Raw genomic sequence first — 72,089 nt, forward strand, 5'->3', positions numbered from 1 at the left:
ATATGGGTTGTTTATTTTCTACTATTAGAACTACACTGTACATACATTACTGTATTAATAACTTAACCCTAATATACACAAAACACAAAGATGAAAATGAATTATAATAAGAAAACGTATTTGTATGACAATAACACAGCATATCATGTCATAAAACATAAAAAAGCCTTAAAGAATTATTTTATACCGCATGATAAATTAAAAATTTTACATCGTTTCTAAGTCTTAAATTTCGTTTATGACTTTATCGGCTATATTTACGTATTGAATTTTGAAAAAGTTCAATATGACTTTTGGTCATAAATCCTACTTACCACATCATTTTGAAAGAGAAAATTAAACATAAATTCAGACATAATTTTTGCTTGTGATCTAAAAAAAGTAATTGATAAAACGGAAAGATAGAAATGAAAATCTTCAGAAAGTGAAAAAAATAAAACATAACCCGTATATAATAAAAACAATGGAGTACTTGCCTCTTCAGCGCAGATGGGGCGTTCATAAAATACCGTTCCTTCTGGAATTTAACATTAATGGTCATTAAACGACCAGATGCCTGGATTAAACACTGAAGTATTTGTTTTACACCAGGCCGTTTATTGACAATCAAATCGATGGCCCCCACTTTTCTTTCAACATGTAAAACACCCTGAGTGCATTTACTGGGGTTTTAAATACAGCTCCTTGAATATTAATGATTATTTTTGTGGTGGATCCAACGGTTTTGTCCTTCAAACTGTTCAAATGCACGCAATAGGAAGATTGTGTTTTGTAAATAATTTATATTGTTGAAAATTTGGTGCCTTTTGAATCAGGAAACTACGAAGTCAAAATTGCAGGATTTATCAAAAGAAAAGTCGTTTCTAATCATACAGGGTTTGTCAAAAGAAGAGGTAGCACCAATTAAACAATATTGAATATTTATATTGATTGACAGACAAGGTTTGTTGACCTTTCTAAGGTTTAAATAGGGAGCAGAATCTAATTCAAACAAACGTTTGCTTGTATGTACAGTTTATGACTGTTGACATTTAGCTGCTAAGCCTCCCAGTCAACAATATTTGATTATTGGAAATGACATTCGTGGCGAGACATCTATCTTCTTGGACAAAAGGTGCAAATATGGGTTGCACAATGTTAATTACATGAAATCAGATGTATAGTTTGTCTGAGAGAGAGAGAGAGAGAGAGAGAGAGAGAGAGAGAGAGAGAGAGAGAGAGAGAGAGAGAGAGAGAGAGAGAGAGAGAGAGAGAGAGAGAGAGAGAGAGAGACTAAATCTGTGTGTAAACTGTTTATAAGATGGTTAAGCGACATAAAGTTTAAAATGTTCTCAAAATTTTCATAAATATCCTGTAATAGGACGACAAATTTATAAATTTAATAAGGAACGACAAAAGTGCGAGTTTTAATCGTCTTATAAAATTCACAATTTCCTAATATTTTAGTATTACAGTATTTGTTTTATTTAAAATCAAAATGAGTCTAAAATATACATCAATTTTTGTTAGTATCAAGCGTCTTTTAATGTGTTTAATATTTTATATTTTGATGGAATTCCTTTGAAACTGATTTCCAAAATAGATTTTAACTATTGTTAATTATCAATATATATACTATATGGGGAAACCCATCAACTCTTGCAGTTGGATGAGGATATTTCAGTATTTGGCTTCATTTAGTGAACATTTGATTTTTTAAAATAAAAAATATATAAACTATAGATAAAAATTTGTGAAATAATAAAACAAAATTCTAAAGATCAACTCAGATTAAACATATTATAATTTTTATAAGGGGGAAATACAATAAAATATGCAGAACGAAAATGTTTGACTTAATTTTTTAATAAAAAAAGAAATTAATAAAAATATTGAGGGAGGGAGATCAATTCTCAAACTTTTCGTAATGTATCAAAGGTACATGTACGGTAGAAGAGTTATCTGTCTTAGACTGTAATATAAATTAGAAACTGCATTTCAGGCAAAATACACAGTGTATATGTTACATTAAAAGTTTAGACTTTATCAAGTTAAACTTATCTATAACAGTCAAAGGCCAAGGTCAAATGGTTAAAAATATTTATATCCTTCGAAAGGTTTTGTCATAAAATATAAATATGTGAAGTTTAAAAGCCCTGGCACCAGCAATTTAAAACTTATAACTTTAAACTTTAAAACTTAAGATTAAAGTTTGAAAATATTATGCAAAAGTGGGTCAAACTCCAAGGTCAAGGTAAAAACATTGATTCTGCAAGGAAGGCCTTGTCATATGGAATACACATGTGAAATATGAAATTCATAGCTTCAGTCAATCAAAAGTTATGGACAGGGTTAATGTTTTGCTAAAAAAAAAAAAAACAAACAAAAAAAAAAAAAACAGACAGACAAAGCCAAAACTATACACCCCCCGGAATCTTCGATTACGGGGACATAACAATTATTTCGTTCGATTCACTTCTCCTATGAATTATTATCCAACAGACAGCATTATTAAATATTACCATAGTTATGCAATGCTTCCTTTACACCCAAAACAGGGACCAGTAGCATTATATATTTTATAATATCGTTGCTGACTTTTGAACATCTCTTTCATTAATCTTTGTCAAATTGCCATTGTGCACCTCCTATTTTACTTTTTGATCCGACATATATTTTGGGTTTCCCATAGCAAAAACATAGACACTGCCATTATATTCATATGAGAGGTGGGGTATCATTTAGTGAGCTCATTGCTCACAGTATCTTTTTTTTTTTTTTAAAGATGCAACATCAAAATATTGAATCAATATACATTTATTGAAGTACATGTACATGTACATATATGTAAATGAAGAAGAAAATGTCTTCTAATTTCAAAGTCCATTCACTGAGGTTTTTAACTTTTTATTGAATCTGAAAAAGAAGCACATGAATCTTCTCATCCTCACAAAGTCAGAGCTCATAAATCAACACGTTTTCAAACGGCAACTTGATGACTCCAGACCCCGGACGCTTTGAGAGTGGATTTTTTAATTAGACACAATAGTTGATGCTAGCAACATCTAAGACTTTAAAGTTGCCAAATCGTGCTGCTGGAACTTCCTTTGCTGTGAAAAAATATTAGAATGCTATCAATGATTTAATGTGTCACAGAAAAAAGGGATAGTTTGACTGGGATTCGAATCTGACACTCTAGAGCTCCGTATAGGTGCTCTACCAAGTTAGCTAATATATACATGTATACAATGTACTCGCCTATAAGTCGGTCTTTTGGGAGTTTCATTTTAGCCCCAATGTCTGTAGGTCCGACTAAGAGGCGATTTTTCTTGAACAGAAATTGTAGTTATATTGTTATATTCTTCAATAAAAATGGAACTCGTAAATTTACTTACCTCGACATTGGTCATCTGCAAAATTATTTTGTTAAAACAGATTCTGATTGCACACATAAGTACTCTGAAGATGACACCAAGAAGATGCTTGAGTTTCTGATTGACAATATCTATGTGGTTTTTGGAGACCAGGTATTCCAACAATCTATTGGAATTCCCATGGGTACAAATCCGTTATTGGCAGACTTATTCTTATATTCACATGAAGCAGAATTTATGCAAAATCTTATGCGTGAAAAGAAGAAAACACTTGCTGTGGCCTTCAACTCGACATTTAGATATATCGACGACGTATTGTCAATTAATAATGATAATTTCCATTCCTACGTCGATACGATATATCCTGGTGAGCTTGAGATAAAAGATAGTACAGAGTCTGACACAATTGCTTCATACTTGGATATTTTACTTGAAAAAGACACTAATGGTAATCTAACAACCAAGCTATATGATAAACGTGATGACTTTAACTTTTCTATCGTCAACTTCCCTTACTTATGCTGCAATATACCTTCATCACCTGCATACGGAGTATATATATATCTCAGTTGGTTCGATACGCAAGAGCATGCTCTACGTATGAACAATTTCTTAAACGAGGTAAATTATTGACAAGCAAGTTGATGAAACAAGAATATCAACAGTTTCGTTTAAAGTCATCATTTCGTAAGTTCTACGGTCGATACAATGACCTTGTCAGCAAATACAATTTATCATTGAATCAAATGCTGACTGACGTTTTTCATACCAATTGTTAGTCCATTATTTATACACTGAATTGACAACGGATTTTTTCCGTTATTTCCTGATCATGACAACGAGCACACGGCGGGTGTGACCGGTCGGCAGGGGATGCTCACTCCGTTATGGCACCTGATCCCACCTCTGATGTTTCGAAGGTCCGTGTTTGCTCTGCTCTTATTTTGTATATTGTTTAATGGACTTTGAGATTAAATACTGTTCGTTATCTCCATATCCTTTTTTTTTCTTATTGTATCAAATTCAACGGTATTTGTTTAGAAATGATCGGAACTTAATCTGATGCAGAAAATGAAGATCAAGTGTTGCCACATTCATTTAAGACAAGTGCTTAGAGGTTAAACTGAATGATCTTGTATTTGTTTTAAAATTGTTAATAAAAGATCAAATATCAATGTCATACACCAAGATATGCTTTAAATTGTTAACAAAAGCAAAACACCGGGATCATGAAACAGACTTAGACTTTTAAGTCAAAATTTCAATTATCTATAAAATCTTTAATACTTGTTAAAGGAAACTCATAATTTGCATACAATAGCAGACTGATGATACAAAAATCGGAAGGCATTTTCATTTTGGGCTGCTAGACCTCTAAAAATATTCAGCATCTAAGGCATTTTTTGACTTAAGCTTATGATGCTTCATGATCCCGAGGCCAGGTCAATGGCTAACTAACCTAACTCCTCAAAATAAGTCTATAATATAACCGACTTATATGTCGATCGACTTAAATTATAGGCGAGTATATCCGGTATGTAAAAGGTGAAGATGGTAAAAAAGTAATCAATCTAAAAAATTCCATCAACACTTACCAATGTGTGCAGAGGGCATAAAACACCGACCTCTGGAAAGTTCAGATGAAATCATGTGCCTAGGAGGAGTAAGCATCCCCTCGACTGGTCACACCCGCTGTGAGCCCTCCGTCAAGTATAAAAAGAAAGGCTAACAATACGCAATAATAATAAATACAAGTTGCTGTCCTTTAAAAAAAGGACTACAATACGTGGACCATATGCATGTGTTTCTAACCGAAATTCAGTCAATTCAAGACAATTTCTAGGTTTAGTGTATATTCATGTAGGTTTGTTCATATTTTCTATTATGGTCTCATTATTACATTATTCAAAATGTACCAAATTAATGACGTCATATTTCAAGAAAGGCTCTTCTTCATGGCATATTCTTTAATGATTTATCATATTCATCTACTGAACTATTGTTAATGCCAATTTCAAAACTTTTTAATGTAACACGCCGTATTTTGGATGTTTCACTCTTTATTTCATTACAGAAATTTAAATGCTGATGGCCTACAATATAATATGAAAAGTAATAAAATCTAACAACAATCATTATTGTGAAAATTACATTAACAATTTGTGTAATGCAATTGCACAAATACATAAATTTCATTATACTCAGGCATTTGTATAAATTGTTATAATGTCAATATTATATATGCCAATATTATATTTAACAATATGCATGATCTTATTCATGGATAAAAACATACCCTAAGTAAGGGAGTAATCAAAAATCCATGGATCTGGATCCGTCACATATCTGTTATTAACCTAATATGATAATATAACAGACCTTCAATGCATATTCTATATTACTGATCATTATATTCCAAACTAAGTGTAACAATTACATAATTTAAAAAAATGAAAACTAGTTTATGGTTTATCAACACTACACTATTGTTAAATACTATTCTATAATATTTGATATAATGATTATTTAACAGAAATAATAAATTTGATCAATGATTTCTTTTATAAAGAACAGTTTCATATGTAAACAATCAGCTCGATCATTGAATATACAGAGTAAACTCTTAATATACTATAAATCAAACATGATTTTACAAGATACTGAATAGACGAATAATTACATACCTTGATATAACTTCTATGGAGATAAACTTTGATTAATTTGAATTTCAAATGCTTCTTGGTATTAACAGTGCTTTTGATCGCAATGGCGTGTCTTATAATGAACAAAGGACGATTCAAACAAAGGAATAAAAATTATTACTTTAAAGAAACATTATTATTTCATTATTTTCCTATATTGAGATGGACATTTAAAATAAGAAACTTACATCAATCCAAAAATAATTTTTACATAAAATATTTATTGAAGTAAGTTTAAACTAATATCATGTCTATTTAAATGATTAACGATTGAATGGTCATATGACTCTGTGGTCCAGCTGATAGGCAGCTCGCCCCACAATCCAAAGGACCACGGTTCAAACACAAGCATGACCACACTTTTTTTAAACAAAAATTATTTTGTCAGATGCACATTATATAAATATAAAATACATTAAAACTATTTCACCATATCACATTAAGAACATTAAATTGTTAGGGCACAATAAAGCTAAAACCGTACCGTCTTCTTAGCAAAATTGTTAATGCTATGTTCCCACTATCACGATTGGCGCCACGATTGAAATCGGGGACTTGAACGTGGACAAATCGTAGTGCTCGTATCAGACCGAAACAAAACCTTTGTTCACTCGTGGCTATCGTGTTGATCGTGAAATTTTTTTTGACTATCAAAAATTTTTCTACGATTAACACGATTAGATTTTAATCGGTATCATCGCATCGAATCGCATTACATCGTAACTAACCTCAGCTGCATCGTAAGTAAACGCATCTTATCTAGCTTTCATTTCGTGATCATCGGGATCGATCTCGGACAGGAGAAACATCCCGTTGATTAGCGATTCGTTACGATATCTCACGTTCTGTCACTATCTGTGACGATTTGCGTGGTCCTACTGCTCACGAGCTGATAGGGTATTTTTCCGCTCAGATACGATTTGATACGGACATATAAGAGTAAACGCCATTAGATACGAGTGTTAACGTTTTGTTGCGGACGCTCACGCTATATTACGAGTATTTAAGCTTGCAAAAATAACGGGAAAACTGAACGCGTTTCTTTCCCCGATTGTAAAAAGACGTCTGAGTTTTGGAAAAAAATATTTTAAAGATGCAACCTAAATCAGGTACGAAAAAGGAAAGAGAAGGGAGATCCCATTTCCTTCTGAGTCCGAACCCATTCGATCAGACGCAACATCGGTGGAAAAAATAAAAACATAAGATAACATTTATAGTGCTGCTTTTGCTCTACTTTGACAGCAATACCATATGAACATAGTAACACTTCAAACACCACGTTCGTGAGGTTGTCATCAACCCCAACTTCTGCCATTATTATTGATTGAATGTTTGTGCCTTGTTTACTTTTAATAGATAAAATATAATGAACTCAGTACAGCCAGATTTTTTTTTATATCTGTCGGGGTACAATCGTAGCTCAAAGCGTGTTCTATCTTGATCCTATCATGAAAGCGTATCGAAACGTATGAAAACGCACCTATGCGCATCTCTTCGTATCTTGGCATAAAATTCAATAAAAACTCTGCGATCAACTACGATTGATCAATCGTGACGTGCGTAACTGTCCGCACGACAGTGGGAACGTAGCATAAATGTTATCTCCGATTGACTAATATAGTTTTGTCGTTTAAAAAAAATGGGCTATATTTATACACTCATTCACTTACTGCAAACCTCTCTGCGCCGTCAGGTGCTTGAAGCAGCTACAAAGTATTTCCACCTGGCTCGGTCTTCAGCTGCTCGTGGTGCTGTCTCCATGGATAGACCTCTGGGGGTCGTAACATAAAGGCTACTTAAGTCTTAGACCGTGCTTAAGTAGGACTTTAGTACAGTCTAAAACTTAAGACCGTAACTAGAAGCGTACTTAGATTTGGCAATCTTAGCAAAACTTAGGCGGCCGGTAGAGGTGACTTAAGTATATTTTAACTTTCTTGTACATATATTTAGAATTATTTAATGTTGACTTTCGATGTTTAAAGTTTCCTCTATTCATATTATGCATTAAAGAAAATGATTATCTTTATTTGACGCTGATTTAAGAATTTTATTTTTTCGTTGGGCGGGGTTGGGGTAGGGTGATCACTGATCCCAATTTCACTCACAGCACAGCACAACGCTAGCATAACAGGGGCGGATACAGGATTTGTGGTTAGGGGGGGCGTGGATAACTTTGTGGAGGCAAGGGGTCTGGGGGCCGCCTTAAGGCCCCCAGTGGGTCCAGGGCGAAGCCCTGGTGGGGGCCCCGGGGGCGTAGCCCCCGGAAGCTCCTGGGTTTTCGTGTATTTTAGAGTAAAACCAGGCACAATAATAGTGCATATTTTTCAATTATTTTTGTTAAAAAAAGCATATAGGTTCGGATGTTTGAATAATAATTGTATTGAATGTTTCTCAATTCTCATTTTATTGTAACACATGCCACCATAATAAACGATTTACTTACTTATTACTTACTGATAGTGGTACTTGTTAGTGATGTACCAGAAAACGCCGTGTTTAATACTAGTTATATCATACTTTGAATGGGGGGGGGGGGCAGGGGGCGCAGCCCCCTGAAGCTCCTGGATTTTTGTGTATTTTAAGAGTAAAACCAGGCAGAATAACAGTGGTTTGGTTGGTTTTGTAACAAAATGTGGCATTATAAATATTAGTCACATCATACTTTGAAAATTAGGGGGGGGGGGGGGGGCGTGCGCCCCCCACGCCCCCCTTAAATCCGCCAGTGCATACATGTAAATATGTCTGAAATTAGTAGGACTTCGGTTCTGGAAATATCCCGATTTTTGTTTTGCATCCTTGATTATAAGTATATCATTAAACTTCTGCATTTTTGCTTCTGACATACATGGCATTATACATAGCGGGGATTCAAAATGTATCGAACTTTTTAGAGTTTCAATTTCAAGTGAATAGGCGATCGATTATCTTTTCTTGTCTGCGATAATAACAGGGTAAGTGAACATTTATCAAAACAAAAGAGTTACAAGAGGTAAACTGAAAACACCTCAGGTGATAAAACAATTGTCGTGAACATTTACAATGAACCACAATTCGCCACTTTCTGACCTTGCAGTATTTGTTTTCAATCATTCCTATTAGTTATGTTCCCCAAACGAAGTTGGGGAACATATTGTTTTTACTCTGTTTCTTATTAAGGTCTTCCGTTTCAGACGGAAGACCTTATAGTGATTCTACTGTTTTTTCTTTTTTATTATTATTTTTTTTCCCTTTTCTTTTTTTGACGATTTCTCAGAGATGACTGGACAGATTCTCATGAAATTTTCAGGGATGATAGAGAGTAAAAATATCTTTCAAATAAAGTTTTCAGTTTTTCAAAATTTACTTCCGGTCGTCAGATATGTCCGATTTCCGCTTTTTTCAAAAAAGTTTTGTCCCAGTCATATCTGAGAAACGGTAAGAGATGAAGACACCAAACTTATATGAGTAATAGATCTTGATAAGTAGGCAAATCCATTTGGGTTAACACAGTCCGCCGTCACTTCCGGTCGTCACAGGAAGTGATCAAAGAAATCAAAAATTTCAACTTTTCTTTTTTGAAACTTTTTTTGCATCACATTATAGTATCTCATTTGTAGTTTCGAAATATATCAGTCCCACCGGAAACAAAAACGATAACTTCCGGTAATGAGAGAAAAACTGCATATTTTCAGTATTTTTTCTTTCCCATAAATATTTTTTATAGATAAAGTATTTGTAATGATTTTTGGACATATTATTCAGACTGCAAATGACTACAGTATCGTCAAATAACATTGTTAAATTTACTTCCGGTCGCGTGATTTCCTGTCCTCAAAATAAGAAGTTATCATAGCTAGATCTCGTAAACGATAAGAGATTAAGACACCAAACTTATATAAGTGGTAGATCTTGATAAGTAGACAAATTTAGTTGGGATAAGATTGTCAGCCGTCACTTCCGGTCGACACAGGAAGTGATCCAAAAATCAAAATTTTTAACTTTTCTTGCATGAAACATTTTTTGCATCACATTATAACATCTTATTTGTATTTTTGAAATATATCAGTCCCACCGGAAACTTAAACGACAACTTCCGGTTATAAGAGAAAAACTACATAATTTGTGTATTTTTCTTTTGCATACATTTTTTTTATACATAAAGTATTTGTAGTGATTTTCAGATATGTTATATAGACTGCTTATGTCTACAGTAACCTCAAATATCTTTATAAAATTCACTTCCGGTCGCGTGATTTTCTGTCCTCAATATGAGAAGCTATCACAAAGAGATCTCGGAAACGGTAAGCGATGGAGACGCCAAACATGAATCAGTAATAGGTCTTGATAAGTAAGGAAACTCATAAGGGTTAAGATCGTTCGCCGTCATTTCCGGTCGTCACAGGAAGTGATAAAAGAAATCAGAAATTTCAGCTTTTCTTTTTGGAATACTTCTCGGCATCACATTATTGCATCTTATTGGATGTTCTGATATATGTCCGTCCCACCAGAAACAAAAACGGCAACTTCCGGTTATGAGAGAAGAACTGCATAAATTGAGTATGATACTATCCCATAAATATCTTTTAAAGAAAAAGTATTTGAAATGATTTTAGAATATGTAATTCAGACTGCAAATGTCTAGAGTAACTACAAATATCTGTTAAAAATTGATTTCCGGTCTCATGATTTCCTATCCTCAAACTGAGTAGTTAACATAGCCGGATCTTGGTTATGGTAACACATCAAGACACTTAACTTATATGAATAATAAACCTTGAAGAGTGAACAACAGATATAGGGATAAATGTCTCCGCTGTCACTTCCGGTCGTCACAGGATGTGATATGAAAAATCGAAAATTCCAACTTTTTTCTTTCCAATTTTTTTTTTCATTACTTTATTGCATCTGATTAGTAGTTTTGAAATATGTCAGCTCCACCAAAAATAAATAAAAAAAAAAATAAAAACAACGAAAACTTACAATTATAAGATATAAAACAACACCAAAGGTCAAAAAGTCAAGGTCATTGGAAAGTATTTAAATTGCTTATATATGCCGCATAACCTTGACCTTTGAGTTTGATGTTTGAACTTGACCTTTGACCTTGACCCTTACCCAAGAGTTACTGTTTTATATTTAGCTTGATACAGCTTCAAGTGTTAAAGTCGAGTTCAAAAGGTTTTTGAATGACCTTGACCTTTGACCTCGATATATGACCTTGACCTTTGACCCCATTGACCCAAATGTCACAATCAAGCTTGAGTCCTTGGGGATGTTTACATCTCTCACTTTAACAAATGCTTATATACACCCCCCCCTTTTTTTTCTTTTTTTTTAAATCAATAGGAAGCTAGAAAAATTTTCTACAGTTCAAACGAAGCCACAGATCGACATGAAATTTAAGGATTGCAGTAGAAGACACATCAAAGAAAGTGTCCTGAGTGTTAAGCAGTGAGTTTCTGAAGTATATAATGCAATTCTAATGAGTATCGGCAACAACTACATTTTTTTCTGTCTGAAATTTAGGTGCTGATGAGCATGAAAATTAATTAAAGCTTGTATTGGGTATTTCTTCACTTTTTGTCAATAACATTCGATTCTCCTGCTCAAATACGAAATTTTAATACCAAGTATTCTTGATCTCCTTTGTATGTAGCGTTTATTTCAATTTTATTTACATTGAATATTAATTGAATGAATCTATTAAATAACGATTTTTCCCTACCAAATCAATTTCTACGCAATTTAGATAGCTTAGAAAAACTGCAGTTACCTCGCTTTGAACGGCGTGGTGTAGAGAAAATGTCCATAACTCACAACTGCATGAGATGTTTTGATCTTGAAGAGTAGGTCAAGGTCATTGGAAGATTGATATTTGACCTTGACCTTTGACCCCTTACTCAAAAAGTAATAAAGAAATATCCATTACCTTTATCTAGATTCAGCTTCAAGTGTTAATCTCAAGTTTATCTCTCTCTCTCTCTTTTGGATGACCTTGACCTTGATAAATGACCCCCTATTGATCCAAAGGTCACAATCAAGTTTAATGTCGTTGAGGTATTTGCAACTCTTACTCTAACAAATGCTTATATCCCCCCCCCCCTTTCTTAAAAAAAAAAAAATCAACAGCAGTATAGAGAAAATGTCTACAAGTCAACGACACAATATATTGACATAAGATTCGAAGTAAAAGCAAGAAAAGACCTTCAAGAAAGTGTCCTGAGAGTTTTAAGGTGAGTCTCTAAAATAAAATGAAATTCTAGGAAAAATCGGCAAAATCTTCTTCCCAGTGTTTCCCATCTAGAATTACATGTTTGGAATTATTTTATTTATGCTTCTTACATTGAATTTCATGCCTATTTCGGTCAGGAATGTTAAAACCCGAACCCGATTCTCTCTTTTTCTTTTCCATAATTACAAACTGCTTTGCATCTCTCGCTCATGTTTCTCACATGCTCTTAAATAATTTATCGCCATCCATTCCAAACATAAAACAACTCAAATCGGATATTTTCAAACATCTCTTTAATACATGTATAATGCACATATGATGCAGGGACACATGGGACATTTCACAACGTTTTCACTTACGCTTCCGTCTTGATGCGCAGATCAAATGCATGTTATTCATATTATTAGGTATATCGTAATTTTAATCAGACCCTACCCCTTACATCTTAACTCGAAAACAATCTCATTCAAGCTCATATATACACCTAGGAGCGTATTACAATGTTTTGAACGTGCTCTCTTTGCGTGATCAATGAATTCGTGGTTATCCCCGAGTCGACTCGTATTATCCAGGAAGTCTGTTTAGATTATATTTATACCAACTGCGAGCCCGATCTAAAATCCTAGTAGAGAAATGAGAATTTTGCTGTTTTATTTATTTTCTTGCTTTTATTCTACTTTTTTTCAGCCCAAATGATATTGAAATGCTTAAAAAGGTGGAAAGGCCGATAATTGTTCACTGAACAATTAGTCTACTAGTTTATGATATGTCTGTCTTTTTTAGAATAGAAAAAAACATCCTGTATACAGATTAATAGAGGAGAACGGAAGACCTTCTTTGTTGCTGTAGCAACAAGAGTTTCTAGTCTTATTATTATTAGGGTCTTCCGTCTCCAACGGAAGACCTTATTGTTTTCGTTCGGTTTCTTTTTCCCTATTATTATTATTTTTTTTCTTACCGATTTTGTGCACGCGATTTCTCAGAAACGGCTGGACCGATTCTCACAAAATTTTCAGATCTGATAGATATTTATCTGAACCTTGTCGGAAATTTTTCCTAAGTACGTCGTCACTTCCGGTCGTGAGATATGGACGATTTACTGATTTTTAGAGGGTCAGCTTGTCCTGAGATCTTCTCCTAAACGACTTAAGATATCGACTTGAGATTTTCAGTAAAGGTAGAGGAAGGATAGTAGATGTGACATTTTGCATATAGAGCTTTCCAGGTAAGAAGGCATCGACGCTCGCCTGGGCTCGAAAAATAGCCTCATACTCATCTCGCAAAAATTGACACGTTTTCTTTTATATCTTTTTACCTGTTAATATTTTGTTAAGACATATATAATAAAAAATGTGCAATATAGTAAGACCTTTCATTTGATATCAAGTAAACGGGGTTAGTCCTTCAAATTAGGGGCATAGAGGGGCCAAAAGTCTCTCGTCTTTAACTTTTTTGTTTTTCAATATTTTCAAATGATATTAGTAAAGTTGATAGAAACATTTCTTATTAGGTTGAATATATAATTCGTTTGTAAATTTATAAATTCAAACTCGAGATATTAACATTCAAAAATCTGAAGCGGGAACTAAATGGCGGCGGTCTCTGTCAATTCCGACATTTCGCAATAGCGGTTAACAGAGGCAGCCGAGCGTTTGCTTGAACGAAAGTAACATAAGAAGCAATGAAATGTGTAGGGATACTTGGATTGTCACGTCGTAGGTTCGTTGCAATTCTGTGTCAAACTACATTCATAATCCAAGGTCTCCTTACAAGTTTTCTTTAATTGGTTTTGGTTGTTTCTCAAATTAGAAAAAAGAAAAGAATTAATGTGCAAATTAAGTACGCATTGATGATATTATCTAAATCAAAAGGATTTAATCAAAATAGAAAAGGCATGATTCCATGATGTTTTATCAAAGATCATAGTCAAAGTCATATCTCATCTTATCGAAAATTCGGACGGAAGACCTACTCGTTGCTCGCAACGAGATCGTTTCTAGTTATTATTATTTTTCTTCTTCCTGGGAAAATTTTGTCCACGAGTGATCTTGTAAACTACACAGCCGACTTAGGTGAAACATTTTTAGGGTCAGTAGGCATCTTATGTAGAGTTGCCGAACGAAGGTCATTTTGCGCGCACGTGCTTGCAAGAGCGCGCACGTGCAACACCTGAAATGACCAATTTAAGGAATATTGCCGTAACTTTTCTATTTTTTGATGAAATTTTTTGAAACTCATAATGTAAGGATACATTAGTAGTATAGACAAGATAGCATGGTCAAAATAGCAAGATCTCACGCGCATGCACGTGCGCTTCGCTCTGATTGGCTGAAACTAAAGTCTCAATATCTTTCTTGTTTCTTGTCATAATCTTTTGAAATTTTGAACATAGTCTTACATTATGAAGGTCTACCGCACGATATATAAGAATTTTCATGAAAGCATGCGCATGTGCGTGTGCTGCAATCTGATTGGCTGAAACTTTAAATGGCTATATCTCCTTTGTTTTTTGACGAAATTCTTTGAAATTTAAAATATAGTCAGGCATTAGAATATCTTACAGTATGATATAGAAAAATTCATGAAATCACGCGCATGCACGTGTGCTGCAATCTGATTGGTTGAAACTTGAAATGGCTATAACTCCCTTGTTTTTCAACCAAACAGGATGGGATTTAGAACTTAGATAGATGTAATGGACTCCTACAAGAAGGTATGGTCATCATGCTCGTGCACCTCGTACAGGCACGTGCGTGCATTTGGAACGAGTATAATTAAATATACACTTGAATGGGTAATTTTTATTACTTTTGGACTGAATGCTTTAATATTTAGATAGTGTAGACAAGATGATATGGTCATAACGCACATGCATTCACATGCGCTTGAGTGCAATGCTAAAATTTGAATATAATTGGTATCCTTCTGGGAAAACGTGGTTAAAGTCAAAAATGCACAGAGTTTGTCTTATTTAATGAAGCTTACAGGGAATATGGCACCAAAAGGGAGTTGGGGAGCGTTTGGGGAACATCTGTAACGGTTCCCGTTACAATTAGCACTAGTTTATAATATAATTATAATTTTGATACGAAATCTAATCTAACATGACTTAAACCGATAGGCAAGGACGTCAACTTTAATATGTAATCAATTAAAACCCTAACTGAATCACATTTAGCAATATATCTATATAAAACAAAAACTATAGGTTGACTCATGTGAAATATTTTTAACACAAGTCTGACTTAGATAGGACCTAGCTTAGTTCGCTTTATGTTACGGTTTAAGACATACTTAAGCAGTACTTAGACAGGTCCTAAGATTGTGCCTAAACCGCACTTACGACCCTACTTAAGTCAAAAACTTAGCAAGCTTTATGTTACGAGCCCCTGGTCTTACACATGTAACCCACATTGACTGGGATTTTACATCTGTTCTGGATTTATACGGAAGAAATCTATAATTGGAAAAATATATCTATATGATTATACACGTCGTGTAGCACAGCTATGTAATAGGCAGATTTTTTTCAGACCCCCCCCCTCCTTCCTCCACATGGAAAACCGTTACTACAGGCCGGTATCAAGCTGTATTTGGAATGCTATATATAAAATCACTTTTGTGAGGTTTAATGCACCGTGGCAAAACATGAAGTTCTTAATTCAAGTAGTTATTCTATATTCTGCAAGTCCTTCCTATTTTTGGGAGTTGAACTATGTTCAATCTCCCATGTTCATCACGTATTTAACATGCGCAGTAATTTGTGTTGATTATATAGAGCCGAAAGGGAGGCTACTGTGTCGCCCGATTTACTCCGATGATATGTAGCCTGGTTCCCTGTCCCTGTTTTGCTTCGTATACTCCGCGTCACTAGGCAAGGCAAGGCAAGGGTGAGCCAGGGGACCAGGCTACGATGATATTCAACAGAAAACATACATAAACATAAACATCCGCCACAAATAGTTCATGTCATTTTCTCCTGAATTGATCTAATTTTCATAATTTGAAATGTAAGTATATGTAATGATAAAGTAATCTTATTTTGAATATTAGATTTCGTTAAAAGTAAAACTAAATTATAAAGAACCTCAAAAGTATTTCGTAATGGAACTCATTTTCAGTGTAGCGTCATACACTGAAAGAGATACGAACGACAACTCTACATACTGACGTCAAGCGGTGAATCTAATCTTCTCGACGCCCGGCAGTCCCGGATTTTTAGCAGTATCTTTTTTACCGGTGCAGAGAATTCAAATTTTTCATGACCATTTCCTTGGTTTAAATTACTTCATTAATGCATTAAAACTTTAGGAAATATGCGTATTTATTAGTAAATCAACAGTATCACCTTCCAAAAGCGTTACATCTAGTACTCTGTTATAAATGTTACTAGTAAAACCTAAAACGGACACCTATGTTTTCGTAAAATCAGGGCATTTTGAATTATTCTACGGGTAAACAGTCTTAGTGTGGCGAACTCTCCCAATCGCTAATTCTCGGGCCATTCCGACTGGCGGAAGTTGTTTTTCCGACCTCTGACGGAAAGACCCGAGATGAAACATTACGAACTCTCCAGCATTCTCGCGCATGCGTAGCCTGACGTATGCCCATGGCATCCGGTTTAACCTCGCTTATATATTTACTGCGTGGACCTCAGGGTCCACGCAATAAAGTCAGCCGAAATACAACCCAATGTTGGGTTATATTTATACAACCAAATGTGTTGTTATATTTACTAACAAGGCCATAACGACCAAAACATTTGCAAAATGCCGGCTTTAAACGAGGTTTTTGAAATCTCTGTAACATCAACTTATCACCGAGTACTGTAGCAGATATCGTATTACAGATTGATCATTCTCAGAGCAAGCTCCTTAGTAGCGAATAAGTTAACATAATAAGGTAAAAGTGGAATATATCTACATAAATAAGGTAAGTTGACGATGGAAAAGATGAAGTCATCATGACATAAGTTGTTTATTGGCCTTTAGTTAAATTACATTTCAGCTATACGCAGGGGCGTAGCAACAGGGGGGGCCAGGGGGGCCTGGCCCCCTACTTTTTTTCCCAACCTTACCTATACTATAGCAAATGTTAATTGAAAACCTGGTTGGCCCCCCCAGTGTAAGTGATGTACCGGAATTGAAGTATTAAAATTGATACTGAAAGTAGTTGACAATGAAAAAAGATAGCCTCTACACCCCCCGGGTACTGATAAGGTGTTCCTTTACCAGGGGCGTAGCAACAGGGGGGCCAGGGGGGGGGGCAGGCCCCCCTACTTTTTTTCCCAACCTTACCTATACTATAGCAAATGTTAATTGAAAACCTGGTTGGCCCCCCCCCAGTGTAAGTGATGTATCGGAATTGAAGTATTAAAATTGATACTGAAAGTAGTTGACACTGAAAAAAGGTAGCCTCTACAGCCCCCCCCCCCCCGGGCACTGATAAGGTGTTCCTTTACCAGGGGCGTAGCAACAGGGGGGCCAGGGGGGCCTGGCCCCCCACTTTTTTTCCCAACCTTACCTATACTATAGCAAATGTTAATTGTAAATTAAGTGTAAGTGATGTACCGGAATTGAAGTATTAAAATTGATACTGAAAGTAGTACTGAAAAAAGGTAGCCTCTACCCCCCCCCCCCCTCCCGAAATAGGATTTTCGCAACTTTTCTTTTTTTAATTTTTTTTTTATTTATTTTTTTTTTTTTTTTGCTTGTCAACTTTTTCAGGTAAGTAAAAAAAAATTTTCTCTGGCTGGCCCCCCCACTTTCAAAAACGATGCTACGCCACTGATACGCCCATCGTCTCGAGCCACGGACCGAAGTCCGCATATAGCTCTCTCCTACCCTTGGCTGCTTGATCACTAAAAGTGTCGTAATCATGAATATTTACGCCTCCCTATTGTGACGTCATATTCAGTCAGTGGCAAGTTTTGTTTCCATCGCAAATGAAATCAACAAATGATGTCAACAGTATACAAGAAATATTTCCTTTACTGCGATTGGATATTGAAAGGTCGCAATAAAGTTCATCTTCCGACTATGCTTAATGAGCTACGAAGAATTCTCTCCTCGTCCAACCACGGCCAGAATGGGAGAGGAACGTACATTTTGGCCGTGGTTTGCGACGATGACTTACGCCGAGGGCAGAAGATGCATCAACTGACAAAATTAGATGTTTTTTGGCTATTTAGTACTCGAAATATTTTATTATAGCAATGTGAATTGAAAATAAGGTCACGATGACCTTTTTTTCAGTAAGTTGCTGTACTCCAACGACAAAAGATGCATCAAATGACAAATTTTGATGATTCTTAGCCAATTAGTATTTGAAATATTTAATAAAAGCCATTCTGAAGTAGGTCACAGTGGCATACTTTTCAGTTGTTGTTGTTGTCATCCGAAGACCAAAGATGACATAATTTGATAATTCTAAGCCAATTAATACCGGAAATATTTAATTAAACCCATATAAATTTTCAAAAGTAGGTCAAGGTGACCTTTTTTTTTAAATTGTTACACTCCGAGGACACAAGTTACATTAACTTACAAAATTTGATAATTCTAAGCCATTTACTACGTGAAATACATAATTTAGGCTATACAAATTGGAAAATAGGTCACGATGACCTACTTTTCAGTTGACGTTGTTTAAGGTCCAAAGATGCATCAGCTTACATTTTTTTATTATCATAGGCCTTAAAATGTCAAGATTACATGTATGGCTCAAAAACGTTTGAAATCAAATGCCTGCAAGGTTCAAAAAGTAGATCAAGGTGACGTCATTTTTCATTGACGTAGTCCGAAGACCCAAGATGCATCAACTAAAAATGTTTGAAAATCATAGGCCTAAATTGTTTAAAATATGCCTCCAAATAATTTTTCAAAGAATGGCCGCAAAATTTAAAAAAGTCTGTCACCGTGACCTACTTTTGAGTCAACATGATAAGAGGTCTTCCGATTAACTTACAAAATTTGATGATCCTAGTGCTTTTAGAAAGCACTATATCAACAACTTTTTAAGAAAATATTATTTTTGTTCAACTTTTAAGTGACCTTCGTCTTTCGCCCCAAAAGTGATGCCTTGAACAATTTTTAATCTACATCCTTGTTTGTAAATTTGGTGAAATCTGCCCAGTCGTTTCTTGAGATTTTTTAGCATCCAGTACTTTTGTTTCTATTTTTCTAGTTATCTACCCTTGTTTAAGGGTCACAACCCTAGTTTTAGTATAAACAAGAGCTCTTGGACCAAGGATACGCTGAAACAAATTTGACAATTATTAGCCAAGGAGTTCTTGAGTTATGGTCCATATTCTAAAAGTTTATGTACATCATACAAGTGGCCATGGCTCTGAATTTCGAGTTTTCCTTTTTAAGGAGCGATTTTTAAGCGTAAAAATCTTCTCAAGATCAACAAAGCCTTGATTGATGATAATAATATGGGAATATCCTCCTGCAGAGTTAATTCCAGTTTGTTCATATAATGACCCCTGTGGGTAGAGTGGAGTCATAATAGGCAATCAAAGCTTTACATAGAATAGAAATATATAGAAAAAAATCTCTTAAAACAGCCAGGCCTCCGCATTATTGGTGATATCTATATAATGGAAGCATCCTCAGGTAGTGTAGTTCAAGATTGTTCAAATCAGAATTCTTGGGGTTAGGATGGGAATGTGGGATCAATTTTTACATACATATAAGGAATATATGCTAAAATATCTTTAAAATTTTTTTCTGGAGAAAACCAAATCCATGATGATTAGTAATTCTTAAACCGAGTATATAAACTTATGGAATATCCTCAGGTGGGTTCGATTCGATTAAGTTTTACAATGGAATACCGGGGTATATAGGAAAATTTTTCTAAGAACAGCAAGGCCTTGATTAGTCATTTTTATTGAAGCATCCTCAGGTGGTTGAGTGGGGCAACAATGGGGGGGGGGGGGATCAAAGTTCAACATAGGAATATATAGGAACAATCCTCCCAAGAACAGCAAAGCTATTATTGGTCATTTTTGCATTGAAGCATGCTCGGTAGATTCAAGGTTTTTTTTCTTTTCATGATCCCTGGGGGTAGGATAGGGCGATAATGAAAATTCAAACTGGAACAAAAAAAGTTACAGTTAACAAAAAAAACTAGAGGTATTGTGAGCGATGAGCTCACTAAATGATACCCCCGCCTCCATATACATGTATTGGTCACTTGGGAACTTACATTTTGGAATGTGTTTACCATGTTTACGCCATCTAAAGTGCAATAAACAAGCATGTAACAGTCTGTTATAAAATGCAGTGTCACTTTTGTTCCATAAATAGTAGAGGGTTGATATTTGGAGACATATATAAGGTGTCTCCATTCTTTATGTCCTACAAAGGCCAAGGTCATATCAAGAGGTCAAAGGTCAAATATTGTCACGTCATCTACTGAATCTTTTAGTTTTTTTTTGCCATTGAATTTTTTTTAAATTGCCAAAATATCTAAAACCACGGGTTCAATTGTCTTTTTTTTTTGTGGATTTTTGTAAAAATTGAATTATACATTTTCTCATAAGAAAACTTAAACAGTCGAAAATTTATCTGTGAATTTTTAATTCCAACGCTACACATGTTCTATTTTTACTTAATATTTTACTCAAATTTTCCAGTATCAATATGATTTACTGATTTAAAGTAACACAAAAGTTATCTTTATTAAAAGTATTACACAAATTTGCAATAGATCAATTGATAATTCTAAAATAAGGCTCATTCTCAAGGAGTGTCTGATTTCACAATTTTCTCACGGGGGTCTGATAGGCCATATTTCAGACTATGTGGGCAAAAAATGTGTGGTTGAATTTCTTTCATATCATATATAAAAAGAGATTTTGTATCCTAGAACAAAACATCAAAGTTTCAGAAAAATTGGATTTGGGGAAAATTTTGGCCTATCTATTGTGTCCTACCTTAAATAGTGTAGTCTACTTGTATGCCAAGTTACATTGAAATCTGACAAAATTGTATAATGAGTAACATTTTCAGAATATTTCAAAGGGATTTCTATTTTTAGTACCCATTGCAACACCGCTCAACGAAACAAAAAGATGATAAGCAGAATTATGTACTTTGGTGAAGTCTACTTTTGTGCCAAATTATAAAAATCAGACCATAACTGTAGTAGGAGTGGCATTTTAAATACCTGTCAAGGAAATCTTTAGAAACCATGGCAACACCTTTTTGAAATCAAAAATGGTCATCTAGATTTGAGTGTAGTCTACTTGTGTGCGAGTTACATGTATATTAAAATCTAACAAAAACTGCAGGAGAAGTAACATTTTGAAAAATTGTTTACAGACAGACAGACGGACACGTTACTATCACATATAAGCTATTTTGGTCTTCAACCAGCAGAACTTAAATGTATAAAATATTTACTGTACACCAACTTTTATTCACAACAGCTTTATTTCGCATTTTACCGAGGATAGTTCGCAACAATTAATTTTCACGATCAAGCCTATTTTGGATCTGTTCTTAATAGGCAAATAGTCTCTATTATGTTCTAATTCGAACAATCTCAACCGAACATAGAATATTTATACCCTCATTCAACCAGAAGTCTCTGTCGAGACTGTAGCTCTACTGGTTTGTACTTATCAAAAACCATTGCACTATTTTATGTATCTTTGTGTAGTCTACTTGTGTGCCAACTTATTTGAAATCAAACTTAAACTGTAGAAGGAGTAGCGCTTTAAAGGAATTTCACAGAAAATTCTATTTTTAGTAACCATGGTAACACCGTTCATCGAAATCAAAAACCGATGCACTATTCTATGTATCTAAGTGTAGTCTACTTGTGTGCCAAGTTAAATTGAAATCAGACCAACACTGAAGAAGTAGTAGCGTTATTAAGGAATTTCACAGAAAATTCTATTTTTAGTAACCATGGCAACACCGTTCATAGAAATTAAAAACCGATGCACTATTCTATGTATCTAAGTGTAGTCTACTTGTGTGCCAAGTAATATTGAAATCAGACTAAAATTGTAGGAGGAGTAGCGTTTTGAAAAATTGTTTACAGACAGACGGACAGACAGCTAGATGGACGGAAGCCGGACGCATTACTATCGCATAAGCTCTTCTGGTCTCTGACCAGTAGAGCTAAAAATCAAAACATAACACCTGTATTATGGGTAGCAGCTCCAAGACCTGTGCATTTAATTGACGACATTGCTCAACATTTAATAAAGTGCTTCAATAACATTCACAAACATTAATATTACATCAACACAAGAAATAGCTTACGGGAGGGAGGGGGGGGGGGGCGAATTGTGACTGAAAAGCACGCAGTCTTGAGCTCGAATGACAAAACACAAAGAACACACCTTTATTAACATTACCAGCTAACCGGTCATACAAGTATTCCTACTCACTCAGGTAAAAATATATAGAATAGCGTGTTTGAAAAGGAATCGTACGATTCTAACTTTAGATTTATTTCAACCTGTTATAAATATATAAGACCGGTTCGCGGTGAAAATTTTGCGATGACGGAGCTTTCGCGAAAATATCCTGCACGCAAATAACAGTTGGTTTACAGTACTAGTAGTAAGCTCTGATGAACACCATTGTCTACTCTAGTGACATGCATTCATTTCGTTTAGAAATTAACTCAAGACATTTACATTTCATATTTTGTTTATGTATATCTCATATTTCATTAGAAATCTCAGATGTATATTGGAATAAATTTTTTCTCAAGATATATTCAATATAAATATCCTTAAGCTTAAGTATCTCGTTCTGTTTCTTGATTTCTTATGTGTCTCTTTAAACATGCTTTTCATTGAACATTAAGCACATTCCATGTACAGTAAAACACGGTTATAGTGAAGTCCTGCGGACCTGTTAATTTAATTCGCTATATCCGTAATTCGTTATATCCGTATAACAAATTCGTATAACCATATATTGCGAATTCGCAATATGCATGTTTTCCTTCAAGTGTTACTATCAAATATGTTCGGGAAGCAAATATTACAAAACATACCTTCGATAACTAAGGTTTTATTATGAATTAAATTTTATATACAAATGCTGAGAAAAAATAAAGTCAGTTCAATTATTCAAATTTTGAAATCTTTGAAAGTTCGTTATAAAAGATGTAAAATTCATTATATTTAACCTCCATGGGACTCAAAATCAGTTCGCTATATCAGTAAATTCGTTAAATCAAAGTTCGTTATAACCGTAAAATTTTACAAAGATTTGTTAAGAATTTTGCCGGGGACCCAGAAACACTTCGTTATATCTGTGAATTTGCTATATCCGTGTTTGTAGTAAACATGTTTTACTGTATTTGAAATTATAGGTTTTTTTCATTGTGTATCCTCATGCATCTCCGCTATAAATAAACTAATTAATGACTGGCTGTATTACTTCCCATTGACACTACATCTTAGACTATCACCTGTTTGAATGTGTTCTCCTGTGTCTTTTAAAGCAACTTGGATCAGAGAATGCCTTCCCACATACATCACATTTACAAGGCTTTTCACCTGTATGTGTCCTCATGTGTTTCTGTAAGGACTGTGATTGGTTGAATGCCTTCCCACATACATTACATTTATAAGGCTTATCACCTGTATGTGTCCTCATGTGTCTTTGTAGGTCAATTAGCTGTTTAAATGCCTTCCCACATTCATCACATTTAAAAGGCTTATCACCTGTATGTGTCCTCATGTGACTCTGTAAGTGGTGTGACTGATTGAATGCCTTCCCACACATATCACATTTATAAGGCTTATCACCTGTATGTGTTCTCATGTGTCTTTGTAAGTTCTGTGACTGGTTGAATGCCTTCCCACATACATTACATTTATAAGGCTTATCACCTGTATGTGTCCTAATGTGTATTTTTAAGTTCTGTGAGTGGTTGAAAGCCTTCCCACACACATCACAAGAATTATCACCTGTATGTGTTAACATGCACCTGTATAAATTTTCACTCTGATTAAACACCTTATCACAAACAGTGCATTTATAAGGATTTGTTACAGAAATCAATTTTGTGCTCTTGTCATTCACAGTTGTATTCTCTACATGATGTATGTTGTTTGATATTTCTTTTGAGGAAGAAAATATTTTTTCAGAATATTTGCATTTATCTCTAGGTGGTTCTTCAGAAATTTTATCTTCCCATTCAATATGCCTAGAATATGCAGGTTTTGATATATTGTCACCAATGATGATGTTCTTAGTCACTTCCGTATCAGTAAGGATGTCAGTAAATCTCCTTTTCATTTGTCTTTGAACCTGTATGAAAAAGTTTAAAATCATTACTAATTGCAGTAACAAAGTTAATTTCTATTATAATTAACAAATTCTGTACTCATGTGACATTATTGGTCTGTTGTTCTTCAATCTAATTAAAATCATGTTAGATCTGCTCGCATACTCGCTACACTAACATATAACAACATCCCAATACAGGGTCACGTTAGGGGTCAAATTCTATCAACCAATCAAATCACCGCCTGCAAAATCATCGTTAATTTGTTGACGTAATCGAAAAGATTAAGTCTAGAGTTGTTCCGAATTTGAACTCTGACATTACCTACTATGGGATGTTGTTAGATGTTAGTGTAGCGAGTATGCGAGTGGATCTAACATCTAATTCAAATTAGATTGGTTGTTCTTGAGATAGTTTCTCATCCTGCATTCCATTTAGGCCATCCATAAAAAAATGTTTCGATTACGGGGCATAAAAATCTGACACAAATTGGAAAGTCAATCAATATCTTATGTTTATTGTAAAAATAACTGGAAACTCACCTGGCACTCTGCAGATCTAACTGAATGTGAACAGACACTATTTTCTTTTCCTATCTTTTGGCAATGCAAAACATGTCTTTTAAGGAAGTCAGAGGTACTAAAGCAGAGTTTACAATGCTGGCAAGGAAATATATCTGCATTAAAAGACATTAATATATAAATATGTACATGTATATATATGTTTATAGATTTTACATATATTAATTTTTTTTTTAAAGTTCAGTTTAAGGCCACACCCAGGGGCTGACAAATGGATTTTTAAGGCACTTGTCCAAGGGCAAGTACATGGTAAAAATTGAATTGCCCTACCTGAATTTTTGCTTGCCCTACCATAAACTAATTTTGTATTTTTTAGATATTTCAAAAAAAGAGGAAGACGAATGCTGAGTAAATCATGCAAGCCCCCATGTCCAGATTTAAATTTATGGCCTACGAATAAATTCTATTTTTGATAAATCACTTGCCCACGGGCAAGTGGTTGATAAAATTTCACTTGCCCACCCCTAAAATTCACTAGCCCCAGGCGTTGGGCAATGGGATTTGTCATCCCCTGACACCAATTTAATTTCTTGTTAGTTGTACATTTGATGAAAAAAAGTAAGAGTGGTCAAGTGGTTACATAATAATATTATTACTTTTTTTAGACAATTTTTTTAGGTGGAGCGTGAAGAAATTTGAGCGGACAATTATATTTTTTCTGATTTACAGAGTAAGCAGATGAAAAATACGATAAATAGAGCGGAAATAGAACAGAAAATAGCACAAAATTCCCACAGTGCGGGAAATCTAAATTAATATTATTTGTCTAGTTTCGTTTAATACGAGCGTGCGGGTCCAACAAACAAAAAAAAATTATTGGTGTGGCCTAATTTTGTTTTAAAATTTATATTCCATTTCCAAAAAAAAAAAAAAATATCTTGCATCCAACCAAGTTTATATGAAGGAATTACTAGCATATAAGAAAATAAAACTAATACCCTCAGTCCTTATACATGGCTTGAAATTCTTCAACAAACTGTATCCATGTTTGTATTTACAGTGTTTTCCCATAAACTCTTTGCTGCTGAATCCCATTTGACACCAAGGACAGCAGAACACTTCTGAAAATAAAGAATAAATAAACTTATTAAATGCACAAACTTTAAAACATAGTATTTTTATTTTACATAGTGCAATTTTTATTATATATATTACTGAAGTTAAACCATTCGTAGTTTTAAAATTAGAAAAATTGTCTAGTTTTAAAATTAGAAAAATTGTCTATTTAACAATACCAAAACACCCCCAACTTCCATTTAATGGTAGATATTTCAACTTATCAGCAGGCATGCTTACGAAGCTATCTTAGGACTAAGACATATCTTAAGACGGTCTTACGACATATCTTAGTCTTAAGTGAGGCTATCGAAGCTATCCTATCTTAAGAGACCTCCTTATCTTAGTCCTAACTTTAAGACGACTGCTGACATGTCTTAAGTCATATCTTAGGTGATTTTAAGAAGCGTTGGTGTCAGTAAAACAGCTAAGAATGATTTTTTGTGTAAATAAATCAAATATTTATTGTAAATTGATGATTTCTTTAATGAACTCAATCAATTTATAAGCATTGTACCGTGTGAATGTATGCATTAGCCTGTGCACACGAAAAAGGAGAAAACAGTAAATAAAAATGCACATGCACTCATTACAGTGACGTAGCAACCGGGGGGGGGGGGGGGGGGGGGCAGGGGGCCTCACAAAATGACTTTTTTGGCATCATTACTTTTTATATTTGAAATGTTCATTGAAAGGCTGCCCCCCCCCCCCCCCCCCACTATAAACTATATGTAATTGATATCAGGGAAATGTAATATTGAATTCTAAGAAATTGGCACTGAAAGAAGTTGACATTGAAAAATGTTGGCATCTAAGCCCCCACCCCACCCCACCCCCACCCCCGAAATAGGATTTTCGATGTTGGGTAATTTTCCTTTTTTGGGGGGTTGTCAACTTTTTTTAGGTTAGTCAAAAAAAATTTTCTCTAGGCTTCCCCCCTCTACTTTCAAAAACGATGCTACGTGCCTGCATTAATTAACATGTATGCATTTAAAGATTAAATCATTGAAAAAGATTTTTTCAAGCCCTTTCAAAAAAGATAAAAATATACAACCAATTGTTTTTATTGGGGCAAAACGGAGGGTTAAAAGATCTAAGTACATACATGGTCAGAATTTAATGTCTGTGTATTGCATCAATCTGTTGCATTTCTTGGAATTAGCCGGTGTAAATAATAACAACAACATATTTTGAAGGAAAAAAAATAAAGTTAATACATGTAAGCGTGACTGCCTCTTCCTTTTCCAGAGAGAAAGAGAGAGAGAGAGAGAGAGATAGAGAGAGAACTTGCTTACCCCAAACACCCCCCCCCCCCCCTTACATCTACATATGATGGTAACTTGAAATACATGTAGGAACTTTTTGTAGTTCTTCATTTACAAAAAAGAAAAAGAAGAAAATGCCTAAGATGGAATTTACGACATCTCAACTTAGGATAATCCTAAGATGCTTTCGTTTTACAACCCAAGACGTATCTTAAGATGTGCCTAAGATATGTCCTAAGAAATATCCTAAGACACGTCTTAAGACATTTCTTAGGAAATTTTCATAAGCATGCCTGCAGAATTATAATTGTACGTTCCACTTACATTATAAAAAGCTTACCCTCTCCATTCACAATTTTGGGAGTAACATCTATTTCTTCTCGGACTATCCCTAGTTCTTTCCCATAGTCATTACCATACCATACCAAGAGCTCTGTCCCTGCAGGAATGTCTTTAAAAGATCTGTAATAGATCTGTCCTTTGTACTGAAACGCCACAACATTCTGTTCTGATTCTGATCTAGCACAGTTGACATATCTCATCCAGTTACTGACGGGTTCTTTAAAGGCATTCACAAAATGACTTGGTTGGCCCTTTTTATATATCTAGCAAATAACACAGCAAGATTGAGCAGGTGTAAACAAGAAATAAATTAGGCCTTAAAATTTTAGGGTTGCATAGTTAATATACACACAAGGAAAGTTAAAGATTAATATAAAAATGTGCACAGAGGATACAGGCCTACAAAATATAATTGCCATTATTTTACAGTAAAACATATTTCATCCATATTTTCAAATACTTTTGTAACTCTTTTGCAATTTATAGGCTTAGTAATACATATCTGTTTCAATAAAAGGGTCTATAAAGGGTCAAATAACTATTAATTGTCACCCTAAATGGTAGTGTATGAGGACTATATTTATCACCCTAAATGGCAGTATATAGAGTAGATATTTTTGAGGGTCTTAATTGTCAGAGGGTTACATTAATTATTTAACTAATAACAGGATTTGTAGTACTATATTTTGTGATGCCTGTTTAAATATTCAGAGAAATACATTGAGAAACAACAAATTTTTTGTGCCAATAAATATACATCTTTTATTACAGTTGCTATGTTGCCATCCATCTCAACTTTTTCTAGATCAGAAAGCTAAAGATTTGCAGCTAGAGTAGACTTTACCTGGATATTGGTGTTTGGACAACATACCTGCCAAGCATATCCTGTTTCTTGGGCTTCATCCCGGTTTTCAGTTATTTCTCCCTCATATGGACCAAATCTTGTTCTTTTACGGAAAAATTTATCAGCAAATACTCCTTGCCCAGCATAGAAAATATTTGACTGTCTTACTGATAAGCCATTGGGAAGGGTTTTCTTGGCTCTGTCAGGATTACCTAGGGGTTGCTAAAAATCAATCAAATTTAATAAGATTTCCCTGGCCATGCAGTTAATTTGCAAACATTGTTATAGAAGTAGATGGTTCAAATGGAATACAAAAGATTGATTTTGAAGTTGAATAAATTTATAAGAATAAAACTTAATTGGACAGTCTCGTTCTTATATCTTACCTCTGAATCAGTGACCTCTAAATGTGGACCATGTATTGGACAGTCACCTTCATGTTTCTATATCTTACCTCTGTATCAGTGACCACTAACAGTGGACCATGTATTGGACAGTCCCCTTCATGTTTCTATATCTTACCTCTGTATTAGTGACCACTAAATGTGGACCATGTACTGGACAGTCTGAGTCCCCTTCATATTTCTATATCTTACCTCTGTATCAGTGACCACTAACAGTGGACCATGTATTGGACAGTCACCTTCATATTTCTATATCTTACCTCTGTATCAGTGACTACTAACAGTGGACCATGTATGGGACAGTCACCTTCATATTTCTATATATCTTACCTCTGAATCAGTGAACACTAAATGTGGACCATGTATTGGACAGTCCCCTTCATGTTTTATATCTTACCTCTGTATCAGTGACCACTAACAGTGGACCATGTATTGGACAGTCCCCTTCATGTTTCTATATCTTACCTCTGTATAAGTGACCACTAACAGTGGACCATGTATTGGACAGTCACCTTCATATTTCTATATCTTACCTCTGTATCAGTGACCACTAACAGTGGACCATGTACTGGACAGTAGTGTTGTTACGATAGTCGCCGACTATCGAAAAATCGTCGTTTAAAGGCCCAGATCGGCGACAATCGATTGTAAATATTATCATCGATAGATCGCTATATTTTTGAAGCCGTATTTTTCAAGCCAGGCAGGTTTAACTTTTATATTCACCAAAGGGACGACACTCTAATCGGCGGTAAACAAAATGGTGAACGTGCATGGTGAAGAGGTTGAAGCCGAACTATATCCATATCCTGGTGCATTGTCTATTTAAAATACTTCTCATGATGAATAAATTTAACCTTTTTAATAGTTCAAATTATCGATTATTTAATCAATTAATTGTGTTCTTCCGATTCAATTTGATAATCGATAGTAAAATTTGTCCGATTTTACAACACTACTGGACAGTCCCCTTCATGTTTCTATATCTTACCTCTGTATCAGTGACCACTAAATGTGGACCATGATCTGGACAGTCTCCTTCATGTTTTATATCTTACCTCTGTAACAGTGACCACTAACAGTGGACCATGTATTGGACAGTCACCTTCATGTTTCTATATCTTACCTCTGTATCAGTGAACACTAAATGTGGACCATGTATTGGACAGTCCCCTTCATGTTTTTATATCTTACCTCTGTATCGGTGACCACTAAATGTGGCCCATGTATTGGACAGTCACCTTCATGTTTTATATCTTACCTCTGTATCAGTGACCACTTACAGTGGACCATATATTATACTTGACAGTCACATTCATGTTTTATATCTTACCTCTTTATCAGTGACCACTAAATGTGGACCATGTACTGGACAGTCCCCTTCATGTTTCTATATCTTACCTTTGTATCGGTGACCACTAAATGTGGACCATGTATTGGACAGTCACAGAGCTGCCAACATTCTGAAATGACAAATAGTAAGGCAAGGTCCGGAGACCGCCTTAGCCCCAAGCCGCTAAAGATTATTTTTTTATTTCTAAATGGACATGTAATGGGTGCAATTTGAGGCATGTTTCTATTTTGTTTACTTTGAAACATTGACATAAAAACAATTGGCCTTCTAAAACTGAAGCAACAACACATTAGCAAGCATTGAAAGGATTATGAATATTTAATTATAATAGTAGAAACTGTAGTTTGCCAGCTATGAAAATTCCGGTATTATAAACTTTGTTCGAGAAAAAATGAAATCAGAAGAATATGGACAGAAATCGTAAGGCGTATTTTAGATGGTAATTTCGTAAGACTTATGCCAAAATCGTAAGGGTTATGGCAGCTCTGCAGTCACCTTCATGTTTCTATATATCTACCTCTATATCAGTGACGACTAACTGTGGACCATGTATTGGTCAGTCACCTTCATGTTTTATATCTTACCTCTGTATCAGTGACCACTAAATGTGGACCATGTATTGGACAGTCACCTTCATGTTTTTATATCTTACCTCTGTATCGGTGACCACTAACAGTGGACCATGTACTGGACAGTCCCCTTCATGTTCCTGATTACATTCCTCACAGTCTACATGAAATAGAAACACTTAAAGTAATATATGCCGTATGGATGCCGATTTGTATGTGAAACAAAATGATTAAATGATTTGAAACACATAAAGTGTAGTGAAAAATAATATTTCCACAAAATTTAACTATAAAATTCGTTGTAATAACAGAATAATAAAGCAATATCTGCAATCAAGAATTCAGTCTTTTCATGAATATTGATAAAGGAAGTGCGTAAACAGTAGGTCTAAATATAGACACATATGTCCACGGGAAATTAAAGACGACGATGCACGTTGCGTTTTGACAACGATTATTAATAAAAGGTTAATATGCGTCGTAACAGAGTATAGATGGTTGATACTGATTACATTTAAAGATAAGTTATATTTATAGTAACACGCCATCCATGTCAAAAGTGAGTTGTATCTCAAAGGGCTTACCTCGTTTTCTTGACGCCGTGTTTGTTTATCAGTCTAAAAGTAGCGACGGTGTCACGTGGTGGATTTACTTAAAAATAGACATTATTCTCCTTGCAGGATAATAAATAATTATAATTTGATAACCATGATAACTTTATAACGAATTTTATTTAATTGGTGTAATTTACATCATTTTCGTAACTTTTATTGGTAAACAAAATATATAAATTTCCAGCCGTATTTTAAAATGGCGCACGTTATAGCGTATATTACTTTAATATAGCACAACCATAATATTTTGAACCCATTCCTCTGTACCAATGAAATAAAATTGGCATTATTTTAACTGTAGGGTTTGGGTAATATGAAAAAAAATGTATTAAAGGGGGTCAATGTATGTGGCTAAGCAATATTTAATTTAATTTTTTTTTTTGAACTTTCACATTTATATCAAAGAAGTGTAAACAAAGGTATATTCACATACATATATCTTCATTCAAGAACCTATTCTGAGTAGCACATACGGGTATTAAACTTGCATCAAGATACACACATTAACATAATTTACACATCTAGACAAAGCAAAATTTTATTTGTTCATGGCATGGCAATTTCCTTGGTTATACTCATTATCATTGTAGATTTTATGAATATGCTTAATTTCTGTTCATGGGTATATAAATTGGTAGTTAAGGTGAGTCAATTGAAATCCCAAACATTGGTCCCCCAAGAACCACGATGACTCCAAATTATCCATCATTCTGATTCAGTTATAATAATTTCAATCCCACCTCTGAACTACTGGATTTTTGCAACCAAAACATCTCAAACTCTTCACAGTACTCTCACACAAAAAATGAACACAGTTTACGGCTCTATATGTCAACATTTAGCAAAGCCAGAGCTGCCAACATTCTGAAATGACAAATAGTAAGGCGGGGTCTAGGGACCACTTAGGCCCCCTTCCGCTGAAGATGTTTTGTAAATGGTCATGCAATCTGAGGCATATGTTTACATTAAAACATTGTCATGAATATGTTTGCCTTCTAAAACTGAAAGGATGATACAAGCAAGCATTGTAAGAATTATGAATATATTATAATAGTAGTAACTATAGACTGCCAGACTGCCAGCAATGAGGCCAGGCTTAAACAAGATGTGTTTGTGAAACACTATGCGCCCGGCGTCAACAAAGTTGAAAAAAGCTATTTTTAGTATATAGGTCACAGTCAAGGTCACAAGGTCATTGACCTTGGTTTTGTTTGAAAGAACTTACCGGTAATTAGTGGAGTATGCATACTAAATATGAAGTCCCCATCTCCTATGGTTCAAAAGTTATGGCAAAAAGTGGAAAAAGCTATTTTTAGCATATAGGTCACAGTCAAGGTCACAAGGTCATTGACCTTGATGTCATTTGAAAGAACTTTATTAGTGGAGTATACATACCAAATATGAAGTCTCTATCTCTTATGGTTCAAAAGTTTTGGCGAAGGTTAAAGTTGACAACAGACAGACAGACAAACACACAGGACAAAAACAATATACGCCCAGGATCTATCGATCCGGGCGCATAAAAATTCTTTGTTTGCAGTTGCCAACCTATAATTTTTAGACTGGGTAGGTAGGTAGGCATTCTTTTTTTGGGGGGGGAAAAATTGTTTCCAGATTTTTGTTAGATAACATAAAATAAAGTTTTTCATAGGCCTACTATACATGAATAATCTCCACTCTTGGTATAAACTACTGATTGATTATGACAAGAATTGACAATGAAACACTTTCAATATCCTGAAAATTAAAAAAAAAAAAATTACGAAGTGGCTAAAAAAAAAATTAGGTTGGGTGCATTTTCAGTGGGTCGGTAGGCAACTGCAAACAAATAATATTTCATTTTAGGCCTGAAAATAGCGGTATTATTAACTTTGAACGAGAAAAACTGAAATTGGAAGAATATAGAGAGAAATCATAAGGCGTATTTTAGACGCTGATTTCGTACCCTTTACGTCAAAATCGTAAGGGTTGGCAGCTCTGCAAAGCGATACATGTGTATTTTAAACTTATTCATATCATAGATAGAAGTCTAATGGGATTCAATACTTCACAGCCATTAATAGCTACTCTGAGGCCTACCCCATCCCATCCAAAAAATAAAATGTATATGTCACAGCCGCAATATATCTTTAACTCCATTAATAGACAACAATAACCAGAGGTCTCTGATGAGTCTGTAGCTCTAATGGTCTGTACTTGTAACAAAGGAAAAGTAGCACTTGGATTTGAAACTTTGCAACACGCAGCAATTAATAGAATTATATATCTTGGTGTAGTCTACTCTCCCAAATTATCATTGAAAGCAGACCAAAATTGTAGGAGGAGTGGGGTTTTAAAGGAATTTCTCTGAAATTTCTATTTTCAGTAACCATGCCAACAACAGTGTTCATTGAAATTAGTGTTGACAAATCGGACGATTTTTAGTAACCTGTTACTCGCTTCATCTTCCGATTGAGTACCCGGTTACTCGGATGATTTATGCTAAAAATGTGTATATCTATTATTTATCTTATTGTATACTTATTGGTAGTAGTACATGTAATGCACAAATATACTGCATATGGACATTATATTCACAATATATACAGTACACACATATGATTTACGATTTTTAAATAATGAATATAAAGAATTCGACACACGAAGAAGACAAATAAATACGTCATTGTCAATCACCATTTCACAATTGCTTTCGTTATCTTTCCTTTTCATCCCCTCTAAATTTGTCGCAATCAAGGAGTATAATTATTTACATACTCCATTATCAATAGTTAATATGTGGAGTGTCCAGTAAATCGCTGATTTCCTAATAATATTTCAAGCAGATTCAATAGATTTTGAATCAGCTTTTCTTTTTTTACAACTCCAAGGTTAATATACATGTCTGCGGCAGCATCTCGTTAAATTATCAAATGAAGTAATTATAACTCAGGCCTTCAAAAGATGTATACCCCAAGCAATCAAAGCTATATCAATTATATAAACTGTGAAAACTAATCAAAGCAATTTGATCCCCTACAACCATGAATTAGATCAAGTCTAACGGTACCTAAAATTAGGGAAATGTGTAAGTTAGTAATACATTTATAAATTATAAAACATTCATTTTCTATGCCTTTACTATGTAGAATTTATTTTATTCGAGTAAGTGAATAGCAGTTTTACTAACCGATACTTGCATCGTTCGACAGTTAACCGGTTAACCGGGTACTTGTTGCCAACACTAATTGAAATAAAAAAAAACTGATGCATTGAGTTATGTACCTTAGTGTTACTAGTGTAGTCTACTTGTGTGCCAAGTTACCGGGTATATTGAAATCAGATTAAAACTAAAGGAGGAGTAGTGTTTTGGAAAATTGTTTACAGACAGATGGATGGATGATGGAAACCTTACTATCGCATATTAAGATCTTCTGGTCTCTGACCAGTAGAGCTAAAAACTACAGCATTAAGTTTACAGCATAGAATAATATTCCTTTAACTTACTACAAAAGAAACAATTAACTAAAGACACTTACATATAAAATCATCATCATCTGGCACTTCAACATCCATGTAATTAAGTCTTTCTTTTATTCGAAGTGGATATTTACGTGGCTCTGTTTTGTTGGTCGATTTTATACTTTTTTCAGTCTAAATAATTAAGGAAAGGAATCAAATCAATCAATTATTAAAAATGTATTTAAAAAATACTATTTAGTATCCATCATGTACGTGTTCTATGTTTGCTCCGCTAAATTGATTTATAACTTCAATTATAAATTTTTTGTAATAATTATTCTCTTGCATTTATTTTATTTTTAGAGTGTACTCCTTGCAATATGAACATGATAGAGCACCAAAATGAACATTGGTAATTTAAAATATAAATTTTCAAAGAGGGAGACTAGCTATTACAATTCAGATCAAATTAGGATTTTGATAAAAAGAATTCCAGTATTCAAAATCAAATATGTGAAAAAGTTGAACAAGTGACCTGTTTTGTGACTGATTTTACAACTAGTATTAAGAAGCTGGATGTTTAAAAGTGCTTATTCTTTGTATATATGGATATCAATTACATGTAAGGACCCTGCTAAATTTTTTGAATTATAGATAAAATATTTTAAAATCATGGATATTAAATAGTCAAAACAAAAACCATTTATTTTTCATTTCATTTTCATAAATGGTTTTGGAATGGTTAATTTCCATGTTATAGGGCCCAATAAAAGGAGTTTGAATGGATATATTGATTGCATGAGGTTCAATGGCAATAAATTAAAAGAGTCAGAGAAGTGATCCATGGCCATTCTAAGACTTGAAAAGATCAACTCATTTGAGCAACTTTGGCCTTTGACCTTGATATTTGATTTACAGTGTACTTTTTATAAACTTCAACCATGGTCATACATGTATCTTTTGAATTAGAAGAGATAACTCTTTGGTATTACACATTTAAATTACATGTGACAAAACATTTATGAATTACACTATGATTTTTGATCTTGTGACCTTGAAGTTTGACCTAGTTTTCAAAAATGTTAATTTTTCCTTATAACATTTGATTTAGAAGAGAGGGCTTTCAAATTTGACATACATGTGCATTACCTGTGACAAGATATTTTCAAGTATGCTATGATTTCTGACCCCTTGACTTAGACCTTCATGATTGACCTAATTTTTTTAAAAATCAACTTCGAGGATAACTTCTAAAATCGCATGATAGGGCATTCATATTTGACACAATACTTGGATGTCATAATAAAATGACTTCTCACCCACAAAGATACCAAAAACATGCGACCACAATTCTACGATAACTTAGGCCATCCTTAAAAAAATCTTTTTTTGCGGTAACGCGCCTCCTCATTTTAGGTGTGAGTAGGTAGGTAGGCTTTTTTTTTTTTTTTGGAGACAAAATGTCAGAAATAAATTTCGATTATATAGTTCTAGGTATTAACTATGTCTTAGATTTCACCTTACTAATCAAACAAGAAAATCAAAGCATTCAAATGAATTCAATCTTTTATTGCCCAAATATAAGAACACATCAGTTCTTTTTTAAAAACGGCGTAGGTGCAATGGAGATGTAAAAAAAAAATCGGATAAAAACAGAAAATGGATATGTAAAAAAAAAAAAAAAAAGATTTTTGAACCGATAAAAAAAATCCAGTAGGGTAGATTTTGGTGATTCGGTTGCGTTACCGCAAAAAAACATTTTTTTAAGGATGGCCTTATTTTGGAATATGATTCTAATTTAAGAGCCTTGATATTTTGAATGTAATAGAAAAATCTACATTGATTATGCAGTAAACATTAACAATATAAATGTACATATAATATACATTGTACAATAAATACTTACTTACACAACAATGTACAATATACATTGTACAATAAATACTTACTTACACAACAATCTTTTAGTACCTTTATTTTCCTGGGTTTCTTTTCCTTTGCCTCCTTTACTGGGACAGAAAACCTAACTGTCTGTTTCTTTTCTATTAAAAAAAAAAAAACCTTTATGTTTTAATATGAATATGGAATGTTTATCATAAACAGTATCTATGATCTATATAATGTACAAAATTGTAAGACTCGACGTGGTAACAGGTCTATGCTATATGTTTACATGTACATGTGGATTAGTCCTAAAACACTGTGTTATTAATACACTTAAATGTGAACAGACTAAAAGAGAGCAAATTATGGAGGGGAATGAACCAGAGAAAATCTAACAAGAAAAAAGTGAGCATTACAGTGTAGATATTGATTGAATGCAAAATACATGTAGTAGAATATTTTAGGTACTGTACCCCTCGTTGATTTGTAAGGCGTCCATTCCTCATCGCTGTCTGATTCCACTTTCTTTGGTTTTCTTTTTGCTCTAGATCTGGGTCCCTTCATGAACTCAGGCATCACGGCAGGTAATCCTGAAAATATTAAATTCTATATAGATATTATAAACTCTAAGAGTCAATTAAGAAATTGCTTAATAGCGCATTTGTATGCAACCAAAAACCATAATGAACAGTGCCTGGAGCTGTGCCCCTTTTGTTGCATCTTCAGAATGATTATGTCAAATGATCTTTGAAAGAAATATATATATGTATATAATTATATGTATTTTTCATAATTTAATGATGGTATACTTACCAACAGCCAACATTATCTCGTAGTTCTTCCTCATGTTTTTGTATCTAAGCATTTCAATATTAGACAGTTTGGCCAGCTCAGCCTTGGAGAAATATTCCTCTACACTGTATTCTCTGTTCTCAAGTTCTTTGATGACTTCGTCACTTGGGAAATCCATTTTGAGCTAAACAAGTTAAACAACCTTTTAAAAATCAATCAAAAGTAACTTCAATAGGGTTATATTCAAATACTTACTGTAACATATAAGTACTCAAAAAAAGAAGAAGAGAAAAACAATCGAGAAATATTAATAAAGTTAGAAAGTCAAACTATAAGCACTCATCTTTGACCAGTCTAAGGAACACAATTTAAAAAAATCATTTTAAGGGGGGCCTCTTCAGAAGTCAAATGAGCTCTGTTTATTTCAGGGGGGACCTATGTCGTTCTACGTCAAAACAGCGTTATCTTATGTGACGTCACAATAGCGACGTTTGTTTTTACCTGTTGACTTTTGCAACTGTGATATAGGCTTAACATTGTTTTAAATAATCAATAACATACACAGTTGCCAAAAAGAAAGTTATACATCATTAATAGCAGTTTTATTTGATTAATTAATTTGTTAATTTTACAAATCTCTTCCTTTGGTTGATAATTCATTGATTGAAAATAAGTCGATATTATGCTGGTATAAGTCCAAAAAGATAAGACAAGATTCAGCAAAGAAAGCGGCTTAAATCAGGAAAATATGTTTAAATAATAATTTTATGTTTACCAATAATTGTATTTTCTCGAAAAAACTAAGAAAAAACTAAAAAATGTACTTGTACCTATATTTGCTTATTGATTAGTGCATTTAGATTTAATTGTATAAAGTCATTCCTAAGTTAATTCTTATAGGTGTTGGTAATGCCGGGGAAGGGGGGGGGGGCAGAATAATTGGAATCAAAAAGAAAAGATTAAATCAGTGTAAATTGTTACTAATCAAAACAAAATACTTGTCTTCTGCAAAATAGTTTTATATTCAGATGTTTCAGTTTGCCAGTGCTAACTTGCCTTTGTCTAAGTGCAGAAAGGTCATGACACAAGTGAAGAGTATGGAAATAAAAGAAAACTTCATTATATTTCTCGTTATTTTAATCATAAAGGTACACTTTTTTCGTTAGTAGAATAAAGATATACCGGTAATTCATTTCTTTCTAAAAATATGAATTACAACATTTTCACACAAAGACTTTTTAAAGATATTTCCTTTTATGCATGTCGGAATTGAAAAATTCGACAAGAAAAATAGGTTAATACTTACATTGTGGGCTTTTATAATTTTTCATGCGAGATGAATTACGATGATTTTGCCTTCATTTTAAAATACAAGTCAAATAATTAAAGTACCTGTTGATTTTGAATGTAATTTGACATTTTTATTCATTTTAGCGCATATTTCATAATTTGGTGTAGAATAATAATGTCTGAAAATAATATATTTTTAGCATTTCACACTGTTTTTGCACCTGCTCCTGTGTAAAAATAAGCATATAAAGGTATTGTTTTTAATACCTTAAAATTAAGAGCAAGTGGCCTTGAAAGAAGTGTCAAAGTTTTACAAATTTCATACAAAGATTTTCCGGACATTGGTCCCCCTTAAAACAATGTTTCTAGTCAAGACGTTACGTAAAAGGGGGGGGGGGATGAAAATAAAGAAGCCATCCTCATCAGCCTCATGAAAAAAAATGTTCAGAAACATGGTGATCATCTGTACAAAACTTTCTCAAGTTTTCTATTGTGAAAGAGAAAACAAAGATTGCTTAAATCTACACGGCCCGACATTTAAACTAAAGGGCGGTTTCGTTTAAAGTAAAAATGTTGTTACCTCGACTCAAAAATAGTAAAATAAAAGATGCACCACAATATAAATGTGTTAATCTTTTTGATTTCTTATGTCAATTTACCTGCTTATCCGACTATCGAGCCAAATATTGGAAATGTTTTCAGTTCGGTGATCCGGTGACCTTCTTCGTTCTATGTGTAAAAGCAGACGACAGGAATAATTTTTTGACGGTCGAACCCGATTAAAATAAAATTTAGCGCGTGAATTTTCCATCGAACTCGTATAAAAATGAATGTAATTAGGCAGGATGAAAGTCTTCCATATCTAAAAATTGATTGATTATTCTCTTAAATGAAAGGAGTCATTTTTTAAATCTTAATTTTTGGATGATTCGTAAAGAAATACGCATGCTAGCTCTCGTTTCCCGCCTACATTTTGCAACCATTTCATTTAAACAATAAAATGCTTTCTTTGTTTGTTGTTACTTGAATGAACGGAAGCAGCTGTTGCAGAAAAAATACATAACCCGCGTAATCGGGTTATGTTAATTTTTTCTGCAATAGATGCGACCGTTCATTCCAGTAACAACAAACAAAGAAAGCATTTTATTGTTTATATTTATATCTGTTTAAATAATCATTTAAAATTTGAATAAAAAGGTTAATTAAATTGTATTAATGATGCAAACATCTTTATACGTTTCATTGATGGAACAGCCACTGATCAAGAAATCTGTACTGGCGACATGCCAAATGTAGTTCATGCAGTGATGAACGCAATGGGTTTTCGTAAGAAATAAAGGGGAAATTATTCAGTGGATGTAAATATTCAACCTTAAATAGCAATTTGTCAATATATATATTCTTTGTTTAATACAAAGAACAGTTCAATGAAATTGGTGATTTGTCTTAGTAAATTATCCATTCCTCTAGCTCTCGAAAAAAAGGGGGTGGGGGGGGGGGGTAGATGAAATTTTCCATTGGAATCGGACTTTCAGGAATCATCATATTTTGAAATAGTCTTGGATATGATTAAATGTTCCTTATATCTTTTCTAATGATTTAGGCAAATTAATAGAACATAAATATACTAGGATAATGTTTCAGTTGTAAATCACTTTTCCGTTGATTTCTAAAGTACTTCACCTAGCTCATCCCCAGGAAATAGGATTTTTGTGAGTTGACAAAGGAATTATATATATTTTCCTTTATTTTTTTCTCTTTCTCTCTTTGCTTGTCATTATTTGTAGGTCTGAAAAAAAAATTCTCTTACACTTACCCCCCCCCCCCTTTCAATTAGCTTCCGACGCCAATGTCTTGTTTTTACGAATCGGACTTTCAGGAATCATCATATTTTGAAATAGTCTTGGATATGATTAAATGTTCCTTATATCTTTTCTAATGATTTAGGCAAATTAATAGAACATAAATATACTAGGATAATGTTTCAGTTGTAAATCACTTTTCCGTTGATTTCTAAAGTACTTCACCTAGCTCATCCCCAGGAAATAGGATTTTTGTGAGTTGACAAAGGAATTATATATATTTTCCTTTATTTTTTTCTCTTCTCTCTCTTTGCTTGTCATTATTTGTAGGTCTGAAAAAAAAATTCTCTTACACTTACCCCCCCCCCCCTTTCAATTAGCTTCCGACGCCAATGTCTTGTTTTTACGATTATTTTACTCGATCATCATCATTGTTTAGTTATGTGTTTATTATTAATTGTTAATAATAATAATGCACATCATGTTTACACAACAACACATAGTGCATTATATCTACAATTGAAACTTTAAAATGCAATATATACTCAGTAACTTAATGGAAGAATTGCTCTTCATCATATGTTGTATTCTGTCTATAACTTTATCATGTTTATCTGTATAATTATTATATATGTTACAGTGTTTTTGTTTATGCCCAATAGGCCATGATATCGATTTAGTAATAAATCATATTTTATACCAGTGGCGGATCCAGGAATCTTGTAAAGGGGGGGGGTGAGGTCGGAGGAGGGGCGCACAACCACACCAAAAATTAGTTTATTAAATCATTTGTATATTTTGGAAACAAAATAAGGGAGAGGGTTTGGCCCCCTTCTAAATCCGCCATTAAGTTGAGTTGAAACATTCCAGCATTGCCCTATATTTTCTGGTGCTATTGAATGACCATTACTCTTTCAACGGTATATAATGCCAATGGCTATTTTTACCTATTTGGTCAAATTCAGACATGTGATACATGTCATGTGGTTTAAAGAACCAATGCGCTTAAATACTGCAGAATTTTCCCCGCTAATGGTGAATTGCCTTTGTTCATCGAAAAGACAGATTTCTTTGAGGAAACGTCAAATTAGTGTCTATGTTAAGTTCACTGTCTCTATATTATGAAGTCTGCCATATCAGGGACCTATATGTTAGTATATATAGGACCCTGGCCATATTAGAAACATCCTGACAAACCTGAAACCTGACAGATTATTGGTATGTATGTATATGTATATATATAGTATACCAGACATATTCATGCAATTTTATTGAGTTTGCCCCGCTCCATAAACATGATAAACACAGTGACGGAGGAAAAATCTTGACAGTGTGGGGGAAGGGGGCAGTTTGGGGTAGGGGCCCACAGCCACAGATTTATAAACTCATGCATATTTTGGATACGGAGAGGGGGGGGGGGGCTGGTCCCCCTCTAAATCCGCCAGTGAAACAGGTTATTATGGGATAATCTTTTGAAGTATAAGGTTCTTATCATAAGTTAATGTAATGTGAAACAGTTGCATTGAAATGTATTATTCTAGTATTACGTAATATTATATATAATATGAATTATATTAATTTTCAATATATATACATGTACTTTAATGCAATCAAGGGAAATAACTTGTAAATTAATTCAAAATGAAAGGAGATAGCAAGAGCTATGTCCTTGTAATATGCATATTACCTTGTAAGTTTATTGTTAATTTGTATGCCGCTGTAATCAAGATCTAGTGGTGTATAATTTTTGTTCTGTCCGTCCATCTGTCTGTTTATTTGTTTGTCATTGTCAACAAAAACTAACTTTGCCCATAATTCTTTTATTGGATTTGCTATATAGCTTTCTTATTTCACAGGTGTATTCCTTGTGACATCTTTCTTAGGGTCTTGACCTTGACCATAGATTTTGACCCACTTTAACAACAACCAACCCCCCAACTTTAACCTTGGCCATATCTTATGAACAATTGGTGCTTGGGCTTTCATACTTCACATATATGTATTCAAAGTGATTAGACCTTTCAACACAGGTTTTTAAAAAAATTGACCTTTTGACCTTGACCTTAAAATTTGGCCCACTTTGTAAAAAACTTGGCCATAACATTTAAACTTTAAGTGCTACAGCTTTCATACATGTATTTCACAGGACTTCGTGTTTTCGCATATAATGAACAAATTTGGGAAGAAACAGACAGGTCCAGTCAAGGTCAGTAAAACCTTAAAATAAATTGAAAAAAGTATACAGTTGTGACTTAATCTAGATATAGTCAGATCTTTATTTATGTAAGGGGAAATGTGCTTTTTAAATTAGTTACATTTTTTGTGCCTTCGTAATCAAATATCTGGGGTTAAAGTATATAGTTTTTGTCCTTGTCCATCTGCCTGTTTTATGCAAAAAATAATAAATAACATTGCCCATAACTTTGACTGGGTGCATATGGGTCTGTGGCATTTCCCTTGTATTAAGTTTTACTGATAAAAAAGCGATACTTTGAAAGCTAAGTTCCCCATTCACATATAAATAAATCCTTAAATTCCTATAATTCAAGTTTTTTGTATGACATAAACTGATAAAAAGCACAGAAAAATTCAATTTACTATAAATTGGGTGTTAATTTTTACCGAAATTTTTGGGAAAAGAGTTTTAAAATGTACAATTGGGGCAGTGTTCTTTTACATGACCTGGGTGTAAGGAATATCAAGCCCCATGTTGGGGCTATGTTAACAAGTGAATAAATATTTGACAAAACCTTCAATGGGTATATATATTTTTGACTTTGACCTAAGAGTTTTACCATGAGTTTTGAAAACTTGAACTTTGGTCATAACTTTTGAACAGTTAGCACTGCAGGGCTTTCATATTTCACAGGCTTGTTCTAAGTGACAAGACCTTCTGTTGAATATCAACAAATTTAATCTTTTGACCTTGACCTTTGGAGATTGACTTGCATCTGAAAAACACCAACCCTCGATCACCATTATCTACCATGTGGGAGCATCAGTTGTTTCACAAACACATCTCGTTTATGCTTATTAATATTGTTTCTTCTTATCATAGGGCTATTGTGACCACTACATCTGAATCCATCCATATTATTACTTCAATATTAAATGAAATTTTAGATTAGATTATGCAGATGACCTGGCTTTATTATCTCATCTGGAAACACAAATGCAAAGAAAAACATCTAATTTACAAATAAATGCCAGCAAAATCGGATTGAATATCAACATAAAGAAAACAGAAGTAATGTCCCTTAATACAATAGCCTAAGTACAATAGTGATCAACACTGTGAGCTGTGATTTTATATTATGACTTCTGTGTGCATTGATTCTGTAGTGATTCAATTGGAATTATTCCACCAGCGATTGGTAAGTATGTCTACCATACAGCACTTGTTTACCTAACCAGTATATAGTTAAGAATTTTATACCCCCTGCTTGAAAAGTGGGAGGGTATATATAGCTATAATGATTCGATGTCTGTTTGTATGTTTGTCTGTCTGTCTGTTTTGTATTATTATCTACTCTATATAGACATACATGTAAATTGAAAACAAAGCATATTTTGTGCCCTGTCCTTATTGTATTGGTTATTGATATATACTGTAGTTTTAAAATTCAGATTCTTATGCTAACACTTTTGCACTGCACTGCAATTGATACAGATGTATATTATTTGACAACTGCTGACTAGACTGAACAGATATTGACAGAGCTTAACTGGTAGCTGTGGGAAAATGTGCATAATAGGTACAGGTAAATCCCCCTCCCCCTTCTTAGTCACATATACATTCACATGTGTATGATAAGTATTAATATAATTTATATGTTTGTACATGTATATATGTCTGTATGTTGATCATTAAGTGAAATATAGTAGGTGTTTGACAACAGTAAGATAATTTGTAGATTACATGTCTGTCTGTCTGTCTGCCTGTCTGTCTGTCGTAGTTTATATTTACAGTGAATTCAATATCAAAGTATACATGCATGTATACTGAAAGTTTTAGTACTGTGTAGAGGATATTTCCCTTATACCTGCTCACTATATAGAGAGTATAGATTTGAATAAGTCTTTATCTATTGAGTATACAAAAAATAGGCCAAATTGAAGAGTAATTGCCCTTTATTCAGAGTAATCAAATATTAAGGAGGAATATGCCACACCAACTTTTTTATTTATATTGATCTATGAGTCATCCTTTTTAAAAATTTTTTTTTTCAAATTTGAAAGACCAAAATTAGCTTTTAATTATTTACATGATTTTTTTTTGTATTTTTTCATAGAAAAAATATCCAAATTAGATGCTTTCAATTTTAAAGTTTGCTGTAAATGAATGCATCATATGAATACTAAATAATCCCTATTAATTGCCCCTGCCCCTATAATCGCCCCTTTAATCTTTTTCAATTATCAGGAAATAAGCCCCCCCCCCCCCCCCCCCCCGTAACAGTCACTGTGATTAAAATTATCTAGAATCGTATCAAAAGTCTACCAAAATTTTCACATAGAAATATATAGAAAATTCTTTTAAAAAATCTTCTCAAGAAAGCTAGCAAAGGCATGATTGATCAAATTTATTTGGAATTATCGTCAGGTAGTGTAGATTCAAGTTTGTTCAAATCATAAACCCTGGGGCTATGGTGGGGCCACAATGGCCGATCACAGTTTTACATACTAGACTGAAATACATATAGGAAATTCTTTAAAAAGGATTTTCTCAAAAATAGTAAAGGCATGATTTATTATATTTATATTGAATTCTCAGGTAGTGTTGATTCAAGTTTGTTCAAATGATGATCCCCTGGGCTTAAGGGTGGGGCCACAATGGTGGATCACAGTTTTACATAGAAATCTATAGGAAATTCTTTAAAAATCCTCACCTCAAAAATAGCGAAGACATTATTGATCATAGCAATTTGGAAGCATCCTCAGGTAGAGTAGATTCAAAATTTGTTCAAATTATAACCCCCCATGCTAGAGTGGGGCCACAATGGCTGATCAAAGTTTTACATGAAATATATAGAAAAATTCTTTAAAAAAAACCTTCTTCTCAAGAATAGCAAAGACATGATTGATTTAATTTATATGTAGGCACAGGGATTTTCTACTACCCCGTATAGGGCCGAATATGGGCCCCATTCCCAATTGCAAAACCCCTCCCTTTTTCCAAAAAATGAACTGCCTATATTCAATTTTTGAAAGAAGAACTCAAGAAGGTAACCTGAACATAATTCACAAAATACAAACATGTTTAAGTTTGGAAATTTGATTGAAATGAACAAAATTTTGAAGAATCTTGGCTAAAACTTTATTATAATGATCAATTCTCTGATTCATAGTACTGAATAACTAAGTAAAAGATCAATTTTTAGCTCACCTCAACGAAGTTGGGGGGAGCTTATGTGATACCCTCGGCGTCGGCGTCGGCGTCGGTGTCGGCGTCGGCGTCGGCGTCCCGGGTTAAGGTTAAGTTTTTTGGAGCAGTTTTCTTTTTAAGTACTTCTATGTCCTATATTGATTAGACATGCATGGAAGATGTTTCTAGTGTGTTTCATTGTACCAGTCAAAGTTTCAGATGCTGCAATTTCAGCAAAGGAATGACCAGGTTAATGTTTTTGGTGCAGGTTAACATTTTTGGTGCAGTTTTTGGTGTAGGTCTCATTTCCGAGTAACTATAAGCCCTATGTTGACCAAACTTACATGGATGATACATCTTAGGATGCATACTACCAGCCTTGCTTCGGATGCTGAATCTGACCTACATTTTCCGGTTGAGTGAACAGGTTAAAGTTTTTGGTGAAGGTTTCATTTCGAAGATACTTTGAGCCCTATGATGACCAAACTTGCATGGATGGTACATCTTAGGATGTATTCTACTAGACTTGCTTCGGATGCTGAATCTGACCTACATTTTCCGGTTGAGTGAACAGGTTAAAGTTTTTGGTGCAGGTTTCATTTCCAAGTTACTATGAGACATATAATGACCAAACTTACATGGATGATACATCTTAGGATGCATACTACCTGCCTTGCTTCGGATGCTGAATCTGACCTACATTTTCCGGTTGAGTGAACAGGTTAAAGTTTTTGGTGAAGGTTTCATTTCGAAGATACTTTGAGCCCTATAATGACCAAACTTGCATGGATGGTACATCTTAGGATGTATTCTACTAGACTTGCTTCGGATGCTGAATCTGACCTACATTTTCCGGTTGAGTGAACAGGTTAAAGTTTTTGGTGCAGGTTTCATTTCCAAGTTACTATGAGACATATAATGACCAAACTTACATGGATGAAACATCTAAGGATGCATACTACCTGCCTTGCTTCGGATGATGAATTTGACCTACATCGGGTTGAGTGAACAGGTTAAAGTTTTTGGTGAAGGTTTCATTTCGAAGATACTTTGAGCCCTATAATGACCAAACTTGCATGGATGGTACATCTTAGGATGTATTCTACTAGACTTGCTTCGGATGCTGAATCTGACCTACATTTTCCGGTTGAGTGAACAGGTTAAAGTTTTTGGCGCAGGTTTCATTTCCAAGTTACTATGAGACATATAATGACCAAACTTACATGGATGATACATCTCAGGATGCATACTACCAGCCTTGCTTCGGATGCTGAATCTGACCTACATTTTCCGGTTGAGTGAACAGGTTAAAGTTTTTGGTGAAGGTTTCATTTTCAAGGTACAGTGTACTATGAACCCTATAATGACTAAATTGCATGGATGGTACATCTTAGGATGCATACTACCAGACTTGCTTCGGATGCTGAATCTGACCTACATTTTCTGGACGAGTAAACAGGTTAAAGTTTATGGTGCAGGATTCATTTCCAAGTAACTTTGAGCCCTATAATGACCAAACTTGCATGGATGGTACATCTAAGGGTGCATTCTACTAGGCTGGCTTCGGATGCTGAATCTGACCTACATTTTCTGGATTAGTGGAAAGGTTAATTATTTTATACAGGTTTCATTTGCAAGTAACTTTAAGCCCTATGTTGACCAAACTTGCATGGATGATACATCTTAGGATGCACACTAATGGACTTGCTTCAGATGCTGAATTCGACATACATTTTCCAGATAATAGACCTCGTAAAAGTTATGGGTGCAAGTCTATCACCAAGAAACTATAAGGCTTATATAAACCAGTTGCTTAAATGATGCATCAAGGGATGAAAACTCTCAATCTTGCTTCAGATGCTGGATTTTAATTACATTTTCATGATGAAGAACTAGTTTTTAGTTTTTATATAGGTCTATTCCAAAGTATCAAAATTGCATACATTTTGCATTTTTGGATGTACACTTTTTGTTGGTTAATTGTGTGACTTAATTTGCCTTACTTAAAGACAACACACGTTGAGGTGAGCTCTGTAATCTCTGATTACCTATGTTTATTCATCTTAAGTACAGTGGACCTTCAGATATCCGTACGCCAGATATCCGGATGCTTCAGTATCCGGACGATTTTTCATCAGAACGAATTTTTAAAATGCTATTTTATCTTGTTTAACTGGTGATTCAGATATACAGATGCTTCAAATATCCGGACAAATGGACTGGGAACCAAAGCGTCCAGATAAATGAGGGTCCACTGTATTTATATCTTGAAAAACATCATACAATAAAATTCCCCAATAAGTGCCAATAAAATGTTGTAAAATTCCCATTTCCAAGGGCCTGGGCCCCATTCCCAAAAGTTAGTGGAAAACCCCTGAGGCATTCTTAGGTAGTGTAGATTCAAGTTTGTTCAAATCATTGACCCCGGGTAAAGGGTGGGGCTACAATGGCCAATCACAGTTTTACTTAGAAATATATTGGAAAATCTTTAAAAATCTACTTCTCATGAATAGTAAACTTAAAGGCATGATTTATTATTATATTTATATGGAAGAGTTCTCAGGTAGTGTTGATTCAAGGTTTTTTCAAATGATGACCCCCTGGGGTTAGGGCGGGACCACAATGGCAAATGAAAGTATACAGGAACATTCTCATAGTTTTCATCTAATGAATAAAAAAGCCAAGATTTAGTCATATTTATAAGGAAGCATCCTTAGGTAGCCTAGATTTAGGTTTGTTCAAATCATAAATCCCAGGGGCAGGGTGGGACTACAATGGCCGATCAAAGTTTTCTTAGGAAAATATAGGAAAATATTTCAAGGACAGCAAAGCCACAATTGGTTCATATTTAAGTTGGGGGAGGAGGGCACAATATAAGTTCAAATGTAAAGGGCAATAAAGCCACAGGTACTTGTAGTCAAAGAAATATGCAAGCACCATTAGTTAGTGTAGATTCAATCCTTTAAGGATTGGTTCAGACCACTTTTGCACTTTTCAATAATAAACTGATTTCTGGTTTTTCCTGGCTACAATGCTCAGGTGAGCGCCATGGCTGATGTGCGTCTTGTTAATTTTCTTAAAAAAAAATATTTATGCAATGAAAAAAAGAGAAATTAATTTCTTTAATATTTGGACCTAACCCGATCAAATTTATTAAGCTGATCCCATTCAAAATTAACACTAGATGAATAAAATACTAAGTTATTGCCTCCTTCATGTATAATTTACAATTCAGAAATCTATTTGACTGTCAAAGTCAATTATCTTTTAACTCTTATTACACCTATTTAAACTAGTTATTCTTGATAAAATGTTATTTATTTCCATTAATTGTACAATTCTGCAGTAGTTGGGATTGGTTTAATTTTTGGCCAAATTAAAAACACTCCCTTACATTCTGTTTTTTTTAATTTCTACAATTATCAATATCATTAAAGGCCTCTTCTTCTTGCATGTTACAAATTTAAGCAAATTCATTCTGTTGGTCATGGTTATTTGCTTAGACATACAAAATAGAACAATTTGATTTTAAAATATTTTACTTTATAAATGCTTTTAAAAATGTGTTCTTTGAAGAAAATATATCAGTGGATTTTCTACATACAGTCTCTTATTTTTAAAAATTTACACATTTTTGCCTGTATATACACATGGGGTGAAAATTAAGCTTTTTTTTTCAATATTTTAAAATGCTGACAAATTTTAGTTAAATGTGTACATTCATTCTCTTATCATTGATGTATTAAATGAAAACAGATCATCCGAAGTATAATAAGAAATAATATTCTTCAACATATATTAAAATAAAGTTTCCAACATGTAAAGAGAGAATGTCAATGCACACCCCTATAACATCATCAATAAACAATTATTTATCAAAGATTATACACAATTAACTAAGATCTAGATATATTTACAAACTCATTATGATACTCGTGTACTAATTGCTTTGCATTTATTTCCATGCCCATTCATAAATAATCACCTAGATTTTTATTTTGACATCGGGTTCGATACCATCTGACCTTCTAGAGTTTTCAACAAAGAGTGAGTTTGACATAAATGGAAAGGACCTGCTCATTATTTTTTTTATCAATGACCAGAGCTTATTTATTTAATGTCACTTAAATCAAGTGTTGTTTGCATTGATGATGTTTTATGAAATAAACAAGTGGTTGCTTGTTGTCAGGTTTATTAAATGCCAGTAACCAAGATTTGTGCTAAAACAGAACAACCAATTTACTCTCATTTATGATATTCCTTTAAGGTTGTTAACCAAAAATGAAAGTAGACATTCATAATTTATAAGTAATCATATAAAATGATAAATATTATCATCAGCCTTTCAAAGCTGAAACCATACTTAATTAAGGATGTTTTAAAGATCTATGAAATAAAATGTTTACTTGGCATTTATCCTTAAATTAAAAAAAAAATATTTCTTTGATTTTGTTTCTTTCTGAGCTACATACATTTGTTTTTTATTTAATAAAATTAATTGATTTGTAATTGCTTTGATTTTATTTAATTTAAATGAGAGACAGAGAGTGGGGAATCAGAGGGGGACTGGGGGAGAGAGAGAGTGGGGGCAAAAGGAGTGGGGAGAGAGAGAGTAGGGAGTAGGGATAGAGTGGGAGTGCAGAGAAAGTGGGGAAAGAGAGAGTGAGTGGGGAGAGAGGGAGGTGAGTGGGGAGAGAGGGAGTGGGGAGAGAGAGAGAGAGAGGGAGTGGGGAGAGAGAGAGGAAGTAGGGAGAAAGAGAGAGGGAGTGGGGAGAGAGGGGGAGTGGGGGAGAGAGAGAGGGAGTGGAGAGAGAGAGAGGGAGTGGGGAGAGAGAGAGAGGGAGTGGGGAGAGAGAGAGAGTGGGGAGGGGGGAGAGAGAGAGGAGTGGGGAGATGAAGGGAGTGGAGAGAGAGAGGGAGAGGGAGTGGGGAGAGAGAGAGGGTGTGGGGAGAGAGAGAGTGTGGAGAGAGGGAGTGGGAGAGAGGGTGTGGAGAGAGGGAGTGGGGAGAGAGAGGAGAGAGAGAGTGAAGAGAGAGAGAGGGAGTGGGGAGAAAGAGAGACGGAGTGGGGATAGAGAGGGGGAGTGGGGAGAAAGAGAAAGGGAGTGGGGAGAGAGAGGGAGTAAAGAGAGAGAGAGAGAGAGAGGGAGAGAGAGAGGGAGTAGGGAGAGAGAGAGGGAGTGGGGAGAGATAGAGGGAGTGGGGAGAGAGAGAGGGAGTGGGGAGAGAGAAAAGGGAGAGAGAGAGAGGGAGTGGAGAGAGAGAGGGAGGAAGTGAGGAGAGAAAAAGGAAGTGGGGAGAGAAAGAGAGAGAGGGAGTGGAGAGACAGAGAGAGAGGGAGTGGAGAGAGAGAGAGGGAGTGGGGAGATAAAGGGAGTGGGGAGAGAGAGGGAGTGGAGAGAGATAGAGAGGGAGTGGTGAGATAAGGGAGTGGGGAGAGAGAAACAGGGAGGAGAAAGGGGGAGGGAGTGGGGAGAGAGAGAGAGAGAGGGAGTGGGGAGAGAGAGGAGAGAGGGAGTGGGGAGAGAGAGAAAAAGAGAGAGAGAGGGAGTGGAGAGAGAGAGAGGGATTGGGGAGAGAGGGAGGGCATGGAGAGAAAGAGAGAGGGAGTGGGGAGAAAGAGAGAGAGGGAGTGGGGAGAAAGAAAGAGAGTGGGGAGAGAAAGAGGGAGTGGGGAGAGAAAGAAGGAGTGGGGAGAGAGAGGGGGATTGGGGATAGAGAGACAGGGAGTGGGGAGAGAGGGGGAGTGGGGAGAGGGAGGGGGAGTGGGGGAGAGAGAGAGAGGGGGAGTGTGGAGAGAGAGAGAGGGTGTGGGGAGAGAGAGAGGGGGAGTGGGGAGAGGGGGAGAGAGAGGGAGTGGGAGAGAGAGAGAGGGAGTGAGAGAGAGAGAGAGAGGGAGTGGGGAGAGAGAGAGGGAGTGGGGGGAGAGGGAGTGGGAGTGGGGAGAGAGAGAGAGAGGGAGTGGGGAGAGAGAGAGAGAGAGAGAGAGTGAGTGGAGAGAGAGGGAAAGGGGGTCGGGGAAATAAAGGGAGTGGGGAGAGAGAGGAAGTGGAGAGAGAGGGAGTGGGGAGAGAAAGAGGGAGTGATGAGAATGGGAGAGAGAGCGCGAGTGAGAGTGGGTGGAAGGGAGGAAGTGAGGAGAGAAAAAGGGAGTGGGGAGAGAAAGAGAGAGAGGGAGTGGGGAGACAGAGAGAGAGGGAGTGGGGAGAGAAAGAGAGAGAGGGAGTGGGGAGACAGAGAGAGAGGGAGTGGGGAGAGAGAGGGAGTGGGGGGAGAGAGAGAGGGAGTGGGGGAGAGAGAGGGAGTGGGGAGAGAGAGAGAGAGGGAGGAGAGAGGGGTAGGGAGTGGGAAGAGAGAGAGGGAGTGTGGATAGAGAGAGAGAGAGGGAGTTGGGAGAGAAAGAAGAGAGGGAATGAGAGAGAGAGAGAGAGAGAGAGAGAGAGAGAGAGAGAGAGAGAGAGAGAGAGAGAGGGCCAGCACACACCGCATTATGGGGACATATGTTGATCATTTTAGTCGCATTATGAGGACATACAAATCACTGTGAGGACATAACATTGTCCTCACATCGACGGTCGATTTTTGGAATGTATTGGATATGCTTCGGATAATTTCATAAAAAAATATTTGTGAGGACATTGTCCTCATAATTCTCCCCTCTCATTTCACGCCGTAAAATAGTTAATCAAGTGGTATTCCGTTTTCGGAACCTCTCAGTTTTCGGAACCCCTCTTGGTTTCCTATATGTTTCGAATAGAAATCTTGATCATCGAGATGCTTGTCGTTTTTAGCAATGGCGCCAAACTTCAACGAAAGAGACCAATTTACTTCATAGGTAAGTTTTATTTTGAAAAATATAAACAACACAAACGTCGTAGGAATTGTGTATCTAGGTAATTGACGGTCATTTACTCTCCACTACTGACTAGGTAGATTTGAAAGTATTCGCGAAGTAAACTGTCAGGTAGAGAGGTGGATTTAGGTCGTATAACCGCATGTTATCATTAGGCTATCTCATGCTGAGTCCGAAATTATGATGCATATTTCCAGGGATTTATACACTAGCAGGGGTCTAGAATTTTTTTTATAACTCATTTGCCCGCCTAAAAAATTCACTTGCCCAACAAAAAAATTAAACCATCACAAATTTTAAGATTTTTATGTTCAAACATCTATTTCCAGGCTTACATTTTTCCCATAGCTCAAATATGTGAATCCCTTATCCCCCAATTAAAATATTTATGCTATTTATGTCTCTGATATAGTAAACTATATATATTAATATGCTTTATTGCATTGTATTTTTGGTTATTAATACCCTGTATGCTGTATTGAATTTTATTAATTTTTTTAGTCAAAATTATTGTTTCAGTGGATAGATTTATTACGCAAATTCTGACATCAATCATTTAAATTTCAAAAGTCATCATGGATATAGCCCTCTAATCACATTCATATTTATTCCGGGAAATCGAAAGAGTACCGTGTTAGGTTTTTCATTTATGCAGCAAGCATGCATATCCGGCAGTGATAATGTACAATTTATTTGATGGGAAACGCTTCATAACGCTTCACACAACTTACTACCTAAGCAATTAATTCAATTTGCAATCAAAACTCGTGAAAAAGAACAACTCTCAACAGCATTGATGTCTTCTGTCTTTTATTTTTACTTTCCTGAGCGGGTGAGCATGACCCGCGATCGTACTTTCCCGGACAATGGGAAAGGGTAATTCTAGACCCCTGACTAGGAAAAAATAGATAGGTCCCTGATATTCCCTTTATTTCCACTGTTCCCCTTCTCTCATACAAGAAACAATATGCTATTCTCTGATTCTTGGACAGATCTGGTACAATCACAAGATTTACCTACGTAGCTTGATTTACCTACTAAGCTTTATTTACCTACCTCAGGTAGTTTTATTTAGCTACCCAATTAATTTATTTCTCTTAAAAAGCATTTTTCTCTGGGTATGCAGAGAAAATATCATTTTGATGCAGTGATCATTTTAAACTTTGAACTCGTCTGTTTACAATTCATGCAAAAATCCCTCTTGAAGAAATCTTTTTCTGCACAATTGCAATAAAAGTAATAATGAAAGTTTGGGGGCCATGTATGACAGTATTCCTCCTTGAATGAAATGACAATGAAGTCCAGTTCTAGTTTACACAATAATAGGTCGGTAATTATTCACCACAATGTGAAGTAATCAAACTCAGCCATGCCTCACCGCACGCATGAGAGGGTAACGGGATGTTTCGCACATATGCATGGTCAACATTACCACTACAGCGCCAAATATTTCAACTCATTACCGTTACATTTTTTCTGATTTTCGACCAATCATCAACGCTACATTTTTCCAGCCGAAAAAACTCATTACCACTACATATTGAATCAGCCAAAAACAACTCATTACCGCTACATATCGATTTAGCCAGGTATGGCATGAATGGTTCGGAATATACAAGTTCTAATCAACAGAATTCACTCACTATTTAGTCATGTGCTCTAATCAACAGAATTCACTCACTATGTAGTCACGTGCAATTTTGATTTGATTTCTAATGGGAATGAGTAAGGGCGAAACGATTACACGTGTAAACGGCGACGTTTCGATTATATGCTCTAAACGTTTACAGTTTGAGTAAACGTTTACACGAAGGTCATTATCAATGTCTATCAGAAATAAAGTTAACACAAACAAATTGTTTTATTTCATAATTTACAAAAGAAACACCGTCTTTGACCATTTGATAAGCAACAATATAAACCGGAAACATATTGAATGAAAATATCTAAAACCCGATACGGGCTAACATCATTAATTCCGATTTCCGAGTTGCTAATACTAGCGATGTTTTACGACACTTGAATTATAAAACTTGATATACTTTGATTAAATAAATATAATACATTTTTCACAAGTCTTTGAAAAGTTTCAATATAGTCAGCAGGTCTTGTTTTACTTTTTTCAAGATTAAAAGATCCATCTTTACAATTATTTTTTCTACGTCCGGTAGCCAAACAAACCAAGCAGTTGGGTGACGAGGTTGTAAGTGAATGAATTTAATGCGCCTCAAATTCTTACGGTTAAATCACAATAACCAACAATAAATTTGTAATAACAACTCATACTTATATTAAAGTGAAAGAATTGATTATTAAATTCGAGTTTCATGAGTAAGTAGCCATAAAAATCCAACATAGAATATCTCCCGTTTAAACGGTACCGTTTCGTTTACTGCTATCCGTTTAAATGTTTACAAAATTCAGTAAACGTTTCACCCTTAGGAATGAGTATATTTATAAATAACTCTGCAGTCGAAATGTAATTATTTAGTGCCATCAGCCTCAACATTATGGCCACCATTGAGAAGTTTAATACAAATCGAGGGTAAGCCAGCTTATTTTTCGATGATTCTAAATTTAGAAAAATAATACATTCAAAAACTCGAAGTTAGAGATGCATTGAAAAGAGTTGCAAAAGCAGCTACAAAACAGACCTTGATGAATTTTTGGTATTAGATTTATTTTGTGTGTGTTTTTTGAAATGAAATTGATTTTAATAATAATAAAAAACCATCCCGCCATGTGCGTCGCCACACCGGAAGTCGGTAATGTATAATTTTATATGTAGCTGTAATGTAACTTTTTAGCTCACCTGAGCCAGTCCGTCGTCCGTCCGTCTGTCTGTCTGTCTGTCAGTCCGTCTTTAAACTTTTCGACTTCTTCTCAAGAACCATCGGGCCAATTTTGACCAAACTTGGTACAAAGCATCCTTGGATGAAGGGGAATTTAAATTGTAAAAATTAAGGGCCAAGTCCCCTCACAAGGGGAGATAATCAAGAAAAGACAAAAATAGGGTGGGGTCTATAAAAATCTTCATCTTAAGAACCACTGGGCCAGTGAAGCTGAAACTTATGTGGAAGAATCCTGGGATAGTGTAGATTCTGAATTGTTCAAATAATGATCCCTGGGGGTAAGGCGGGCCACAATTATGGGGTATCAAAATTTTACATAGAAATATATAGGAAAACTCTCTGAAAATCTTCTTCTCAAGAACCACTGGGCCAGAAAAGCTGAAACTTATGTGGAAGCGTCCTGGGGTAGTGTAGATTTAAAATTGTTCAAATCATGATCCCCGGGGGTTGGGCGGGGCCATAATGGGGAATCAATGTTTTACATAGAAATATATAAGAAGAATCTTTAAAAATCTTCTTCTCAAGAACAACTTACAGGCCAGAAAAGCTGAAACTTATATGGAAGCATGCTGGGATAGTGTAGTTTTAAATTCAAATGTTCAAATCCTGACCCCCGGGGGGTGGGCGGGGCCACAATGGGGAATCGAAGTTTTACATAGAATTATATAGGAAAAATCTTTGAAAATCTTCTTCTCAAGAACCACTAGGCCAAAAAACTTAAACTTAGGCCAAAAAAAAAATAGCCTTGTTTCCTGCTACCCAACCTACCCTATTTTTTTGCACCCGACCCTAAAGTTTTTATTTAGTTTTTAAGGGAAAATTGAAAATTTCATGATCCAAAAGTGAAAAAAAATATACAATCAAGTGGTATTTCTTGAAATATATATGTTTTAAATATGGACTTGCATGAAACACTACTAATTTTAAATGATAACATTGACCAATGAAATGTTTAATTTGGTTTTGTAATAGTTCATATCCAACAAATACCATTGGAAAAAAATAAAATAGAATAAAAAAATAGAATAATTTTCTGACCTACCTACCTTTTTCAGTCTGGTAGCAGGAAACAAGACTATTATTTTTTTTGGCCTTATGTGGAAGCATCCTGGGGTAGTGTAGATTCTTAATTGTTCAAATCATGACCCCCGGGGATAGGGTGGGGCCACAATGGGGAATCAAAGTTTTACATAGAAATATATAGGAAATTTTTAAAAAAATCTTTTTCTCAAGAACCACTAGGCCTGAAAAGCTGAAACTTATGTGGAAGCTTACTGGGGTAGTGTAGATTTCAAATTGTCTAAATTATGATCAATGGGGTAGGATGGGGTCACAATATGTATTACAAGGGGGAAATCTGGTAAAGAACAGAATGGCCAAAGCTTCTCAGGTTAGCGATGTGGCACATGTCGGCCTCTTGTTTTGTAGTGGTAATGACTATGTAGCGGTAATGAAAATTTCTAAAATGTAGCAGTAATGATACACATCCCATGGTTCGCGCTGGGATGTTTCGCACCTATTCCATTTTGTGCTAAGATGGTTTGCCCAGCATTGTTGTACAAATATGTGCTAGCCTACTGAAGTTCTTAAACAAAATTTCAGATTTTAAACATGTTATATGATATAAATTTTGATATATTTTGAAACTTTTTTTAAATTTAACATGCTTAAGAATATTATAACCGAAGCAGAGACATATTAATTATGTCTGTGTTAGAAGTACAATGTATTATTTTAACACCATGCTAATTCTAATACCACCATCTTATAAAGTAATTATTGCTGGCTTTGACAACCAACATGTCAATTAATAAATTCTCACCTGATGATCTCCAACTAATTACAATTTAATCCTCATGGAATTTGATGAACACGATATGTAACCTTTGGCTATGCATATTATTAAGTCATGCATTTGAACACAAAACATCTCTTTATGTATATCTTATAATTGAAAAAAAAAAATTTGAAATGGATAAAAATGTCATGGAATATTTAAAATAAATTGTGAGATGTTTGCAAGGACAGATAACCAAACAATGGATATACATGACTCTAAATTGTCCAAACGCAGCAGTGTACAGGGGTACATAAATGCAATTTTGCAGTACTTGCCCTCAGTCAGGTTACTATTGTAATACTACTTGTCCTCCCACCTTTTTCTTAAGTTACATAGAATTAAAGTATTGATATGAAATTATTTCTTGATCAAGTGACACACCTAAACAATACATGAAGACCATCATAGATCTAAATTTAGTAAAATCACGAAATTCCTCAAAATTCTAAAATAAAATACACTAATCAATTTCATAAAACCTACAAAAACATGAGTCTGTGAACAGAACACTCTCCTCATAAACCCTTGGCCTAAGGTGTTCATAGAAATTGGGATTTTTTTCCAGAGTTCTGATTGGATTTCAGTACACCCAGGTCGAACAATCAGCAATTGTTTTTTGTAAATGACGATATTTGCGCTCGGGATACATCTTCACTCTTTAATCTCGGAAATGAAAAACGAAAGTAAACAACGATCCGTAAGATAACATTCAATTCTATGAATAGCCATGGTGTCATCCAATATCTTCTAAATATGTGATTAAGAATCTATATTGAAGCTTCAGATTTGTTCTATAAATAATGAATAAACATAACTCAGTTATTGCTTCTTAATTATTTTTGAAAATTTAATTTTTTTTAACACGTGTCTTTATTACTGGCGATGACGCAATCTGTGCGTACCTGATAGATTCGAGATCACGTGACGGAAAACAATCCCGTCTTTTGACTTCACCGTATGCCAAGGGTTTATGAGGAGAGTAGCGTATCAGAAACCCTTGGCTAGCGAAGATGGTGTGCTTGCTAAAATTTAATTCTTGTGTATAATAGCATTCCTTACGATTATTAAGAGCAATACCCACAATTCGTGAAAATTTTGTCTCGCTAATCAAGAGACAATGACAATCTCGCGAAAATAATGTGACACAACAATTTAGTGATCTACAGTATACAGCTGATGCAGTGGTCAATGGCAGTGAAAACAAGTGTTTTGCTGTGATTCAGGATAGTTTTAAATCAATAACGCAAAAGATATTGAGTAAATTGTATATGTCATTGATTTTTTTTGTTAATTAGAAAAGAACTTGTTCGCAGCCAGGCACCTGTTATCAAATTACTTGCCCACCAACTATAACTGGTTGTCCCAGGCGTCGGGCAATGCTATTTCTCTAGCCTACCTCTGAGTGTATTTTTTATAAACTATCTCTGCTTTGGATTGTTTTTCTTAAACCTCCCTAGTATAAATATCAATAATCATTTAATTGCGACTTTTTGTCTCTTTTTAAAGCAATATGAGGTGCATGTTTGACATCGGAAAAAAAATGTTGCAAATTTGTAATTAACTATTCCAATGACAGAAAAATAGAACATTTATAAACTTCTGTTGTTCATATTTGCTAAAAAGGAACTTTTTATACGCTTAGATTGAAGCAAAATTGAATTATTGACGTCCTGTGCAATAATGATTTCTTATATAATATTGTATTTTCGGTTGTACAGAAATATTTCTTCTGAAAAATTTTTAAACTTTATTTTGGTTCTATAGATCATAAGGGTTTAGATTACATACAGATTAATCATAATAACACATTTTACCAGCAAAATTCTCAAAAATGCAGCTCATATTGCTTTAATCATGTTGATAAAAAGAAAAATTTTGAAAAGTTACATTGAAATAGCTTTATAAAGCTACCTGAGGTAGGTAAATAAAGCTACATAGGTAATTCTAAAAGAGTATTTTAAGTCATTTTTTATGAGGACGTGAGAGAAATATCTTATGAATATGATGACATGAGCCATGTTTCCAATGAGGACATGAGAGATCTTATGAGAATATGACAGAGTACTCTTAGACTAGAAATACTTTTTTGATGTGACAAATTTCCATGGAAAATTTGTGACCACATACATAGCGTAAATTAATACCACACAGAAAGTATTTCAAGTAATTTTTCATGAGGACATGAGAGAAGTTTAAATTATGAGGATAGATAAGAGAATATTTAAAGTCATTTTCTATGAGGACATGAGAGAAACAACAAATTAGGACATGAAATATGTTTCTTATGAGGACATGAGAGATTTTCTGATGAGAATATGATAGACTATTTAAAGTCATTTTTTATGAGGACATGAGAGAAATATTTAATGAGGACATGAAAGATGTTTCTAATGAGGACATGAGAGATTTTCTTAGGAGAATGTGATAGAGAATTTAAAGTCATTTTTTATGAGGACATGAGAGAAATATTTAATGAGGACATGAAAGATGTTTCTAATGAGGACATGAGAGATTTTCTTATGAGAATGTGATAGAGTATTTAAAGTAATTTTTAATGAGGACACGAGAGAAATATTTAATGAGGACATGAAAGATGTTTCTAATGAAGACATAAGAGATTTTCTTATGAGAATATGATAGAGTATATCAAGTCATTTTTTATGGGGACATGAGAGAAATAACAAATGAGGACATGAAAGATGTTTCTAATGAGGACATGAGAGATTTTCTTATAAGAATATGATAGAGTATATCAAGTCATTTTTTATGAGGACTTTGAACATATATATATAAATCCAGGCATCCATGAGAGAAATATCTAATGAGGACAAGTGAGATTTTTCTAATGAGGACATGAGAGATCTTTATTATGAGAATATGATAGAGTACTGTGGACATATTTTTTTCCATTTTTTATGAGGACATGAGAGAAATATCTAATGAGGGCATGTGAGATTTTTCTAATGAGGACATGAGAGATCTTTTTTATGAGAATATGATAGAGTACTGTGGACATATTTTTTTCCAGGGGGTCATAATTCTGTGGAATCTATTTCTGTTCAATCTGATGGCAGAAAATTATGCAGATATCTTTAAACTATCTTTATATTACTTTAGATATATTTGCATGAAGTTAAAAGGAACAAATTTCCACTGAAAATTTGTGACCATGTACATAGCATAAATTAATACCACGCAGAAAAAAGTACTTCTACAGTATTTCAAGTCATTTTTTATGAGGACATGAGAGAAGTTTTTATGAGGATAAATAAGAGAATATTTAAAGTCATTTTCTATGAGGACATGAGAGAAACAACAAATTAGGACATGAAATATGTTTCTTATGAGGACATGAGAGATTTTCTGATGAGAATATGATAGAGTATTTAAAGTCATTTTTTATGAGGACATGACAGAAATATTTAATGAGGACATGAAAGATGTTTCTAATGAGGACATGAGAGATTTTCTTAGGAGAATGTGATAGAGAATTTAAAGTCATTTTTTATGAGGACATGAGAGAAATATTTAATGAGGACATGAAAGATGTTTCTAATGAGGACATGAGAGATTTTCTTCTGAGAATGTGATAGAGTATTTAAAGTAATTTTTAATGAGGACACGAGAGAAATATTTAATGAGGACATGAAAGATGTTTCTAATGAAGACATAAGAGATTTTCTTATGAGAATATGATAGAGTATATAAAGTCATTTTTTATGTGGACATGAGAGAAATAACAAATGAGGACATGAAAGATGTTTCTAATGAGGACATGAGAGATTTTCTTATAAGAATATGATAGAGTATATCAAGTCATTTTTTATGAGGACATGAGAGAAATATCTAATGAGGACAAGTGAGATTTTTCTAATGAGGACATGAGAGATCTCTGTTATGAGAATATGATAGAGTACTGTGGACATATTTTTTTCCATTTTTTATGAGGACATGAGAGAAATATCTAATGAGGGCATGTGAGATTTTTCTAATGAGGACATGAGAGATCTTTTTTATGAGAATATGATAGAGTACTGTGGACATATTTTTTTCCAGGGGGTCATAATTCTGTGGAATCTATTTCTGTTCAATCTGATGGCAGAAAATTATGCAGATATCTTTAAACTATCTTTATATTACTTTAGATATATTTGCATGAAGTTAAAAGGAACAAATTTCCACTGAAAATTTGTGACCATGTACATAGCATAAATTAATACCACGCAGAAAAAAGTACTTCTACAGTATTTCAAGTCATTTTTTATGAGGACATGAGAGAAGTTTTTATGAGGATAAATAAGAGAATATTTAAAGTCATTTTTTTATGAGGACATGAGAAAAATATCTATGCGAGGACATGAGAGAGATTTAGTTTATCAAGTCATTTTTTATGAGGACATGAGAGAAAAATGTAACGAGGACATGAAAGATGTTTCTTATGAGGACATGAGATATTTGCTTATGAGAATATGATCATAGAGTTTATCAAGTTATTTTTTTATGAGGACATGAGAGAAATATCTTATGAGAACATGAGAGTATAATAGAGTACTGTAGATATATTTTTTTCCAGGGGGTCATAATTCCGTGTGATCTATTTCTGTTCAATCCGATGGCAAAAAATTATGCGGAATGCCGGATATCTTCAGACTATACTTATATTCCTTTAGTTATATTTTCATGAAGTTAAAAGGAACAAATTTCCACTGAAAATTTGTGACCACTTACATAGCATAAATTAATACCACGCAGAATAAAGTACTTTTATAGTTTTTCAAGTCATTTTTTATGAGCACATGAGAAGTTTTTGTTAGGATAAATAAGAGAATATTTAAAGTCATTTTTTTTTATGAGGACATGAGAAAAATATCAAATGAGGACATGAAAGATGATTCTAATTCTAATGAGGACATGAGAGATTTTCTTATGAGAATATGATAGAGTTTATCAAGTCATTATGTGGACATGAGAGAAGTTTTTGTGAGGATAAATAAGAGAGTATTTTAATTCATTTTTAATGTGGACATTAGAGAAATATCTAATGAGGACATGAGAGATTTTTTCTTTTGAGGACATGATAGAGTATTTAAAGTCATTTTTTTATGAGGACATGAGAGAAATATCGAATGAGAACATGAAAGATGTTTCTAATGAGGACATGAGAGATTTTCTTAGGAGAATATGATAGAGTATTTAAAGTAATTTTTTTTTGGAGACAAGAGAAAAGTTTTTTGAGTATAAATAAGAGAGTATTTCAAGTAATTTTTAATGAGGACATGAGATATTTTTCTAATGAGGACATGAGAGATTTTTCACTCTAATTGTTTAAACAGATTGTGAACACCTTTTAGATCTAGAAAACATAAGTGAATTGGTACCTTCTCTGAAAAACACCAGTGGGGGGAGGGGGGTATTTGTCCCTTTTGGACAGTTCTAGTTTTTATAAGTTTTAAAGGGAGGAGTATATGGAATCTTATAATGAGGACATGAGAGAAGTTTCTAATGAGGATACCTGAGAGTATTTATAATAAGGACATCAGGACAGGAAGTAGGAGTGCGGCCATTTTGGAAGGTTTTGACATGGGTGAAGTGCATGAGAACCCAGCTGGATTTATTTCTTTCTATTCTCATGAAGAATATAGTCAAGCATGTAGCTATTGCTCTGATTACAACTTGGATGTTTTAGAAACTGTTATATATAACTTTGATATGTTGGTGTTTTTTTGTCCTGAAGAAATGTATTCTTGTGCACTTTTCTGTTTGAGTAACTTATTCCATATCACAGTCTTTGGAAAAATTTGTCACTCAGGATTGCATTGATGTGGAAAGTGTGATTAGTGACAGGAAGTGTGTAATTCAAGCGTGCATATACTCACCACCTGGATTTTAAATATAAATAAGTTGCATGAAGATGTACATACCAACTGGATTCATATATATGCTGCTTGATTCTGAATTTTATGCTTTATATTCATTTTGTGAGTATAGAGGTTATTCCATTTTGTCTTCATACAGGGATGGTTATATGATGCTTTTTTATGACTTTGATCAGTACAACTGTGCTGTCTCATTTTGTGATGAACATCATTGTCTGTACTTCTCCTATTCAATGGACTTAAAACTGTGATGTGGTATACTAATTGTAGTGATAAAAAGAGATGTAAGTATACAGGGCCAAAATAAAATTTCTTTGTTTGTTTGGAATTGCCTCCTGCCTCATTGAAATGCCCCCTCCTGAAAAAATTTTATTGACCAAAAGTAGGAAGATTTTTTTTTATTTAATCAATTTTTTGCCCATTACATGTATCACATGCACCATACAAAACACTGAAATATAGTGTCAGATCTATGTAAAATTAGTTTTCAATTTAAAAAAATTAATTTCCCTCCCTCCCTCCTGTGTCTGAAACCCTTCATGCGGCAATTCCAAACAAACAATTTTTTAAGTATGGCCCAATGAATAATTATTTAATGATTTGAAAAAAAAAATCTTCATTTTGTTTTCTTAACCCATGTTATATGAAAGAACCTAATGCTTTGAAAATAAATATCACAGGAATGTGTAAGAAAATATATTTTATGTAAGGCCATGAAATTTATATTGATCTTAAAATTTTTATTCATTCATTTTATAGTACTCAGGTGACCGTTAAGGCCTTTCGGCCTCTTGTTTAGAAAGTGTTTCTTATTTCAGACAATGAGACCTTGCAGGAAAAAGGAAAAAAATCCTATTGATATTGCGAAGGAATTTATTCGTGATGGTAAAGATCCAGATGGATTTAGAGAGGAATGGATACCTCCTAAAGGTATACTGAAAAATCAAATTAAATACTCCTGTATTTATCTTTTGTCTGTTGTTATCTGTTATTTTTTTTTTAGGATTTTCCAACTTTAAAAGTTATTGAGAGAAGGTTATTGGAAGAATACAGATTTATCTTCAAAAAGTTATATTGTCCCCCACTTTCGCGAAATCAAGGGGACATTAAATCTCATGCATCTGTCAGTCTTTAAGTCTGTCTGTTCGTCTGTCACAAAAACTTTAACCTTGATCATATCTTTGGAATGAGAAGAGTTATGGCTTTCATATTGCATATATATGCATTGCTAGTGACAAGACCTACTTTAAAAAAACTTGAAACATCACATTGAATTGGCCATAATTTTTGAATGATAAGAGATAGGGATGTCTTATTAAATATGTTTATCACGCATTGAAAGACCTTTCTAAGTACACTAGGATTTTTGACCTCATGACCTTGAAATTTGACCTACTTTAACTTTGATCATGACTTTTCAATAAAAAGAGATGGGGCTTTCATATTAAACGTGTATTGCCTATGACAAGACCTTTCCAAATACAATGTGATTTTTGATCTCATTGACCTTCAAATATCACATACTGTTCTAAATGTAAATATATTCTTATAACTTTTGATTGAGAAGATATGTTTTGTACATAACCACGATAACTCATTGTGAAGTAAATCTTTTATCTATTCAAATGATGATAACAGCCAAAATGAAACTATTTATCCTTGATATGAATGATAGGAACAATCTTTACTTTTCATAAAAACTTTAAATGTAAAGTACCCAAAAAAATGCATGAGTACGGTAAATAATTTTTTTATTGTTAGCCCAAAACAAAGAACCTTTAACCCTTGTTGTTTTGTTAATGTTGTTTGGTAGGTCGTGGAATAGTAAATGTTAAAGAAAGAAAGAAGGGGGAATTCCTGTTAGTTTATGATGGTGACCTTATATCAGGAAAAGAAGGAGAGAATCGAGAGCAAGAACAGGAATCAACTTTCCGGTACTTTTTTTCTTTCAAAGGAAAAAAATGGTGGTAAGTAAGCAGTTAATGTATTGTATTTCAGTGCTCAGTAATTTTTATGGAATGAATGAATTATGAAATGAACTTGTTGCAAAGGGTATTCTTGTTTTTGTTCAGTGTGGATGCAACAGAAGAACCCCATCCTAGTCGATTTGGTCGATTAGTAAATCATGGTCGAACAGATAAAAACTGTGTAATGAAAGCGATTGAATATAATGGATCACCATCCCTTTGTTTGTTTGCTTTGAGGGACATTTTTCCAAAGGAGGAACTTTTATATGATTATGGCATTAAAGATTTACCATGGGAGGTAAATTACTTAAAAAATCTATCATTGATTGTGTAGGAATTTAAAAATGAAATATTACTCTTTATTATGCCGAAGAAGGGAGGGCATATTGCTTTGCTGCTGTCTGTCGGTCCACTTAGTTTCCGTTCATTTTCTTCGCAACCGTTGCACACACTGAAATGAAATTTGGTATACAGATATATCACATGAATATCTAGGTCAAGTTCTGTTTTGGATACGTTCAGACATTTTTGACAGAGTTATGCCCCTTGGACGTAGAAAAATTCCAATTATTTGCAGTTTCCATTTATTTTCTTTGCAACCGTTGTACTATACTGAAATGAAATTTGGTATATAGATATATCACATGAATATCTAGGTCAAGATCTGTTTTGGGTACAATCCTGCCATTTTTGACAGAGTTATAAATGCCCTTTTGGACTTGGAAAATTTCCAATTTGGGGGGAGGGGGGCATAAGTGTTTTATAAACATCTCTTGTTTACTTTCAAATTGTTCACAGTCAACCTCCATGGTTATATGAAGGTTGTCCCGTAAAATTGTGGACAAAGCATTTTTCTCGAAAACTAATGGGCACACTAAGCTGAAAATTTCAGTAAATGTTTTTTTATCATATTTAAGTGCTTGATAATTTTTTTGATAAAATATAGGCAAAAATAAAGATTTTATTATGCTTGAATGTGCACGGGGTATTGTCTTACGGCGGTGAGACAAAAAAAACAAGGTTTTTTTAAAGAATACACAAGTTTGAATTCAAGATAAAAGTTTTAAATACATAAGATTTGGATTAAAAATATCCTAATTCAATTCAACAATCAATTTTGTTGTCTTTTTAAAAATTTTAAGGCATTTGGTTAATTTTTGGCAGTTTCTCGAGCATTGGAAATGGGAAAGTGGTAAACACAACCTACGAAAAATGGCAACGTTTTATGACTTACGGCGCACCGGAGAGCAGTTCCGTTTTAATTTGATGTTGTAATGACACCTTTAGAGACTTGAAATGACCATAGAAGAAAAAAGATTATAAAAATATCACCATATCTTAAGTATACAAATGAAATGGGAGTTTTCTTAGCGAATTCTTTTTTGATTGAGTCCCTGGGGGGGGGGGGGGTTTACAAAACATATGGACAAACTCCTAATGTAATTGCAAAAGACGCTGTCACAGTAGACCGCCGATATGAGATTTTCTGTTTATTGAATGATGGTGAGAATATTGTCCGTAACTTACTGATAAATCTTCAGAAGATCGCATGAGGGTGCCAGTTGGTTCTTCTGTTGTTTATGGAGACTAAAGAATGTGTATCAATGAAATTCCTAAATTTAAATCGGACTCATCCAACTTCATTTTCAGCAAAGATAAAACGTGACACTGTTTTAGACACTTTGATGTTACAATCCATGCGCCGTAAGGTGATACAATACATGGCATAAAAACACATAATTTGTTTATTTATGCATATATTTATCTGAAATTTGCTGTGTATATCACTAAAATATGTACTAAATAATAATGAAAATTTCTGAACGCAGTGATGTTTATTTTTTACACTAGACAACTTGTCCATGATTTTACGGGACAACCCTCGTAGTAACTGTATGTTTATTCACATTTCAGTTATTTTCCTTAATGAAAATTTGAGAAGACTTATGTTTGGTAGATCTATATACTAGATCCTGTGTTATTCAGTATTTGGTCAGATGAAACCCAAATAATTTGTTTAGCCAATTGTATGATTTTTTTATTTACAGAAAAAGTCACAGAGGTACAATTAGTAGTTTTAGCTCACCTGAGCCAAAGGCTCAAGTAAGCTTTTCTGATCAGAATTTGTCCCATGTTCAACTTTGTTCAAATCATGCACCCCCTCTTCCCCTTATTTTCGGGAAGGTTAGGGCCACTTATTTATTAAACTTTTCAATTCCAAACAGATTTCTGTTTTTTGTAACCAAAATGCTCAGGTGAGCGATGAGACCCATGGGCCTCTTGTTATATTTTATTTTTGATTGAGCAAATAGCTCATTTGAATTCTCATATGAGATAAAAAGATTAGTGAGTTGAGATAAAAAAATTTTACTTTTGATTTTATGTTAGTTTGTAATATTTACCATCTTTACTATTGTTCCAAAGGCCACATAAAATTGATGTTATGATTTTCAGACCCATATGCACCAAGTAGAGATTGCTACATTGCAAATGTTATTGCATTTTCAATAAAATAAAAAGCAGGTAATGCACCGACCTATCCGAAAAAGTTTGCTTTCATTTTCACATTCCTCTGAAATCTTGATGTCTAACTGTATGTAATGCAAAGTATTGCCAAGAGATGCTGATTAGTTTAAGTTTTTTTTATTTCTCTTTTAGTTTCCCTTGTCACATGCAGAAAAAATCTTTTGATCATAGCAATTCACAAGATGGTGGGAATTGTCAGAAAATGTTCTAAAATGCTATAATTCATGCTAACAAAAAACGCATTCTCATTAGTTTTATTACAAATTAAAAAGAAAAAAAAGCTTCTCTCCCTCATCTCCTTTTGATGAATTTGAGAAAATTGGCTAGAGAAATAATTTTTATATGGCCTAAGTGAGATTAAAATCAAAATTTAGAAGTATGAATTAACCTATTTCAAAAACAATTATGAATCATTACAATATTGGGTATGTGTGAATGGCATTTTAAGCGAGTTGCAAAGGATCACTTCAATATAAATAGAGATTTGACCTATAGGACCGGGCTTGGTTTTTTTCTTTACAAAAACCTTGTCGATTTCCGTTCTGATTAATGACATTAGGCTAAATACATCTAACAATTTGTTTTTTCCCAAATCTTTATTTCAGTGAGTAGAGGTAGGAGGAACCCTTACATTGATTTTCCGAGTTTGTTATCTCCAAATGTAATAATTGATATTTTTCTTTACTTGCATTGTACACAATGGTAATGTTTACTGCCTCTGAAATTCTATTCTTTATGTCTAGGCTATTTTATCCATGAATATAATAAAACAGGTCATTAATGTGTGCAAATTTTATAGGCCTTAATCAAATCCGAGGAGGTACAGTCAATGATATATGTATTCAAAATCAATGTTATTAAATTCTAAGGAAAATATACAATTGACTTTCATCGCAGCTCAATGCTGCCAGGAATACCTGTATTGAGTAACACAGAGTGAGTTATTCTTGTCCTCAGAGAAAGTGTGCTTATACTGAGGTTTGTTCCGCCTGACTGACAACCGTACATAGGATTTTTACGATTTGATACCTCTTTATAATGTTTCTTATATCAAGAATGGGCATGCATAAAGGATAGATAATTTAAGAAAAATACACAATTCTATAAAAAATATTAAGATAGTCTTTGAAAAAGCGAAAATTAAAAACTTTAAAAGTGTGGTACCACATACCCCCGACTTTAAAATGTTTGGGCATATATCAACTGAACTAGTCTGACTATGATATTTATAGGTATAAATTTGAAGCAGATTATCAAAATCAGGTTTCCTTATTTTTTGTAGGTTTTTTGTGAATTTCGACCAAAGGGCAGGGTGCCCCTAAAAAAATCCTATGAAAAATTATTCCTTACATCCTAACCTATCAAAATATCACAATTTTATTTAGGGGGAGGCCTGCTCTGAAGGACTTCTAGGCCAAAATTCATGCAAAAATCAACACTTTAACAGACAAAATGGTGTTTCAGCCAACTTTGGAGGTTTATTGGAAAGTTGTAAATAATAAATTTTAAGTATAAAATAAAAATTTGAAAAATTCAGACATATAAACTAGGGATGGCAATCGATTACAGAATTGCCAATCGGTTAATCGCTAGACGTTCCGACCGATTAACCGGTTAGTCGTATCAAAAATACATATTTATTTGATAATTATATTTGTTTTTTTTATTTTCTAGAAACTTGATTTCAGAAACAGAATGAATTTCTTTTTTAAAAGTGATAAACTGTTGATAGTTAATCAGAACAATTCGTGAATTTATTTTTTACAAGATGAAAAAGGATAAAGAAATCACAAAAACATGCTTTACGTAAGTTTTTCAAGTCAATCTACAATCATGATACACTATTATACATTTATTGACTGAGTTCGAGGGCAACATGCGTTTTGTCGGACCCAAGAACCAAACTGTCTGCCTGAGGCCGTTAGGCCGAAGGCAGACAGTTTGGTTCGAGGGTTCGACAAAACGCATTTGCTCGAGAACTCTGTCAATAAATGTTTTGTTATACCTTTCATTTTATTTTATTTATTTTTTTTATTTACATGTATTTTGTACTTTATTCCGTGATGTAACACCAGATCTATCACTGTTTAACACCAGCGAATGAAAATGAGATTAAGCTCCGCCCACTCTGTGACGTTAGCGGTCCAACATCTCTCCGAGCGGTCCAACATCTCACTCAGCGGTCCAACATCGATTTTTTATGCCCGCTCAGCAAAACATTAAAAATGTTAGACTTTTTTTCGTATAGAATTGTATAGGAACAAATTTCTAAAGGTATAACAATCATTGTTTTCGATGTCATAAGTATTTGAAATGAGTTGCCGATTTTTGTTTAAGAGAATTATTTGATCGACAACGGCGATGTCGTTGGGGTGGCAGTTTCAATGACAAAGGGTAGTTAGTACATGTAGTTACACATTAAAAGTTGTTACACACAAACTTAAACAGTATTCAGTAGTGAATTAATATCATTCAAGCATGACTAGAGAAACGCCGGTTATGTTCATGTCGGAAAGAGGTCGGTCTTTAAACAGTAATTAGCACTTCCCAAACCGTCCAAAACCCTGGTGTCAATTATAGGGTTGACTGTAATTACTCCAAATTATTATAATTGGACAACTTTGATACCATTTAAAAACAGTTCGAGATTTGGAATGAAAAATTACAACTTTAGAAATTTTGCTAAAAATAAGCATATTTTCATTTTTTTGATCTGATTAACCGATTAAAGAATTTGCAATCGATTACCATCGTTCCAACCGATTAATCGATTAACCGGTTAGAAATTGACATCCCTAATATAAACGATAGAAAACAACAAATATAGATTAATATTTAGATGTCACTTTTTCCGGGAAATTGTTTTCTCCTATAGGTCAATTCTTTTGTTAAAGTGAATACATCCTTTAGCAATTTCTCCATAAAAATTGGTATATTTTTTTTTGTGGCAAGAAGTAATTTTAGCAATCCTTTTAATGCCAACAAGTTAATTCACATATTTAAACTTTTTATGAACATTTTTCACACTGTTAACTTTACAATTTTTCTAAATATAATTCTGAATCCAGTCGGCTATCTGATATTGTTTGGTCTAGTAAAGGCATGTTTAGTATAGCAATATATATCAGAATGCTTGATCTTTTTATATCTTTTGAATACTTGTTTTTTTTTTTTTGAAGATGTAAGCCAAGAAAAAAGTTAACAAAGAAGAAATCTACCACAGGTGAGTTAATTGCTTAAGCCCGTGTCACACTGTCACGATTTATAGCTACGATTCGTTACGAATTCTAAAATCGCAACAAGTCGGGGTTCATCGCAAGAGTACTCGTAGGATATCTTCCTTATTCGTGTTGGATCGCAGCAAATCGCCAAACTCGGCTATTGTCTTGAGCATGTTCAAAACAATCGTGGACACAGCACGATTTTTAATTATTCGTAGACAATCGCACAGCATCCGCACTGCACCCGTACTCATATTCGTAGTAAATCTTCGAAGTTCGGGTGGCATTCGCGGGACTTTGTAGTACTCGTGATACTACAAGAGTCCTACGAGCTATTTCGAGTTTGTGCGAGTGTTTCTCGAGTTACTGCGAGTGCCCTACGAGATACTGCGAGTGTTCTTCGAATTGATACGAAGATAATACGACTTTCCCGCGAATATGATACGAAAAAGGACGATTGATGGCAAACGCTGTACGAAAACTGTGCGATTAAACTACGAGTTAATACGATGTAGGCAGACGGTGTCAGATGTTAACACTATCGAAATCAAACTACTGCCTAAAATAAAAGAAAAGAAACTTAGAAAAGTGAAATAAACTGAAAATACATGTGCAACAGAAACTATAAACACCGTGTACAATAAACACATGAAGAGATTGAACATAATCAAAAGTTCCACACTGTAGTTTTTACCATGATCAAATAACACACGTATGATGTTTAATGATTTCAGACAAATCATTCAATTACATGTATATTTGAAAGAAATCGGCATAAGTCGTGGGAATATCGTGTATGTAACGTGGCATATCGTAGT

The 72,089-nt window shown here is 34.2% G+C and overlaps 1 protein-coding gene and 1 long non-coding RNA gene across 2 annotated transcripts; both read right to left on the reverse strand.

The window, feature by feature from the left end:
* Positions 1-5,375: 5,375 nt before the first annotated feature.
* LOC134233918 (uncharacterized) lies at positions 5,376-6,471 on the reverse strand. The gene is made up of 3 exons (XR_009985087.1): positions 6,038-6,471; positions 5,650-5,710; positions 5,376-5,446 (listed from the first exon to the last, which is right to left on the reverse strand). It is a non-coding gene; the product is annotated as an uncharacterized LOC134233918 (long non-coding RNA).
* Positions 6,472-23,601: 17,130 nt separating this feature from the next.
* Positions 23,602-37,857, reverse strand: LOC134233908 (histone-lysine N-methyltransferase PRDM9-like). The gene is made up of 11 exons (XM_062715966.1): positions 37,701-37,857; positions 37,361-37,477; positions 36,957-37,045; positions 35,081-35,195; positions 31,032-31,108; positions 28,649-28,843; positions 27,776-28,040; positions 26,053-26,175; positions 25,076-25,209; positions 24,214-24,556; positions 23,602-24,135 (listed from the first exon to the last, which is right to left on the reverse strand). The coding sequence occupies exons 1-11, from the start codon at positions 37,855-37,857 to the stop codon at positions 23,708-23,710; spliced, it is 2,043 nt and encodes a 680-aa protein (XP_062571950.1). The 3' UTR covers positions 23,602-23,707.
* Positions 37,858-72,089: the final 34,232 nt, after the last annotated feature.

Source organism: Saccostrea cucullata, unplaced genomic scaffold (genome assembly GCF_032062105.1).
Source record: "Saccostrea cucullata isolate Sc308-1 unplaced genomic scaffold, CSIRO_AGI_Scuc_v1 ctg952, whole genome shotgun sequence".
Lineage (NCBI taxonomy): Eukaryota > Metazoa > Mollusca > Bivalvia > Ostreida > Ostreidae > Saccostrea > Saccostrea cuccullata.

What these genes read in the sequence shown, in the direction of transcription:
- LOC134233908 (XM_062715966.1), bottom strand. Translation starts at nt 37,857, where the DNA reads ATGGATTTCCCAAGTGACGAAGTCATCAAAGAACTTGAGAACAGAGAA. An exon ending in GCCATGTATAAGGACTGAGG is followed by an intron (nt 25,210 to 26,052) that starts GTATTAGTTTTA and finishes CTTTTAATGCAG; the next exon opens with ATATATTTCCTTGCCAGCAT. An exon ending in TTAGATCTGCAGAGTGCCAG is followed by an intron (nt 24,557 to 25,075) that starts GTGAGTTTCCAG and finishes TTTTTCATACAG; the next exon opens with GTTCAAAGACAAATGAAAAG.